This window comes from Mercenaria mercenaria, chromosome 16 (assembly GCF_021730395.1).
Source record: "Mercenaria mercenaria strain notata chromosome 16, MADL_Memer_1, whole genome shotgun sequence".
NCBI classification, from domain to species: Eukaryota; Metazoa; Mollusca; class Bivalvia; order Venerida; family Veneridae; genus Mercenaria; species Mercenaria mercenaria.
The window spans coordinates 28,330,778-28,402,866 of NC_069376.1; the positions used below are offsets into that span (position 1 = coordinate 28,330,778).

The 72,089-nt window shown below is 35.9% G+C and overlaps 3 protein-coding genes across 3 annotated transcripts; all 3 read right to left on the bottom strand.

Moving 5' to 3' along the window:
• Window positions 1–18,843: 18,843 nt before the first annotated feature.
• Window positions 18,844–44,927, bottom strand: LOC123540515 (uncharacterized). The gene is made up of 18 exons (XM_045325606.2): window positions 43,969–44,927; window positions 41,178–42,448; window positions 38,186–38,279; window positions 36,330–36,490; window positions 34,428–34,574; window positions 33,374–33,479; window positions 32,920–32,955; window positions 32,204–32,412; window positions 31,758–31,914; window positions 30,287–30,376; window positions 29,731–30,002; window positions 28,530–28,690; window positions 27,332–27,524; window positions 25,680–25,785; window positions 25,044–25,094; window positions 23,756–23,998; window positions 22,641–22,786; window positions 18,844–21,872 (listed from the first exon to the last, which is right to left on the bottom strand). The coding sequence occupies exons 1-18, from the start codon at window positions 44,045–44,047 to the stop codon at window positions 21,699–21,701; spliced, it is 3,696 nt and encodes a 1,231-aa protein (XP_045181541.2). The 5' UTR covers window positions 44,048–44,927; the 3' UTR covers window positions 18,844–21,698.
• A 4,331-nt stretch (window positions 44,928–49,258) lies between these two features.
• Window positions 49,259–58,817, bottom strand: LOC123540926 (uncharacterized). Its single transcript, XM_045326253.2, has 9 exons — window positions 58,685–58,817; window positions 57,939–58,216; window positions 56,582–56,742; window positions 55,810–55,990; window positions 55,332–55,437; window positions 54,004–54,054; window positions 53,090–53,356; window positions 51,497–51,642; window positions 49,259–50,216 (listed from the first exon to the last, which is right to left on the bottom strand). The coding sequence occupies exons 1-9, from the start codon at window positions 58,815–58,817 to the stop codon at window positions 50,043–50,045; spliced, it is 1,497 nt and encodes a 498-aa protein (XP_045182188.2). The 3' UTR covers window positions 49,259–50,042.
• A 165-nt stretch (window positions 58,818–58,982) lies between these two features.
• On the bottom strand, window positions 58,983–71,450 carry LOC123541181 (uncharacterized). Its single transcript, XM_053525830.1, has 11 exons — window positions 71,342–71,450; window positions 70,832–70,904; window positions 68,721–69,979; window positions 68,181–68,274; window positions 66,717–66,877; window positions 65,461–65,592; window positions 64,880–64,985; window positions 63,888–63,923; window positions 63,228–63,436; window positions 62,220–62,364; window positions 58,983–59,167 (listed from the first exon to the last, which is right to left on the bottom strand). Exons 2-11 carry the CDS (start codon window positions 70,896–70,898, stop codon window positions 58,983–58,985), a joined length of 2,394 nt encoding a protein of 797 aa, XP_053381805.1. The 5' UTR covers window positions 70,899–70,904; window positions 71,342–71,450.
• Between the last annotated feature and the right edge of the window lie 639 nt (window positions 71,451–72,089).

Sequence of the window (72,089 nt, forward strand, 5' to 3'; positions counted from 1 at the left end):
AACAAATTCTTCTCAAATTTATATATGCATGAAGGTAGTAATTCGCCGGATATGCCTCCGTGGTCAAATGTAGTCCATATCAATATATAGTGCAATTTTCCCGCCTAGTAAAGGCCATATTCATGCCAGATATAAGCTTTACCAATGTTCGATTGCAAAGAGGAATGTCTGTGGATGATTTTAAGCTACGTTATGTGCTTCAAAATTGAGTCGAAGCTGTTTTGTAAAATGAAAGTAGGTATTTCCTGATGTCTACCTACGCAATATTAGCGCTTCTTCACGTGCCTCAATCACGTGATAATGGTTTCACTGCATTATGGTCAACCCCATATTTTTCGGCGTGCCGTATTAAGCACGCTTTTATGACCTCGTATGACCTTACGCCGCCTGAATAATGTACCAATCCGATTGCTTGTTAAGGTATTCTCGGTATTTTCAGCCATAATGAGAGATTTAGTAAGAGTGGCGCTGATTGGAGGAAAGGCTGAAAATGCTTCACTCTGAGTCATGTGTGACACTGAGTGAAATGACAACGCGTTCGTCATCTATAACCTCTATAAGTACAGCACCATCGGGTTGTATGCGTACCACTTGAAAAGGTGTGCGTAACCAAATATTCATATCTGCTCATCCGGACATATTTCTGTTTTGTTAAGTTTTCTTGTTAAGTTATTTCTGTTCTGTTAAGTTTCCTTTCCTTACGTTTTGTTTTTACAAAAAGGTTATTTGTTTTATACAGTCCTTAACTCTTACCCTGCATTACAGCAACAATTTCTAACCAGTGCAAATCATTACTAACCTGCAACAACATGTCCGATACTGTTAAATTTTAGACTCTAAATTTTAAATTAATCTTTCCGGTGAAAACAGTACTGTACATATTCTGAATGACAGACAAATTTGATAATAACCTGAAGTAGGGTAAGGGTTCATGTTGCTTCCAACAATTCCAGAAATAAAGTATAGAACGTATTTCAATATTGTTTGCTTACTGTTACCATCTTTTAAGCACCAAAGGCTCAAAGTGAGCTTTTGTGATTGTTTGGTGTCCGTCGTGTGTCCCTCCACAATTTCTAAACACAGTCTTCTTCAGAACTACTGTCCTCATTTCTACAAAACTTCACAGAGGCCCCTTTCAACATTGCCAAAAAATTTAAAATACAGGTTTCTGCCCATATATAACTTGTGCTTCAGTTACATCACGCCGACCATCTTTTTTAAAGATATTTCTTGTTTGGTATTTCTTTTATTGACGTTACGTCCAGACATTTGATATGATTGGTAATTTAAACAAAGCATAAGGATGTCGGTCACACGAAAACATTATTTCTGATTAGCGCTGCTAATGGATTTCTGAGTAGTATCACGGATCTCAGGGCGAATTCTGTGTTATTTGCCGTCGTCGGAAACGAAACGAAAGTAGGTTGACATTTCAGACACCTGATATGTCTGTCCAATAATGTAGTGGTATTTTCTCTCAAATAAGTAACATTCATTGAACAGATTATTAAAAGCTATCAAAAGGAATTACGGTGCCGTATCAGGCTACAAATCAGTGAGGTAAAGATCCCGTACATATTGTAGTCCGCAAATATGGACTGGGTTTAATATTTACAACAAATCAATTCAAAATATCTAAAACATGGAGGGGCGGGGGTTGGGTGTGGGTGGGGGCTCCTAGATTCGAGTCACTTGCCTCTCTGGGTTCGAAAGCGCGCCCGAAAGCTTTGTGTACGGATTTCTGTATTTCCATTTGCAAGTCCGTGCCTGAAACTATTTTAGAAAGTACACTTGGGGTATTCCTTAATGATGAAAAGCTGTACGATGTAGTCTAATACAAATGCAACACAAACGTGTTAAAACCCTGTTCCGCGGCTATTCAAATTCTATTGTGGGTATGCAACCCATGATTACAATAAGTAACAGTTAACGGCCACGCGCCACACTTTAGCACGCAAAACCACAGGACTGGTATTTTATATAGAATTTTATATAAACTAGACTCTATTTTGACAGGCGTCGCTGTTCATGGTCAGGATTTTCATGCTTTTTCAGTGACAATTTAAGATTAAAAGGTAGGACTGGAGCAGATCTTTAAGTCAGAATAAATCGCCGTTAAAATAAACTTGCTATCATAAAGAACCAAATATACCGTCGGAACTTTCAAAATAATAGCATGCTTAACCTTACACTGTTTTCTTGCTGGTCGAAAAAGCATCGATTCAAAACTTACATACATTTGTATTTTGGAGAAAAGCATCAAACTCGAACCAAAAGGTCAGTCAGAGATCAGGTTAATCGTTTCTAAATGACACTTGTAGCACTAAACCTACTGAGGAAGTGTTTGAGAAATAAATAACATGTACTCGGAAAGTTTTCAGTCTCATCATGTAACTATCGTAAGATAATTTAATGACAGGTGTTTCTAAGCAACAGTGACGCATTTTGTTTGAGGTGTGTATTCCTCATTAAATATCTTTTGTAATTTGTCTTTAAGCTCTCTACTTTCCCGTTTGACCTTTCAATTATTTAGGTTAATCATAAGTTATCTTAGATATTGTTTAAAACAGAAACTATAATTATGAAACGTGATACTCATTTGTGTCACGTTGTGGAAATATGAATAATTATGACATCATTTTTCACGTTTGAAAATGTCATTAAAGTGACGTTTCCTTGTATATAAAACTTTATTGATACATAAATTTGTTCGCATACTGGTAGATAAAACCAACAAAGCGAAAATTGTGGGTTTTTGACATCTTCCGCCTTATGATAAATGATTTTTGTTATTGTCATGATTTTCTTGTAATTATTTGGGGGTATTTTATGTGTTTTTGATTCATAAATAATATGACATATAGACAGGCCCAGCTAACTCTTTTATTTATTTAAAAGAAAATCCTCTCCTTGGTTTCATATTTTCTAATAAGGAATACGTCATTTCAACAGACGACAGCGCTCCTTAACAAACTTTATACATTGAACAAAGAAGGCGGTGTTTGTTTAGAACTATGCTTAAGATTATTACAGTATAACACATCATAGACACAGGAGCATGGGGTGGGCAACGAATGCGTGTGCGTGAAGGGAGTGGAGGCGCCCCACCCAATTTGGAGTGTTGGGGCAAGCATTTGTTTTGCTCACCCTTCATCCGTCCCAAATTTTTGAAGAAAAAATGGATTTTTCTCCGATATAACAGAAGAAATAAAGAGGGGAAAGCCAATTTTAGAGATCATATAAATGTACTGATAAGAATTTGATGTGATGTCTAAAGTGATAAACGATTCTTGTTGGTAATCCAAATAGTTTTAGACAAAATATGGGTAACTTTAGCTGCTTCTTGTAGTTTATTAGGTAATTTTATAATTTTTCATTGTACATATTAATATTTTACGGGCACATGAATTAAGTGAATATCGATAAAATCAGCTAAGCGTAATTGACTTCCCCCACCTATATAATTATAACTGATTATATTCCCGTCACGATTGTTTATGTCTTTGAGTTTCAGAAACAATATGACATTACCCTAGTTGTTTAAGTTCAAAACCCTTTAATTAATAGCTCTATCATTTTGTTAAAGATCAAAATGATTAGGTATTTTTTTGAAGAATATGTAATTTTCTCTGAAGATATTTGTGCCACATGCCTATCAGTTACAGTTCTTTTTTTTTTTCTTTTAATTATCTATCTAATTTTTTGCTGCTGCTTTTTATGTTTTGCTGGGATTTTTTCCATTAGTATAGGTTATAGATCATTTATTGACTTTCTAATGCAATTAAGTTTGCGAAACGGAACGCAGCGAAGTGAAAGCAAAACTTAATGCATTAGAATGTCAATAAGTGGATCTGTAACCGATTTATAGTTAAAACGCCCCTTTTCGACAATCAGCAACATCTCCGTCTCACATAGGGAACCCTTCTTTGAAATTACCTTAAATCAGTAGAAAGATATTCTTTTAAATTTGCACATTTGTACATAGTGACTTTTTACAATATCTTATTAAAATCGGTTTCTGTTTTATTTTGCAAACGTGACAGTAGTATAGGGGTCTCTTTGATTGTAAACAAACGGGCGCCATCTTGGATGACCTGTTACTATAAAAGTAACCTTTTGCATATAAAAAATAATTCACTGCACATGCGCGGGGCCATTTTGAATTTTATTTTAGAATGCATCATCTTTTTTTTTAAAATGACCTCACTCTGCTTTATATCTCCGGGAAGTATATAGAGCTGACTTATAACCATTAGGGCGTGTTCGCGACATGGGGGTCGGGTGCTCACCCCTAGACGGGAGAAAACTTTAAAAAAAAATTTCAAAAAAATCTTTAAAATTTTAATTATATTTGAACATATAGATTTATCTTCCCTAAATGAATAAATACAATTGTGGGGTAAAAAAGGGAATTATAACGTAATTAAGCATAATATTTATTTTTTTTTTAATTTAAAAACATTAAGCTTTTTTTAAAGTTGCTACGTTAGAATGCTTTAAACTAAAAATTTAAAAGATAATTTTGCTTACGTGTTTTCCTCTTGGCGTTACTGAAAAAAAGACTCCATCATGCGTTTTACCCCAAAATGCGCATGCCGGACCAAAAATTTTTTATTGATTTCGTAACTATATTAGATAAGGTCATGAGGCATAACGTGATCATAGTCGAATGTCTAGCGGGGTTTTGATTTAAGGCGGTGAGGCAATAAAAAGTAAAAATTAAAAGTTTCCCTTTGTCCCACAATGTCTGGCTTTTATTTTTTTAAAGAGCGGATGGTGAACATACCCATTCAACTGTCAATTTAATCCTTTAAAGTCCCCAAAAATTTTGGGTTTATGTTGTTTTATGGAGGGAGCTTTAACAAAGGCTATTGATCGCCATAATCCGTTTTTTGAGTAGGGGGAAGGGGGTGACACAGGCTGGGTGAATATGGCCCCGAATGTCTTTCATCCCAAAATTTATTGTTTAAAGAAATTTTTCTTAAAAAAATTGCCACTTTTTTTAATGACCCCCAGAGTTTTAGAACCAGAAAAAGAGTTTTTTTAAAAAAGGTTGAAAAATCATAAAAATAAGACGTTTTAGGGTCCATTTTTTACTTTTTTGGGGTATCTGCATTTTTGAAAGCCGGGGGGTGTATTTACCATAATAGGTGGCCAAAGGGAAAATAAAATCATTAAAAATTTCAAAGTCATCGTTAGCTCGGGCCTTTACCGTTGAAAGCTTTTGAGTAGGTTAGAAAATTTTAAAAATTACGGGTTTCTGTACCGTTTCCAGATATTGGGTTTAAACCAAAATTTTACCCGGAAACCCCCGGCTTCCGTTTTATTATTAAAGAAAACTGGCATTTGGTACTAACAAAGGTTCGACTATAATAAGTTGTACCTAAAACCCGGGAATTAAAATCAACGTGCGTAAATTACATTTTCTGGCGCCCCTGGGATGAACCTGGTCAAGAAGGGTACCTTTGGGAAAGGGTCTTTCAAACGATTCGACCCCACACAAAACCCCACAACACCCACACTACCAACCTCCCACGTACACCACACACACACACAACCAAGCACACGCGCACACAAATTCAACCCCCGGCGGCGCCACACCCCCCCCACACAAAACATGCACGCACGCCACACGTACGCGCTTTAAAAAATATATGTACTTATAAAAATACAAAAAGATTAAAAAATTAAAAAAATCATTGGGTTTACCCTATACACAATTGTGTCTGCAACTTCTTAACAGGTTCAAAATAATTCTTCCTTTGAAATTTTTCATTTGTTTATAGTTATTAAAACAACACATGTTCCGAAATTGAACTGCCAGTTCCACTACGGTGTAGTCTCCAAAAATAACAATATTTCTATTATTTTTTGGAAAATTTTTTCCCAAAATTTTATTTCGGGAGTATACACTTAAATTAATCGTAAAATTTAAAAAGCATAAATTTAAAACCTTCACGGTTTAAGTATCATTTTTTGACTTAAAGTCGAAAAAAAGATAAGTATGAAAGAAAGGGCCAATTTTTGAACTAATCTTTAAAACTGAAAAAAGCGGTTAAAATTTCGGTAATTTTATCCTTTTAAAAAACTTTATAAAAAGGTATTTTGTGTTTAAAACCTTTATAGCCCTTTAGGATACTGTTTTAAAGTCGATAGGTTTAGAAAGCCTATTTCAAAATTCTGGAAATCGTAAAGAGTTTCAATAAAATAAATAATTGAAAAATCATTTTCCCATTTCGGCACATTTCTATTAAATCAATTCTGGTGTTAATTTTGTGAAGAATTCATAAAATCTTATTTACATCCCCATTCTCTTCGATTTTAAACCCGTTATCGAGTTAGCGCCCCGCGATTTTAAAAACTTCTTTTTTAAAACTTTGCAATAATCTTGAAAAAAATAGCTTGGAAAGTTTCCGCGCTAGGTTCAAAATGTTAGATATTTCCCTCTATTGACCCTTCTCAAGTATTGGCTTTTAAAAGATTAAAGTACGTCCCCTTTGAGCGGAAATTCAAATTTCGCACCAAAATTTTCAAAATGAAATTTCCCCTCTATTTGTGGCCCGTTTTTTGATGATTTTGGGTGTCAAACCCAAAAACGTTGGCGGCCCAAAGTGTTGGTAGATCCCCCAAAATGAAATCACTCATGCGTAAAATATCGATTTTCTCCTTTTTCCCAAACCCGACAAACCGTTTTTGGGTACCCTAAAAAGGGTTTTTTTACTATTTATATTCCATTTTTTGCACTAAAAAAATATTGGTCCCCCCGCGTAAAATGCGTAAAAGAAAGCTTCCCTGATCCTTTCACTTTAATAAAAAGACAATGAACGAATTACAGTGTCTTTTAGAACTGTAAAACGCTTTTGCAAAGCTGTTTTTAAATTTGTGAAGGAGTTGGGAAATAAATAAAATAAACGAATATTTTGTTTTTTTGTGTACCCAAACCCCCTAGACGCTTCTTTTTTCTTTCAAATAAAATTAAACGGGGGTTTAAAAATAAAAAGAAAAATTGTTTTTCAATCTTTTTTTGCCAAATTTATCAAATCAGGTAACATGTTAAACTAAAAAAAGACAAAAAAAAGTCTCTTCAACTTTTTGCAATCCTAAAAGGGTTTTTAAAATGTCTTCATTTTTCGTCCGAACATCGGTTCAAAATGAAATATACGCATACCCCCGATATGTTTGATCGTATCCTATTTGACTAAAATTACCCAATAACGTTCTTTAACACTTGCTAAAAATGAATTTGTGTGTCGGGGTTATTCCAGTGAATCGAAAAATTCGTCGGGTCCCCCCCTTTTGGAAATAAAAGGCCACCCAATTTTTCTGTCCCTGCTGTGTCTTATTTGAGGAGTTTTCCCCCTCTATCTGAAGTTGGTCCCCCGCGCATTGTACGGGGGTATCTTTTAACTTTCTCGAGCTTAGTTTTTCTTTTTAAAAGTATAGGTGTTCCACCATAGTATTTTGGGGTATATTTTGGCGATATTTCTTACGTGTGGGGTGTTAAATCACGACTAAAAAGGTTTTCCCTTTTTTTCCCTTTGTGCTTAGATCATTGCTTTTGTGACAGTTTTATTTCCGTGCAATATACCGCTTGGGCTCGGGTGTCAAAATTTTTACACGGGGAGACTCACCTTTTTGTTTTGTGCTTCTTTTCTTGTTTCTCTTTTAGTTCACCCATTTTCTTCGATGTGCACCGCTTCCTACAAGTAACGGCCCATATGATCAGGTACACTACCCGCCCCTCAAGTTTTTAAATTTTGTACCCCATTTTTCCGGGCCCGGTTTATGGAACCCATTTTTTCTTGTTTATAATGTATACCCTTAGGGAACCATTTTGCTAGAAAGGTAAAGCCCCCCCAACCCTTTTTACACTTAATTCATCTCACCCGATTTTCATCGCATCATTTTTCTTTATTTATCTTTGAAATTTTCTTTGTTTTTTGATGGGGCCCATAACTCTAAAAATAGTCTTTTCTAAGGGCAATGGTTGCCGAACAGATTCTTTGACATTCCCTGTGATTTTTAGTTCCTTAGCCGACTTTTGAATTGCTCGAGGGGGGCGTTTTGTAGCCCCAAAAGTAATTGAAAAGGGGGCAAAATTTTGTCTCAGTTCTTTCTTAATTGGGCAATTCATCATTAGCAGTGCGGGGTACGTTTTTTTTAAAAGAGGCCCTTGTTTGTATGTTGAAATTTTGCTTTAAATTTGTTCTTTAATAGTTTGAAAGAGGTCCTGAAACGCTTACCCCTATCTCACGGCGTGATCGCTCTTCTATAATCTCAACTTTTCTACGTTTACCTGGAGGCCCCTTGAAAAAGATTTTTCTTTAAAAAGTTCATTATTTCTATTTTCTGTTTATCATCATATATATATCAAGTCTCAGAATCTTCCTCCTCATTTTAAAACCGTGTCTATTTTTATCGCCTTCCCTTTGAAATAGTTTTTTTTTTAAATTTTTAACTGTCTTTTTTTTTTTGGGGGTTTTTGTCGAAATTTTTTAGAAAAACGGTGTTTGTTCTGGGGGCTTGTTTTTAAGTCTATTACAAAAAACCGGGGGTCTTGATTTCGCTCTTAAAACCGTTTCAAAAAAGATTTTACTAGACAAGGAAATAATTTTCTTGCCAAGGGGCCATTTGCTGTCTATCAATAGGATTATTAAAGCACCGAAACTTGGTATTAAAAGCGATATCTTGCAGGTTTATTTGAGGAAAAAAAATTTTGGGTGAGATATACGACGAAGTTCTTGGTGACTCCCCTTGGGGGCCCGCAATTTTTGGGGCCGCATTTAGCTTCAGTATAAAGTCGTCAAGACAGGGTTCCTTTGATAAATTTTATACTGGGAATTTCCGTATTTGGGAATACGTGTACAAATTCGACCCCGGGGATTTCAGTGAAGTTATCTACAAGGGTTCCCGCCCAAACAATTGATCGCTGAGGCTGAGGTTTAAAAGATTGATGAAGCATTTTCTTGTCCATTCTTTTTTCCATACCACTTGGCCCGAAACGCCTGAAAATGGATGTTGAAACGTCGTCTCCTTGAAGTGTTCAAAATTTTTAATGATGGTGAATAGTTTCCCCGTGTGGTGTATCCCGTGCTTATTACGTTGATGTCCAGATGGCTCGCGCCAAGAAGACTGGTGCTAGAGGGCACTTTTATTTTTGAAGTAGATGTAAAAATTTTTTTCTACAAAGACATGCTTTGATTTTACAAAATTTTTAAAAGCCATTTTACGTTTTTAACAATTTTGCTGTAGAAATTTTTGTCATAATGGGGGTGGTGGTGTGGTGGTGGTGGGGGAGTGTGGGTGGTGGACTGGGGTGGACGTGGTGGAGGTGGCGGTGGAGGGGGTTGGTGGAGGGGTGGGGGGGGTTGTGGAGGGGGGGGTGGTGGGGGAGGTGGGGGTGGTGGGGGGTGGTGGTGGTATGGAGGTGGTGGTGGTTGGGGGTGTGAGGGGTGGTGGTGGTGTGGTGGAGGTGGGGGAGGTTGTGGTGGTGTGGGGGTGGTGGGGGTGGGGGGTGGAGGGGGGGGGGGGGGGTGGGGTGGGGGGGGGGGAGGGGTGGTGTGGGGTGGGGGTTTTTTGGGGGGGGTGAGGGGAAGGGGGGTGGTGGAGGTGGGGTGGGGTGGTGATTTGGGGTGTGGGAGTTTTGGTGGTTGGGGGTTGGGGGTAATGGTGGTGGGTGGTGGGGGGGGGGAATTTTGTTTTTATGTATTCTACCTTTTTGTCGATATGTAAAATTTTTGAATGTTTTTCTTCAATGATGGCGCGTCATTTTAGGGAAAAAATTGTATTTGATTTCCTGCTTAAGGGAAAGTTGTTTCCAATGATATTGCGGTGTGATTTAGACGCTCAAAAACATAGGTTTCACTATCTTGTTGCAGACAGAAATTTTTACGTTTTTTTGTATATCGAACTGTTTTCATATAGTGGGGGCAGTTGGTTTTCATTCACTTTAATTTTTATAATTTCTGTTGTTTAATTCTTATGCAAAAGTAAAACGAAAGGGAAGGTAAAAAAACAAAAAGTATAAGTATAAGGATTGTTTTTGTCGTTTGATGATGACTTTTAATGGCGGGTTTTCCTACTGTGGTTGAGTCTAAATTTGACATTTTCCCCAAAAAAGCGTGTCTATTTACCATTTCGAAAAGGGCTCATTTTCAAAAACAAGGTTATTTTGAAAAGGGAGTGATTTTATTGGCTGGTTTAAAAAAAAAAATTTTAGTTAGGAACCTTTGAAAAGTATCGCATAAATGCAAGTTTAAAATGTAAGTAGTTCCTTTAGAAATAAACCCAAACGAATGCGTCAATCATGAATCGAGCTTGCTATAACCTTTACTGATAATCAGAAGTGTCAGCTCCTTTAGTTTATTTCCCCCGTGAATTCCCTTTATTGTCATTTTAATCTCAAAGTGTTGGGCAGGTAACTTACTTTTAGCTTTTACCTTTTAGTGACCCCCTATTGTTTTAGTGCAAAAAAAGGGAAAAGTAAGTCAAACTTTCTTGGAAAACCAAACAGGGTATAGTCGGTTTTGGGAAAAAAGGAGAAAAACGTATTTTGCATGAGTGATTTCTTTCGGTTGTATTCTACCAACACTTAGGTTGCAACGTTTTGGGTTTGCACCAAGCATCAAAAACGGTACAAATAGGGGAAATTCATTTTGAAACTTTTGGGTTTCGAATTTGAAATTTTTCGCTAAAAGGGTACGTCACTTCAATCTTTAAACGCCCAAAATTTTTGAGAACGGATTAAAGAGGTAAATATTATAATTTTGAAATGCCCGGGCCTTTCCAATGCTAAAATTTTCAAGAGGTTTTTTTGAAAAATTTAAAAAAGGGTTTAAAAACGTGTACGTCATACTCGATAAAAGGGGGGAAAATGATCGAGAATGGGGGGTGTAAAAGAAAAATTTTTTGAAATTTTATCACATGAAAAATTTAAAATTCGAAAATTTATGATAGAAAGTGTGTCCGAAAGGGGGGAAAATGATTTTTCAATGTATTTTTGTTTATTTAAAATCTTGACGATTTTTAGAATGGTCGAAATAGGGTTTCTGAAATCTGTACTTAAGAAATATCAAAGGACTAAAAAAATTTTTTAACACAAAAAACTCGTTTTTAAGTTTCTCCAAAAGTTAAAATTGACCAAATTTAAACGCTTTTACAGTTTTCAAAGTTTTGTGTCAAAATTGGCCAGTTCTCTTTCATACTTATCTTAAGCCGTTAGTCAAAAAAAAATTTTTTAAAAATTTAAAAACCCCTGAAGGTTAAATTTCATGTAGACTTGTGAATTTTAAGAATTTTTTACCGTTAAAATTTAAATTCTGGTGTTTAAATTACATTATGAAATATTTTGTGGTGTTGGGGGTATTACACGTAAAGGGAAATGGCATGTTCAAATTTTGGGGACTATTTTTTTGTAAAAAATAAAGATACAAATGTAAAATTACAAAAGGAAGATATTTTTGTGTACCTGTTTAATGAAGTTGCAGAAAAATCTGTTATGGGTAAAAGGCCAAAATTTTGAAATTTTTTAATATTTTGTGATGTAAAAATTTTTGTTTTAAAGGGTACGTGGGTTTTTGCATGATGTAGCGCGTGTGGGTGTGCTTGTGTGTGGGGTGATTGCGCGGTGGTGTGTGTGTGTTTCTGGTGTGTTGTCGTGTGGTCGAATTTTCTTGTAAAACCCTTTTAGGACCCTTTCTTGACCCGGGTTTTGAGTCTAGGGCGCGCAGAAAATGAATTTTTCGCCATTGATTTTAATTCGGTTTGGGTACCAAATTTTTATAGCGAGACTTTGGGTTTGATACCCAAAATGCCTAGGTTTCTTTAATAATAAAGGCGTGAAGGGGTGTTTCCCGGATGAATGATTCTGGGTTTTAAACCCCAATAATGGAAAAAGGATAAGATAGACCCCTAAATTTTACATATTTTTGAACCTACCGAAAAGGCTTTTAACGGTACAGGTCCCCCAGTTACGATGACTTTGAAATTTTAAACTTATTGGGTTTGGCACCTTTTATGGTAAAGTACACCCCTTGGGGGTTTTTAAAAAATGTAGATCCCCCAAAAGTAAAAAAGGACCCCAAAAAGTCTTATTTTGATGATTTTTCAACCTTCTTAAAAAACTCTTTACTGGTTCTAAAAATCTGGTGGTCATTAAAATGTTGGCAATTGTTTAAGAAAAAAGTTCTTTACATAATCTTTGGTATGAAAGAGGACTTGGTCATGGCCGCCTTGGGGCCCCCTTTTTTTCCCTTTTTTTTCCCTTATACCCGGGTTAACTTGGCAGATCAATGGGGTTTTTTTAATGCACCGTCAAAATAAATAGCCAACATTGTGGGGACTTTAAAAAGGGGTTTAAAAATTTGACGTTGAATAGGTATTTTTCACGACCCCTCTTAAATAAAAAAACGAGAATTTGGCGATTTAAAGGGATTAATTTGACTGTTTACTTTTTATTGTCCGTTATCCCGGCTTAAAAACAACCACGCAGACTTCTGACTTTGATCACGTTTGATGCCCATGACCCTTTTCAAAATGTTTCGAAATCATTATAAAATAGGGCCGGGCGATTTAGGGATAAAACCTTTGATTGGAGTATTTTGTCATAGAGCCGGAGGGAAAAATCGTAGAAAATGTGTCTTTAATTTTTAGTTAACGTTTTTAAGAGCTATCTTTAAAAAAAAATTAAAAGGGTTTTTAAATTAAAAAAAAAAAATATTATGCTTTAAAATTTTGTTAGTAAGTTCTTTGTTTACCAACAATGTATTTATTCATTGGTTATAGAAATCTTATGTTAAATATAATTAATATTTAATTGTTTTTTTAAATTTTTGTTTTTAAGTTATTCCCCCTCTAGGGTGGCACCCGCCCTCAATGTGCGCGAACCGCCCCGATAGGTTATGTCGTCTATATACTTCCCGGGGGTAAATAGCAAGTGGGTCTTCTTAAAAGAAAGATTGTCATTCTAAAAAAAATTCAAAAAGGGCCCCGCTTGCAGTGAATTTTTTCTTATATGAAAGAGTTATATTATGTAAAATAGGTATCAAAATGGGCCGTTTGTTTCAAAACAAAAGACCCTTAACTGGGACTTTGGAAAAAATTTGATTTGTATTTGAATTTCCCGGGGGGGTGTGGCAATAGTTTGTACACAAAATCATGAGGATGGCGTTATCTAATTATAATCGTAGACCCCTCCCTTATCGAATAGTTTGTAGAAAAAAATATTCATTTTATTCAATGAAAAATAATTGAGTTTAATTTTTGGGACTTGGTTTATTTTGACCATTAAGTTATTGACCCCCTTTTCATTTGAATTTAATGAAAAATAGGAAATTTTGGGTTATATAGATGCAACAATTATGGGACTGCCAGGTAAAAGCTGTTTTAAATCATCGTGGGGTTATACAAAGAGCGAAAAACCGAAAAAGGGAAAACTTTAAAACCCAAAGTACAGCTTTATTTTAAAATAAAAAAGAAAAAAAAACACATTTGATATTTATTTGATATGACATATTACTTCTTGAATGCAGTCCCCCGTTTTTGGCGTTTCCCGCCTCCTGAAGTGGGGGAAAACAATGTGGCGGAAAAATGAAAACTCACTAATTTTTTACCACTTTTATGTTAAATGGGAAAATTTTTTACTATGAAAAAATATAAAGTTTGGTTTCATTTTTGAAAAAACTTGCTTGTCATTGGGTAAAAAAGATGTTTGAAATATAAAACATTTAATTAAGGGCCCGCAGAAAATGATGCCATGGAAGGGGCGTTTTTGTAAAAATGCCGAAAAAATGATGTCCAAAGGGGGGTTTCGTCATAAAACCAGCCCGAAATGTTCAACGAAGGGGGCGTTTGTCGTAGAGCAATCAGAAAATGTGTCAACGGAAGGGGGGTTTCGTATAAAGCAGCCCGAAAAATGATGTCAGGAAGGGGGCGTTTCGTATAAAATGCCCCAAAAAATATTTCACAAGGCGGTGTTTCGTCTAAAACGCACCCGAAAAAAATGCACCGGGGGCGGTGTTCGTAAGATGCCCCCAGAAGACTGCGTCACACCATTCGGACTACATTCAAGTATCTTAACGCATTGCAAAACGCAGTATTACATCATTAGAAACTTCTGGAGGACTGTTACTGTCTGTTTTGGAATATGTTTAATATATATCTCGCATGGTAGTTTGATGCTGGGTGCAAATATCAACAACATAACTATAAAATATGTAAATTGGAATACATAAAACTTTTTATAAAATGCTCTTTATATTTCTAAAACATAACATGTTTCTATCGGAAATAAGGAAACATCTTTTTTTTTGCATCATCATTGCATTTCTATATGTAAAGTATTCTAACATGCGACATGAAAAGTAATTCAGTTGATTCAAATTTACAGTTCAGCCTATTCCACAGCCCCAATGTAAAATTGTTGATTATATAAAGGCAATATCACCGTCTAAGCATGTAACGAGCCTTTTTCGTATATTCTCCCTACAATTTGCTCTTTTGTTGCTTATCCCCTGCTAACTTGATAATGTATTTCGCAATATTCTATTAACTCGAACCGTGCAAATCCGTTACCTTTCAAAAAAAAAGACTGATATATTTCTAACTCAACGCTGTAAAATGTTAAGCATCAGAGTATGAATATTATGAATGAATTTGAGCCGCGCCATGAGAAAACCAACATAGTGGCTTTGCGACCAGCATGGATGCAGACCAGCCTGCGCAGTCTGGTCAGGATCCATGCTGTTCGCTTTCAAAGTCTATTGAAATTAGAGAAACCGTTAGCGAACAACATGGATCCTGACCAGACTGCGCGGATGCGCAGGCTGGTCTGGTTTCATGCTGGTCGCAAAGTCGCTATGTTGGTTTTCCCATGGCACGGCTCATCTTTACTTCTTATTAAAAACATGCATTTCAGAGACTATGCTGTAGTTGTTTGAAAGTATGAATAAGTATTTTTTATTAAGATATCAATTTAAACAGATCAAAAATTGATTAAAAGTCAAGGAACGACGGTCAACGAAAAATACTTTATGAATATTTGAACTTCTTTTAACCGATTTAAACGTTTTAAAACAGATGACAGCAGGAGAAAAAGTAACAATCATACTTAATGACTAAATATTTAATCCGGCAGTCAAAGGCACACATTTGAAATAATGTCAAACATATCTATATAACTCTTTAACCTTTGGCCTGCTGGCGGCAAGTGATTCTGCTTTTGTGACCAGTGCAGACCAAGATCAGCCTTCACATCTGATCATGGTCTGCACTGTTCGCTATTTAGTCAATAAATTTTCAGTGAACACCCCTTTGAATAATAAATGGTATTGCCCAAAATGAATGATGAACCAGTCCATTTAGAAATTTAGCAGGCTAAGGGTTAAATCTCACTGTCTTTTAATCTTAAATCCATATATCCATTTCAATTTGTCAATCCTCTTGAGACTGTATAATAATATTATAAAACTGTAGATTTTTCTGGGGGTTTTTTTTGGCTCCGTACGGCGGGATATTACTACACCGAGCAAACAAGTAGCTAGCCGTGAGATGCCGTCTAGTACCTTCTCAAGACCATAAAATGCGATATCAAGACTGTCGGCGCGTCATTTTCTTGTTTGGTATCTCCTCATTATGCCCCCCTTCGAAGAAGGAGGGGTATATTGTTTTGCAGATGTCGGTCAGTCTGTCGGTCGGTCGGTACGTAGACCAATCCGTTTCCGGATGATAACTCAAGAACGCTTGGGCCTAGGATCATGAAAGTTGATAGGAAGGTTGGTCATAACCAGCAGAGGACCCCTATTGATTTTGAGAACAGTAGTTCAAAGGTCAAAGTCACAGTGACTCAGAACAGTTAAACGGTTTCCAGATGATAACTCATGAACACTTGTTTTGTTAAGCGTCTAGTACGGAAAATGTGACGTTATATACTCATGTTTTGTGTGTGTGGGTGGGGGTGGGGGTTGTGAAGTTTATTAACTTAACACGTGTTTTCAGTTTCATGCCTACAGCCGCTACCAAACGTGAATTACGCAGTTTATCGGATAATTAATGACTGGTGTTTTAGCAGCGATTATTATGTACCGTAAACGCAACTTGTTGAACTGTTTCTCTGTCACGAACAAATACTTTTACGTTCTAATTTTGCTCTATGTAAGATATAGCGTTACTGAATTTCATCATAGTGCCGTTTCTGCACTTATTCTGTTTTCTAGAAGAATTAATTTAAAATTATTAGCCAATGTTAACTTTATTGAAAGTCTGGCTTACAATTTAGCAAACAAAAAGCGGTTTTGTAAATGACAGACAAACGTGTAAAAAGTTGAAATTAATACCATGGTTATTAATTGAAATTTCTAAATATTGCAGACGATATTTTGTTTTAATACCATGGCAACTAAAAGAAATTTATGTGTCACTGAATATATTACATTTTTGTTAAGTGGCTACATATTATTGCAAAACTGTATCGCATTAACACAGAAGGAGAGGAATTAAGTTCCAAATATGTATAATTACTTTGTTTCGTTTGCATTATAGGTAATCTTTGTGTCATTGATCGATATTATTGAAACTTTGCAGAATTTAAATTTAAAGGCAGTGGACCCAAAAGTACACTTGGCAATTCCGTGCGGTTACGTATTATACTTCTTAGACTAGCTAATTCGGCTTCCTTCGGACATAACAAAATCTTGCTTTTCCATAACAACCAAACCAAAATCGAACAGTAAATGTTAAAATGTTTAATGTCTTTACGGATCAATTACCTTAATGGAAGTAAAATGACACTAACTTGAGTCAAAGAAACTGTAAAAATGATTATTATTGTACAGAGCTTTACACATTTGAAGACGATAGACGTAGTTACTTTCACTACTATAAGATGGGGAAAACATACAAATAAATGATTTACAGGTATTTACAAATTACTTTTTAAAACTAAATCCTCACCATATAAAACACTTTCAACCACCCATGCTGAAGTTCGCCATTTTTTTTATCTGGTTCAGTGTTAATGATAATTATAATAATATTATTATTATTATTATTATTATTTTATTATTATTATTATTATTATTATCATCATCATCATCATCATTATTATCATCATCATCATCATCATTATTATTATTATTAATTCTAATAACAATACAGAGGGCGAAATCACTTTTCACTATATTATGCATATAGTGGATACTTTGACATTCTGGTCGCCGCCAGAGTTAAAAATAGAAAAATTCTTCAAACAACAACTTGATCATTTTTGAAATTATTTCTGATCACAGGAATGTTAAAATTCCTTGGGCATCTTCAAAGAGTTTTCGAATTAATCAATCTGGCAAAAAAAAAAAACATATGAGCTTGAAATAAATAATATCTCCACACGCCATTGCCTGCCTTCAAAACTAGTCATCCAATTTTCAAATAATTGCACAGTAATGTTCTTTGGGCGGCCGCCTACAAAATTATTAAAGCTAATTATATTTGCATTAAAACGTAGCTGCTACGGGCGGGAATCGTGTGGAAAACTTAGAAATTATGCAGAACGGTGTTTAGCTCACCTCAGCACAAAAAAAGCTATATTTTGGCAAATATATATGCATTTTGAAACACGTATATCCTATCTAAGAAATACGTTAGTCTCATTTTCTACAGATGTCATAAATTTGCAAGTGCCAGCTTAAAGTAATATTTATGTTTTAGTTGGTTAGTTTCTCAAACATTATTCCATTTATTTTAATAAGATGAAAGTGTTTTGCCTTTTTTATCGTACATGCATAATGTTGGTTTACCAGCAGCCTTCAATTTTGTTTAAACTTGTTTGAGTTTTGATTCAAAAATAGTAATTATAGAAGCATCAGATCTGCTTTCGTATATAGTTACAAGTAAGTCATCCGCATAAAAGACAAAGTCAAATGTTTTCTTCTTTTATGTAAGCGGTGTCATTTCTTGAAATAAAGCTGGAAAGTCACCATATGACGTTTAAGCTCGCCAGTGGTGTACTTGCCTATGGCAGTTCCAAGGCGATGCCACACTGTGTACATCCAGTGTTGTTGAGCACATTGTCAGTGTGTGTGTATGTGTGTGTATATTTACTTCAGTTTGAGGAGGCCAAGTTCTTTGAACGGAAGTTTTTCTGTTCAATATCTATATATTTATTTTATTTTTTTTAACTTTCTGCATAAGCGAAACCTGAGGTGTTACAAGTGAAGCCATTGTCGAATATATAGTGAATATATGCAGTTTTGTGAAAATTAGAAAATTTGACTCTTACAAGATCATTATTTATATCTGTTAATACCTAAATTTAAACTAGAGATGCTTTTGAGAAAAACCCATGTCTCCCACAACTGCCCCATTGAAAAATGTCTAGTTTCTCTCGATGGCTTTGATGAGTGGACCCCATTGAAAAATGTTTAGTTTCTCTCGATGGCCTTCATCAGTGGACCTAATCAGTAATTCAAGGGCCATAATTCAAAAGTGCCTGGGTGGGTTTGGCTAGTTATCGAACTTGGCCGAGGACTTATGGTCACACACATTTTGTTCAAGTTTGGTGAAGATCGGATGAGAAATGTTCAACTTAGAGTGCGGACAAGCTTTGTGACACACACACACACACACACACATACACACAGACTGGAGTAAATCAATATGTCTCCCACACCACTGTGTGGTGGCAGACATAATTAATATGGCAACTAATGTTTAAAATATACCATAATTTCTTGTTTTCTGTGAAATATTGCCACTGGTTAAACGTTTGACTAAAATTTCCAGTTGGTCAAAAGCATTAAGGTAGAATATCACAAAATCACGGATATAAGAATAATAATAATAATAAAGATAACTTTATTTAAGAAGGTTACATAATTTAAAAGAGTAAATACAACAACTAATATGGCCTTCCATGTAAATGTAAATACACAGTATTTTATACAGATGTTTACCACCGCAAACACACTAGATAAAAAACTTGAAATGAATAGGATTTTTATCAGAATTTTAATTAAGTGAAATTAAGTGAAATTTATTTTGCATACATATACACTCTTCAATCAAGATTGTAGAATTCAAAAGCTAACATATGAGCCGTGTCATGGGAAAATCAACATAGTGGGTTTGCGACCAGCATGGATCCAGACCAGCCTGCGCATCCGCGCAGTCTGGTCAGGATCCATGCTGTTCGCTTTCAAAGCCTATTGCAATTAGAGAAACTGTTAGCGAACAGCATGGATCCTGACCAGACTGCGCGGATGCGCAGGCTGGTCTGGATCAATGCTGGTCGCAAAGCCACTATGTTGGTTTTCCCATGGCACGGCTCATATATAGATTTGAAAAATATCATCAGAACAACATGTATGAAAGTATCGTCAGATTAAATAGAAAACTTTTAATGTTATAACGTTGTTCTTGTAATAATTACAAATGCCATTTGTAAAGATATAAAAAATAAACAATTTTCAAACTTGCTGAAAATATGTAAAACCTAGTTATGTGAAATTTCAGCACTGGGGTCTTACTACAAAGTCATAAAACAAAGATATGTAACAGTTATATAAAAACGGTTAAGTTTTTAAAGGTTCTGTACTGTCCTAAAGCGTGGTCTTTTCCGGAATTCCAATTGTCATTTGACAATCGTTTTGTAGAACTATATACATATGCTGTGTATATTGTTCTACTTCTTGTCAAAAAAAGCTCTTTCATTTTTATGACTTGGTTATGACCAAATTTCAAAATTTCAAAAATCAGTCTAAACGTTCATTGGGAATTTGTACAATAAAAATGATAGATTGTTTTAAGCAGGTATGACTGAGATTTATAACTGGGGCTGACGCGTGTAACGTAAAGTGTTTCTCAAAGACAGCTAAATAAAAGCATATTTACATTCCTTCAAGTGAAGACTATGTTAACCGCTTGTTGGATTCAAGTTTGTGTATGCCTTGGACCTTTGTACTTGTGGCGGAGATCATATAGCAGTTTCACGATGGTAAATGTTACTTTCTACAACACAAACGCCTCTTATTGTTATAATTTATGCTTTAGTGCAGTTTATGTCATGAAAGTATGCGCTTTGGGCTTTCTTACATAATTCCATGTACATACTAACTGTACAAAGAAAAAAAAATAATAGTGATATCTTGAATAAATGTCGTGACTTTGAAAGAACACACGTTTTTTCTATGTTTCTGATAAAAATAACATACAAAATGATTTTTTCGCAGTTTATTGTGTGTGCTTGTCGCACAGAGAGTGTGTATGTTTTCCAACGAAGTCATGATTAATTTTAGATAATTAACCATGTTGTATGTCCATACCGTTTGCCTTTCATTTGGCGGGGGTAAATGATGCGTTATGTCACAGCGCAGCGGTCCACCCAGAGGATATTGTCATACATGTTCAAGACACTCACTGCGTCGAAAGTACGATATAAACAAAAGACGTTTAAAGTACTTAGCCGTGATGTGGCATCGAAAGCTTGATAAATAAACTAGAAAGCTATCAATTCCAACTTCAGTGCCGGTGGAAAGTCTGTTACAGCTTCTTTTTGTTGTGGGCCTACTTTGCAAATGCGTGGCTCTGTGGATGTGTTTGTGGTGCTTTGTGCTTCCGAGAAATCTACACTTACCTTTTACCTTCTGTTAACATTAAACATAATAACACGCTCTATAGACAAGATCACACTGTACTTTGATATATTAACATAGTTTTTTGACATAATAAGACACTATTTGGACAAGTTGGAGGCCAGAATGTTAACAAGCTTTCATCGAGGAAAATACACGTGCTGTCTTTGAGAAACACTTTTCGTTACACGCGTCAGCCCTAAGTGTATATATCATAACAATTTCCCAATGAAAAGTAACAAATATATTTACTTTTCACCGGTAAGGATCTACAGAATGGATATTTTTAACTAAAACAACAAAAGTCAACACATGAAATAAAAAAGAAATTTTGCTTTGTTAACATGTAAGCTCAAAGTACAAAATATGTTTCACTCATAAACACCAGCTTTTACATTTTCTCTTATAGCAGCGTCAGTTGTGAAAATATGCATCAGTGAAATACATTCAGATTTTACATGAAAGTAAAACGATTTCCTATATATCATGTAACGTAATAAAACGTATTAGCGTCCGAGGGCCCTTTCACGCTTCCGTAGAATCAACATTTGAGTATCGACCAACGCAAAGTCGGCCTTGCTTTTCAAGTTTAGCCAGTCTACTTTCATTTTCTTTACTTCTGTGAATAACTTTGGATCGATTGAGATCATTTTCAGGCTGTCAAACACAAACATGTGCAGAGCGACATCGCATGAAAATGTGCTCGGTGTCCTAAGGATATATTAAGACTGCACACAACAAACAATCATACAAAACACATAAAAACGTTCGTAATTACATTGCACCTAAAGAGGAAACTTACAGATGCTAATAAGACATAGATGTGCAGTATGCAATGAAGCGCAGTGTACTGTAAAATCGTCAAACGCAAAAAAAATCGTATTATATTTGATTTAGTAATCAGTTTTAAAAAAATCACACAAAAACACAGTGTCAAACTAAAACAAAATGCCCCGATTAAATCATATATCAAACCGTATAATATAAAGAATCAATCTAAAAATCTGAAAACATGACTGATCACATGACCGACAGTCTGCCTGTATATGGTCGTATCACACGCATTAACCATCGCAGTCAGGGTTGAAACACTTCTCTCAGATTACTCATTAATATCTTCATATCTCTGAACAGAGTTGTGATGTCTAGCAGCGCCATGGCAGAAATAAAGACAATAATGGATGCCAAACCAACATATCCAACAGCTGTGGCTGATGGCCGGTCATCTTTGGCACTCGTCTTTTTCCGAATCTGAAAATCATGCATAAGTTATACAAATGCTTGCTTTTCGATTGGTGTTTATGGAGATAATGCATTTGAATAGTTTTCATACTCTCTAAAATCGTCTATGAAACTTCATGGAAGCTGGACTAATGTTAAGTAACAACGAGTGAAAATAAATGGAAATCAATAAAAGTATTCTGGAATAGTTATGATATGAAAAGTGATCTACGCTAAATCTTAAGCTTATCTTCCTACTTTAAACGCAAATTAATAAGCTGAAAATGGTTACACACGCCAGACTGAAAACACAAAATCACATTGGTAAAAGCGATAAAAATGTCATATGCATCTGCTTAAAGAGACGATACAGATGATAACGAGGCATCTGTAATTTCATTGTCAAAAGTGATAAAATGGATGATGTAGTAATTAAAGAGGTAATATCAACAATAAGGAAGCGTAAGTAATGTTACTGCGAGAAAATGGGTGATGTATCTACTTAAAGAAGGGATAGTAATATTTATGAAGCATATGCATTTTGAATTCTTAAAAGCGATTAAAATGGATGGGATGATCTATCTACTTACAGAAATAATATTGACAATAATTAAGCATCTATAATTTTATTTTTAACAGCGATTTTTTTAACCATCTACACGTACATAATTTTTAATTTGCTTTCTTTGAGAAATTTTAGTATTTTGAAATCCAAAACGTTTAACAAGTATTTCATGTTTATGTTTTCGATGGATAGAAAGGATAGAACGGTTATGAAAAAGAAACGGTTTGTTTTACCGTTGAGCTTAGCTCAGCCTTGCTGACTTTCAGCTTCTCTTGTATCTCTAAAACAATTATTTGAAGCTCCTCTGCGGTGTAGTTCTGTGGAGGATTCACCCATCCACAAGGGCACACACAATCGGACACACACGTTTCTTCAGGAGCTGAAATTAATGATATTGTATATATTTCGAATGTAAAAGCACATTCATATTCGGTTAGTATCAATCATGGTCCCGTAATTGCATTCGGCAATGTTCGTACGAATACGTTAGCTCTGTAATCGAGTTCGGTATTCTCCGGATGTTTGTTCGTATGAACTACATTAGCAGCCGGAGTATGCCGGATGTGCAACAGGGGAATACGTAATCGAACGTTGATTGCCGAAGATCATAACGGGTCCACTACCTCAAATGAAATATATTTGCATAATTGAGCCGCGCCATGAGAAAACCAATATAGTGCGTTTGCGACCAGCATGGAGCCAGACCAGCCTGCGCATCTGCGCAGTCTGGTCAGGATCCATGCTATTCGCTAACAGTTTCCCTAATCCTAATTGCAGAAGGCTTTGAAAACGAACAGTATGGATCCTGCCCAGACTGCGCGGATGGGCAGGCTGGTCTGGATCCATGCTGGTCGCAAACGCACTATGTTGGTTTTCTCATGGTGCGGCTCATATGATAAAGTGTTGCATGAGATGCATTAGCCTAAGAAATAGACCTATAAAGAAACAGTATGGTACCTTCTTACAAGAGCAAGATTAATACGCTCTTTTAAGACTTTGTAAGATATGGCATTCTGAGGTAAATTTTTGAAATTGTATCTAGACCGAACACGTATACAGAGTCTGCATGCCCGGGTGGTTAAGGTCGCTTGCACCTCATCGGCGCTGGTCTGAAACCACATTTGACTTATACATTCTTCATAAATTATGAGGAAATCATCCATCTGGTTTCCGGAAGCTCGGTGGTCCCTCCCATGTACACGTCCATGTCCAAAAATAATGCTCTTAAGGGCATCCAGGGTCTTCCACGAAATATTATTTTAAAAATGTATATACAAGTAGAAAGTGGATCAATGTGTAAACAACTGCACAATTCAAATGTTTACAAAATATCAATAAATCTACCAACCGGAAGCGGAACCAGGAGCCGATGTCGTCGTTGGAAGGACAACACTTACACCTGTCGCTACCAGAGGATCATACGTTGGCTCGCTCCCAACTGTTGATGCATCAGGAGTGTTAACTGGGTCGGTGCTTGTGTAATCTCCATGATCAATATTTATGACAGTGTCACCGCTGGATGTGTTAGTTACATTTGACGTGCACGTGACAATTGACAAAGGGATAGGCAACTGCACGCTGGAGCTAGTGGCTGTTAAATAAATGAAAGGATATTGACATAAACGCAAGTATATCATTTAAAAACAATACAACTGAACAAAATGTTTTAAGAAAGGAGTAGATGGTGCTTAGTTAAGCAACGTTTTGAAATAAACCAAAATCTAACTAAGTTACATAATTATACAGATCACACCAAAATACGCTTACATTATTTCTGTTCAGGACCATCTTCAATGTTACAATTAATGACTGATAACTACATGTAAGTTAAGTTTCCAATCAATTTTGAAATTACATATTGTGCTCTTAAGTTGGCATATATAGCAATTTTTAAAATTTCATTCGCTAAAATCTTCAAATGTTATAGAGATTAAAATTAATAAGCTATTATAATAATTATTATTATTATTATTATTATTATTACGCCAAATTTATACAGCACCATTTCCATAAACACACATTCAAAGATACTTTACATACTTATACACAGAGAATATCATCATGTATCAGTGCAGATATAGAGCGATCACACCAGAGGGAAGGGGCGAGACAAAGCCCCAGGAACCAAGCGAAAGAGACAGAGAGCTTTTGTATGGGCACATACATGTCTGGCTAACAAAGCCTAGCTCTTTGCACATAGACAGCCTTGTTGTGTTACGCGTCATGTTTAGAAAACCGATACACGCGAAGAACTTTTAACTGGAATGAACAAGTATTGGCTTCTGGGCCGGGATTCGAACCACGGACGCCAACTTTAAGCCGACGTTTATTAATAAGCATGGTTTATAACAAATTCTTTTCATGAATTTACTAAATTGAAAAAATAAATGTTTCGAATCCATCAAAGGGAGAGGTGGTCTAGTGACCAAGGTGTCGGCCGCTCAACCCGGGGATCGTGGGTTTGAGCCCTACTGGGATAATTACCACGGCTTTTCATATGACACCAGGACGGCTTTTTCGAAGCTTGTAGCTCTCATCACGGTCGAGCTCAAACTAAATCCATAAAAACTTTCTAGATTTAGGGGTCAGTGTAAGTTCAACGGACCAAATTAGTAATATCAAAATTTTCACATTACCGTTAGTTGTAGCTGAACAGTCTTCATTCATGCTGCCGTCAAGATCATAATCTGAATATCATAAAACATTCATTTCAATATAGTGTTAAAGTTTAGTAATATTTGCATTATGTCGCATACAATATTATCACTTGGAAGATTTTGATGGCAATAAGAATTAGACAATAACGAATGTATGTTAGCGTACGTGTATCTTTAATACATCACAGTCTGTCCAGTGAACTTTCATGCTTAAGTTTTGTAAATCGAAGTGATTTTCATAGAAAAGCCACTGCAAAACTTAGGTTGCTTTATTCTATCATGTTTTACGAAGGTCTTATTACTATAATTTCAACAGCTGTTACGCAAAATCTGAAACAAAGATTAAATGAGCCGCGCCATGGGAAAACCAACATAGTGCGTTTGCGACCAGCATGTATCCTGACTAGCCTGCGCATCAGCGCAGTCTGGTCAGGATCCATGCAGTTCGCTAACGGTTTCTCTAATTGCAATATTCTTTGAAAGCGAACAGCATGAATCCTGACCAGACTGCGCGGATGCATGCTGGTCGCAAATGCACTATGTTAGTTTTCTCATGGCGTGGCTCAAATAGTATGTATGAGTGCATGAGTTTGGTATTAAATTAATTTGACTCACCAATGTCACCCGGCACTTTACTATCTGAACAGTGTTCTTCGTCAACTAATCCATCACAGTCATTGTCTATACCGTCACCAGGATAACCTGTTGTCAGTCTACAAATCTTTGAAAAAAAAATGAAACATACAGAACAATGTAATCTAAGAAAAAATATCTTAAGTGTAATGTCAATGAAAAAAAAAAAGATGTCAGTATAATGTCAAGAGATCGCTACCAACAAATTATATAAAACATATGTTAAGTTTAACCTCCCTAGACATTTTGTACAACTTATGTAATGCACGTGAAAACGCGCTTTATAGGAGGTGTTACGTATTTTTAAATTATATTATACATGTTTTAAGTAACAGTTTTACTAAACTTAAAACAAATTATTATTCATTTGATTCAAATTACCATTGAATTAAACAAAATATTTTTATTGATTTACCTTTGTTTAAAAACACTATATGACATACATGAAATGTACTACCATTAGAAAATGCACTTTGCTTTACGCAGGATGTATGACTTCCTTATTAACGTAAACAGAACTGAACGATTTTCACGAGTTTTTCATTAATTTCGCTTATTTTTGATATTAATTATCGTAGACAAGAGCACATGGGTGTCAGAGGGGGGTTAACATTTAATTTAGCAAGACAAGGAATGCATTCCTACTACTAGTTTACTGTTAATAAAAGGCTATTTACGTTATTCTTGCATAAAACTACATTTTCCACTGGATCATCCCATGTATTAACGGGAGAAATATCACGTATTAACAAGGTAATACCATGCTGTTAATACAGTGCACATGATTTTTATTTTTAAAATGCTGGGTTAGGACCAGATAGTTACTTTTGGGTCGGTGTTTACTATGGTAGGTCACAGTTCGTTCGATAATCACGAATATATTGAATCGCATTTTACTTTTGCAGTTTTTTTTCTATTTCAGGAATCATATCATCAGATTTGGAAGAAACAGCCAGGATGTTGTTTATTGAATATCTCACAAATTCGTAGATATTTTGGAAGGAGGCTGCCATATTGGAAACGGTTCGTACTCAAAATAGCTCGTATGTAAAACTATTATTCTTGAAACTGTGTTCCCGTTTGTTGTACGTTTAGATAATATGCAAAAGTATGGTCAATTGTATGTTTCTGATAACGAAAAACAAAAATAATCTTCTTAAAAAAAACTTGAAAACATGCTTTTGATAGTGTTGCTGATTTGTGTTCCCCGCGGTAATGGATAATCAAAACATGTTGACCGTTTCCAAGAACAACCGAATGGTAAATAAAGATTGTATCGGAATCGTAATATTATCAGATATGAAACTAATATTTTAGTCTTCGTGTCATGTTTTTATTCAAGAAAAGCGACAATGCACGTTTGTTTCGTGTATTGAGGTCGGCAGAAGCCTTGGGATATGTTTGTAACCTCGACCGACATTCCAACACGTGTATTATCCCCATATCAAAATCGATCTACGTGATTCACAGTATTTTCATGATCTTTCAAGTACATTAAACAAAAGAAAGAAATTTACATACATGTGTGTGCTCATTAATCATATGTTATAAACATCCTCTAAATGGATATATATGTTCCCCACACCTTATATTTTCATACGCCACTGAGGCACGAACATATTTGTTGCACTTACCTCATTATTATCTTCATACAATACATCACTTGGTATAATGATTGTCTCGCCTGGATGCGCCATAATACGTGTCAATACGGTCAGTGAAAATGTTGGTCCCTCCGAATATACGAATGTACTTGCTATATTCGCTGTCAGCGCTGCCGGTGTTACCTGACTTATTACCTCGGTACCATTTACGTTTACTGCGGAGCTGTTGGAAGAATGATACAAAAACAATTGCAACATACAAAACAATGGTAAAAAGTCAGTAGGAAAGGCCACATTTCAGCCCCCGCTAAGGCAGCCGCCACAACAATGTTTATGTGGACATGCACATGATAAATATATGAGCCGCACCATGAGAAAATCAATATTGTGGATTTGCGACCAGCGTGGATCCAGACCAGGCTGCGCTTCCGCGCAGTCTGGTCAAGATCCATGTTGTTCGCTAACGGTTTGTCTAATTGCAATAGACCTTGAAAACGAACAGCATGGATCCTGACCAGATGGTGCGTCTCAATTATTATAGACAATAAGCATTGACCAAGGAAAATATACAGACAAAGATAAAAAAACGAAAACAATTCTAGTAGTAACGCTGTGGTTAGTGGAATAAATACAACTAGGATGCTTAAATGCGTTTATTGTTACAGTATACTCAGAATTTCAATCTTTTATACAGGCATGATCAAGAAAAGTGTAAATAAAAGTTATCCCAACAACGCAACAACTCTTGTTTAAATAATCCTAGACGAAATATCTAAAAAGCCACAAGCGCATGTACATGTACATGCAGAAGGCCGAGCAACAAGATAGTCACTGTAAGACTAAATGCATGAACTCAAATTCTATATATCTAAATCTTAAACATTCTTATATTTATTTTTCACTTTTTATCAGTGTCAGTCCGAATGCTATCAGATTATCCAGTTCTTATAGTCTCATTAAATAAAAGAAATATATTAGACCCACTGAAACCAGGTTGTCTTTTTCTTTAAATTGTTACGTAATACTTTGTACGTTACCTCATTTGACTGATGGAGCATGTCCGTTAAAATTAAAATGAATGGAACTTTGTTTCAATCAAACTAGCATAATTTATTACTTATACTTACCACATATACGCCGTTACTTATTTTACATTAATGTAAGGGGCGAGTGAGCGACCTTAGCTATTCGGTCATAAAGGTCCTTTTTAAGGCAATGAAACTTTTACCTGAAACTGAGTTGAAAGAGAGTGTTGTCTAATCCCGGAAACACGTGGTCACTTTTATACTGTTGGACAGGAGGGATAACAACAGATGATGCCCAGCCACCTACGTCTGACCAAATTTGAAGCTGAACTTGAACTGGTTTGGTTGCAGAAACGCGGTATATCTATGAGTGGTAATACAAACGATATTTATTAAGGCTGTGACTAAAAACAGATCTGGTGCGCCTGTGATATATTGCAGACTTCGATATATACCGGATTCAAGCAATTTAAACGAAAATTATCTTAAATGTATATATTTGGTAACCATGGTGATACCAACCCTAACCTTTAGTCAGTACATTATACAATATTATACACTAAATGCGCACGGACATGCAAAAATGTGCGTATTTTTTGCCGTGCGCTCCAGTTTATAATCACTTCCGGGCAAGCAGAACGGCTGCCCCAGATCTGTAATGAGAAACATCGTTTATTATAACAGCAGAAGAGAGAATAAAACGAGTGAAACAAGCCTAATCTAATTTATTATTTGACTGGACAGAACAATGCAGTAATGAGTTATGCTGTCGCAAAAGACAAATTGAATTACTTATGACTTTTGCTCCATATATGGAAATAAATCAAATCATAGGACAGTTGACCATTACTTTACCCCTACTAAAAGAAACTACTAGAAAACTTTTATCTAAGAAGTACGACCGTAAATAACTTAAGCCACAGTTTCTTTCAAACACGCACAAGTGACACAGAATCAACAAAGAAATATTTCAAAATATTCACAAAAATGTAACTCAACTCTCTGTTAGAACGAATTTTGACGAACGGTTTTAAAACTGCTGAATGAGCGAGATGGTAGTAGTAATAATAGCTGTAGCCATTTTGCGTAAACTGGCCCGTGACATCCATGGTTGCGTCACAAACACTTGCAAGGAGATTAACTTACGAAATCAAGCATGTTTCACATGGCACTAACAGGATTTAGTTTCTTTTGTGAACACATTATACATAGAAACTTGGGACCGTCAGCTTCAAAATGTTTTTCGGCTGCTGGTTTTGACATTATTGTACTTATTCAACCATTTCTCAAACTCGTGTATAATCTCATATCAAATGGAAAACAAACTTTACAGCCTTACAAATTAATGTTAGCTTATACTTTTATGAAAAACAAAGAAAACAAAAAACAACAGAACTGCGCTACCGTATTAGGCACTACGGCTCTAATATAGATATCTCCCGTAAAGTCGACTGGATCCATTTGATCGTAATCACCCTTGACAATAAGTACAGTGCTGTCGTCTGCTGTAATAATATGAATTTCAGCCTCTGCGTTGATTGAGTCAAGGTCAAGCTTTGGTATGTAGAACCCTAAGCCAAGTGACTCTTTCGGTGGCATTTGGATTAAAGTGTCACCGAAGGTCCCACAAAATACCGCCACGGGGCGATCTGCTGTCAATAACAATTCATCAATATCTGCAAATCAGTAAAACACGTGACAATGAGTAAAACAAAAAAAAATACTATTAAAAAAATATAGAATAGTGATAATTTAAAACTTCTTGGCGTTATTACTTTGAATCCACATTTTATGTTCGTAAAAAACCCGTAATACAACAAATATACCCACTAAACCCGATTATTGTTTAAATTTAAGGTAAAACAAAATTAATCTTCAACAGCATTCTTTATTACAATTATAAATGTCTGCTATCGTTTTGGCCGATATAGAAGAGGACCCTACTTAAACATAGTGATACCATTTAATATTTCCGTATTCCAGTTTAAAGAGATCGTCTGATAATTGGAGTCAGTTGTCCTGTCAGTTGCAAATGCGTCACACAATTTTGCTGAAAAAAAGAGAATTTATTAACAAGATACAACATTTGTTTAACCCTGACCCTGCTAAATTTTTATAGTGAACTTGTCCATCTTTCAATTCGGACAGTACCATTAATTGTTATAAAAGGGGTGCATATCAAAAAGATACTGACTGAAATTTGAACAGTGCAGATCATGATCAGACTGCACGGATCCACACTGGTCGCGAAGGCAGATCCAATCGTGTCCAGCATGGTACGGGTTAATATAATTCAGTACAGGTACTATTGCGCCAAACGTTGTTTCACATCTCATTTACATCGACATAGAAATATGAGGTAGGCCTATGGAAACAAATATTTGATACCTGCTGGCATCACAGTGATACAGTAAGACCAAGTGGTCAAAACTTACTTGTCTTTTCTTTTGTATTGTCAAATCGAAACAATTTAGGTCATATATTATATATAGTGACTTTGGCATTATTTCAGGCATGGGACGGCTTCCTGGGAAAAACCACTGACCTTTTATAAGTCAGCTTAATGGGCTACTTACACGAACACCACCACAACCCACATTGATGAAAGGAAATGATTCGCACCTTAACCGCTCTGCCACGGAGGTCCCTAGACCCTGTACGTCACCTCTTAGGAACATGCAGTTGTAAGACAGTGGTATAATGCTAATGCCCATATGGGACAAGTTGTAAAGTAAACAAGAATTGTCGGAGGACAGCAACACTCGACTATTCAACAGCCTTGTCATTTGAAAGAAAAAAAAAGTTGAAAAAGGGGAATAATTATGTAAAATTGCAGAACAGGGTTATGAAACCTGTAAAATGCATATCAGCTCATGACAGTGAACAAGTGTGTGAAGTTTCAATCCATTCCCATTAGTGGGTACTGAGATACCAGCTTACATGCAAAAACTTAACCAAAAACTGCTAAGTCGAAAAAGGGGCATGATTTTATAAAAATGCAAAGTAGAGTTACGAAATCTGTGCGTTGCCTGTCAGATTATGACAGTAAACAAGTGTGTGAAGTTTCAATCCATTCCCGTTAATAGGTACTGAGAACCAGCTTACATATAAAACCTTAACTAAAAATTTCTAAGTCGAAAAGGGGGCATACTTTTGTAAAAAAAAAAAGCAAAATAGAGTTATGGAACCTGTGCAATGTAAGTCAGTTTATCACAGTGAATAAGTGTGTGAAGTTTCAATCCATTCCCATAGGTAGTTACTGAGATACCAGCTTACATACAAAAACTTAACCAAATCGGGACGCCGACGCGGACGCCGACGCCGACGCATGAGTGAGTCCAATAGCTCTACCTATTTTTTGAAAAGGCAAGCTAAAAATTGAAACTTGAAACTTTACAAAAATGTGTTTAAGGATATTGTATATTACATACCTGTAGTATCATTTATGTTTATCGACCTGTCCACGAATAAAAGGTATGACGGACCAAGAACATCTGTTGGTAGTATAGTCAGTCCGGTAGCTTCACTGCTAATAGTGGACCGCAGCAAATACACCGATACTTCTCCACCTGTCGCTGAGAGAGTTATCTGCAATAGGAAGTGACTGAAATTAACAATTACGTAATTTCCGTTATATACAGTTTTATTAAACCTTAAATACAGACGGACACGACATTTATCTGGTGCTTTCAAATATATTTTATACTGTCAACACACTTTCAAATTAAGTATGTTAGTTAAGCATAACGCATATAAAGAAATTTATTTGCAAATAATTATAAGTCGGCCTTTAGATGGTAAGAAGTGAATGGAAATAAGACTTAGTATTCTAAAGATTTGCAAAGGGAGAGAAACTTATCGCGGAAAAAGTTCTTACACTGCTGAAGACTGACTCGGTTATCATTGCTTCCTCAACTAAAAGAGTCTCGCTAGCACTCATTGTCAATACTCCAAGAGAATTTTCAACATTTAATTCGATCGTAATAGTCGAAGCTAGATCATTTCTTGTGGACAACATAATGGTAAAGTCATTATCGTCACTTGAAACGGGAATTACAAATTTCTGGCCCGATGTGTCAGCGCCTCCTGCAAGTTTGAAAAAAAAAAAGAATTATTTAAATACGAGTCCTGCATTAGACTAGATTGTAACAGTGAAAACATTTAAATATAGTTTGCATGCAATGTGATTTTTCGGCTAGAACGGCTATATTGTAGCAACATAAGCATGAAAAACACGGAAATCAGTCCATCAAGTATAGTAAGAACTTTATAGAAGTTGAAGCCTGGGGTTTTATCGCATGTGCAACAGGTTGAAGTAGGATCACACGAAGAAAAAAAATAAATGGAAATAAATTACTACATTGGACATCACGACAAAATCATCTTGACCAAATATTGGATGATTTTAAGAATATTGTAGACATATATAACTTGGTAAATCAATTTGTCTGTGGTGTGGTCACTGAAATGAATGCATCTTTCAAAAAGCGGTAAATTCAGATAGGGTGTAAAGTTTGAATTTGTTCATTTTCACACATTATGGTACAAAATGTGTATCCAGCAAAATTTCTAAAATATTCAATAAAAACTCACCAGATATTATCTTATTGCAGTCTTTGTCTGGTAAACCTGAATATATACACTTACAGCATTGAAATTATAGAATTAGTCAAGTTCAGAAATGAAGTGTTTTCGTTAAAGTACAAGAATATCCTTCTTTGCGTAATTTATCATCACTCATGAGATAATAGAATGTAAATATGAAAATTAAATGTAATAACTATAAAACTGCATTTCTCTTTAATTAGATATAACATTAGCAAATAAACAGTTCAGATTTTTTGTTTGAGTGTGCTACATATCATATCCAGTTGATAGCAGTCAATATGTTATTTTCTCTCTCTTTCTCGCAGAAATGCAATTTTCATGGGACAAACTGTCCCATTAAATACTTTGAGTGAAAATTTAAATTGACAAATTAACGTTTACATTTGCAGAGATATTTTTTTATCAACATTTTGATTAAAAACTGTAAAGTTTTTAATACCTATTACAAAATCTGCTGAACCAGCAATTGTCGAGAGTACAAGTTCATCATAAGAGACGCCAAATACATTGTCTATGTCCCAGCGATATTCAGTATCCACGGTTTGCTTGTAAAAAATGAAAGACAAAATTGCAATGTATAAGAATTATACTAGAATCACTGCGCAAAACCGTAAAAATAGTTATATTTTTTTCTACTACATTCTTTAGCTTTATCTGAAACTGTATATATTGACCGTATTTACAGTTTCATATTTACACTCAGCTTAATTTGTTTTAGTCACTTACACAAAGTGAATGTATATTACAGTCACATCGTTTTTGCATGCCAAACATGATATTCCTGTGTTGTTGTTTTGGGTTGTTGTTTTTTGATGTTGTTTTTTGTTGTTGTTGGTTGCCGATGCTAGAAAAACTCGGCTAACATGCTTTAATTTTTTTTATGCATGCATAAATGCATACGCTATTGTACTTAGCAGAAAAAAACATTATTTTTACTTTATTTCTTGTATTAATTGAAAATTTCGGTATTCAATAAAAAGAATCTATCAATCACTGGACTGCAATAGTTGAAGGTTCGGATGAAAATATCTGGTTCTCGGGTACCTCGGCAGAGCCTCGTTGCCGTCCGAAAATTTCCCCGAGATCCAGATAATTCCATCCGCACCTTCAAAACAATGAAAGACTTTTATTTTGGATGATTCTGATTACTGTGTAAGATATTACATACACATCTTGAATCATTCTGTCAGATGCGTCAAAACATAACTATATTTCCATTATCAGCTAAACCAGAAACTTGGTAATTTGTTTTTGTATGTTTGTTTATATGTTATACACACTGTGAATAGCCAATATATAAGATTTACACCGATTTTATCTAAACATGATGTGAAATCATTTTATTTCGTTGACATAACATGGTGTTGTTTTGAATTGGGACTCAAGCAATAATAAAATCCACGCAAAATAGTCCTTAGCGGAAACAAAAGATTCCACAGTAGGTACGAGAAAGCATTTTGTCTAGGAACAATAGGGTAAATGTATATACTCACAAATATATGCTTTAAGCCGACATTGTCCTCGAACCATTCAATCGAATACAATTGTTCATTTGTACAGTCAGTGACAGTATTTGCTACTACAGAAGCGGCAAAACATTCAGAAATACAGATCTGCTCAACAATTGCAGATGGAGATATCTAAAAACAGAAATTTAATTATAAATAGCCGCCGGTTTCTTTTTGCCACGCCGGTATTTGGCAAATTCAGCCCATATTTATACGCGCTTAACAAAAATGAAAATTGCCTTAAATTGTTACATTAACTCACCTATTTTAAAGACAGTATGTTTTGATATAATATCATTACTAGTTTTTTGTAAATAAGTACGAGAAAATTGCATTTGCCATGGAAAACCGGTTTCGCCATTATGGCAAAACGGTTTTTTGCCATGGCAATTTTTTTTCATTTTTCTTAAAAAATGATTTTAACTATTTCCAAACGAATGTATAGGTAGAAATATGCTGTTCCCTATCGATAACTCAGTTTTTTTTATTTTGCCATGGCAAATACATTTATAAGTAACCTATGTTTCTTTGCAGCTGGTTTGGTTACCTCTTCATTGTTTAAAATACAGAACTGTAACAATTAAACATTACTTCGATGTTCGTCTACAATTCGTTCGAAAATTACAATTCTGTATGTCAATTATTCCTAGTTCAATTTATTTTCTATTTGAGCCGCGCCATGAGAAAACCAATATAGTGCATTTGCGACCAGCATGGATCCATACCAGCCTGCGCATCCGCGCAGTCTGGTCAGGATCCATGCTGTTCTCTAACGGTTTCTCTAATTGCAATAGGCTTTAAAAGCGAACAGCATGGATCCTGACCAGACTGCGCGGATGCGCAGGCTGGTCTGGATCCATGCTGGTCGCAAATCCACTATGTTGGTTTTCTCATGGCACGGCTCATTTGATGTCTAGGAAATCTGTCTTTTGTTGTTGTTTTTTCTAAGAATTACGTGCGAACTCAGAGAGTTAACAACATATTTCATGGACTCAATTCAGAAATGAGGTCAGCTCAAGGAAACCAGACACTAAGAGTTTCAAGAGGGGCCTCCGTGGCAGAGTGGTTGGTTAAGGTCGCCGACTTCAAATCGCTTGCCCCTCACCGATGTGGGTTCGAGCCTTGTTCGTGGCTTTGAATTCTTCATGAGAGAAAGCCGTCCAGCTGACCTACGGAAGGTTGTTGGTTCTACCCAGGCGCCCGCCCATGATGAAATAATGCCCAGAGGGGCACCTAGGGTCTTCCTCACCCATTGAAAGCTGGAAAGCAGCCATATGACCTATAATTGTGTCGGTGTGGCGTTAAACCCAGGAAAAACAAAAAAAAAAACAAATTAAGGGTTAAAAAGCATTTGTATGCAACTTTACAACGGAAATGTTACTGCCTAAATTTGTAATACCGGGGTCATACAAGTAGGATCGTTTTACACACATGTCTTTGACTGACTGCTTAATGAAGGTTTGATTGTGTAAAGATGTATGATCAAAAGCTAATGCTGTTAGTAGAAACAAACGTCTATGATCCTTGCTATCTGTGTCGATAATGATTTCATACCGTAAATTCGAACACGAAATACTTAACGGAAAGGTAATGTTTACCTACTAATTTTTTTTTTCAGACTTACTGGATTTTGGAAATGTTTGATCAATGATATTTTAATGTTACTTGTAATTACGATAAAAAAAAGTACTTTCTAAATTTCGACTTATTTGACATAAAGCGGACGGTACGTAATTCTGATATCTGTGCGTCTTCTTCGTAATGCATTTTCTAATAAAATACAAACTGATTAATTTTGTTATATTCAAAGGCGACACGCCGAAATTCAAAAATGATTATTTAACCTGGCCACTTTAACATTTATTGAAATTCTAAACTTTCTGATACCTTAATGGTTATGGACGCTTCCGGGTCAGTGCGAGTCTTAAGTGTTAGCACGGCGACGTCGCACGTGGTTATAGAGATATTTATATGACCAGCTCCTCGTACAATCAGGCTCGTGTAGTTTGTTACACCGCCGGCGGTCTGGACTGATGTGAAACTGAAATCTGAATGAAAAAAATCTGGCATAACACTTTTTTATTATTATTTGACGTACCATAGTGTAAGTATTTAGTGTATATGAATGAAATGCATTGTACAATTGTGCATAGCTCAGATACAATTTTAAGAAGACTCAAATCAAAATAATTTATATTTCTACGGTATTAACCAGTTGTTTTCCTGTTTAACCTGTTGTAATTTTGCAATCTGTTTTACCGAAAACGTTTGCAACCGTTACATTATATGGTTGTCATCAATATTCTTACACGACCAGCTATAATAACCTACACACTTGTAGACGGGCTATTCTGCAATGAATCGATCGCGCGCATCGTGTTTTGGCTAAATGCTGTGGCATAGCACGCAGTTTTGATGTAAATACTCCTCTGATTTTCGTCTAACGCTGTTTGATTTTAAAGTTAGTCGTGTTAGAACCGAAATAATAAATATCTAAATAAGGTTAATCGTGTGTCGTTCTTACGCGTAGAAATATATTCATATGCACAAGAACTCCAAACTCGGGTTATTCTACGATAAACCTAATTTTGATACTTATTAGGGAACCGATCCTACCGATTTTCGTCGCGAAGAGACGAAAATCTGGATCGATCCCTCTACGGTAACATGCGATATACCGAATGAGATCTGTACTATCGAATTAAAAACTGTGTACTTCCGGCACGTGCACAGAGCGTCTGACTTCGGATTTTTTGGAAGAGTACGCCTTTTCTTTGTGCCTAATAAGTGTCCACATAATTTGTCCGAACCGCAACGTCTTGCACATCAGTACAAATATGGGTATATGGTATATATACACATAGTGTGCACTTGTAAATAAAAGCACCTAGTGAACACAGTTCATATAAATAAATATACATCTCCGGAGGGCACCTATCCAAGTGGTGAAATTACATGTAATACAATAGAATATGGGCATTGTGGTTTTTATTCCAAAATCTACCTTTAAATAAACAAGGAATCGATCCTACGCGTAGCGACGAAAATCGGGATCGATCCCTCTACGGTAACATGCGATATGAATGAGATTTTTACTATAGAGTTAAAAAAAGGTGTTCTTCCGTGCTGTTATTGGACAGTTCTTTTCAAATATTATGGGATGAGTTAATGTCGGATCGATCTTATTTCATATTATTTCTTGTGTAATGAATTTTCCGGCTTAAAACTTGAGTTTGATTAACGATAGTATTCACTTAACTTTCTTTAGAAATAACCTGACGCATTTAGCTCAGCTAGCCTAACGGCAGCCTGATATTACCAATCCAATCCTTATGCCGAAAGCTCTTTCTTTGGGTTTATGGAACATTTTTACCATTTGGAACAAAACAATACGTATACAATTATTTGTCCAACATTCGAGAATCCTGTGGAAAAAGTACAGTAAACAAAATAATTCTACACTAACCCTTACCCTGCTAAATTTCTATAATGAACTGGTCCATCATTCAATTTGGGCAGTACCATTTATTATTCGAAGGGGTGTTCACGGAAAATTTACTGGCTAAATAGCGAACAGTGCAGACCATGATCAACCTGCACGAATGTGCAGGCTGATCTTGATCTGCACTGGTCGTAAAGGCACAATCACTTGCTGCCACCAGGCTGATGGTTAATTATGAATTATGTGAACCGACTTTCATAACATGTAGGCCTAACAATTAGGGCGGATAGAGGTGTATTACCTAAATCAGCGGAAGTGCAGTTGTCCTCGTCAATCTGTCCGCTACAATCGTTATCCCTGTCATCTCCCGGAGAAGATAATGTTCTCACACAACCCTGAAGCAGACGATTTTATTTTACTAAAATGTATAAATATACATATATCTTTTCTGTTACAAGTAAACGCTATAATACTGGACTCAAAAAATGACACGTCATAATGTGCAATTCGTATTGTCTATCCGCTCAATGATAAGTCCGCATTGTCTGTTTATTGTATGAACTTATAATTATCAATTAAATGTTCTGTAATACAGGTGCTATCACTGTCTTTATTTCTATAGTTTTTCCTCTGTATTTTGTTCCTATTGAATAAACATAATTAATATCAATTTTACAAGTTAAACATTTTACGTTTTCATATAATTTTTAGGGCTATATATATCTCTACTGTCTTCTCAATTAAAGTGAATGACTTGTTGCATTGGTCTGAGATGTTACTAATTCTGGCACTTTTAAGATTTTCTTTTATATAAACAAAGAAGGATTTTATCGTGTATTGTCCTGTCGATTATTGTCCATGTTTCGCAAAATGACCTGCTTTTGGTTATTTCGCCTAAAACAGGATTCAAGATTAGTATCCCTTTCTGGTGTAATTCGAACGTGTTAAAATGGAAATATATTTTAGATTTGCGTGCTTTGTTGGCAAATAAAAGACAGTTTTTTTGTTGTTTTTTTTCGTTCAGATGCGCCGAACTCAAAACCGTGTTTAATTTGCTAACAAAGCACGCAAAACTAAAACCTATTTCCCAAATAGTTTTGTAAGCTATGAAAATACATTTGTCTCAAATTTCACAAGTTATCAGCATTTCTGTTGTTCAATAGGAGTCACGTGCTGACCAGATAAATCCAATATCTAGTTAGTGATTTTCCCATAAAACAAAATGGCTGCGACATGCCCGGAACGTTATGTGAAAAGGGTATATAGACGCAATCAACGCCTTTGACGTAAAATGAGAAAGACATTTAGCTGGCTTGAGAATGGCCGACAACTAAATCCAGCAGGCGCTTAAGTAATTACTTAAGTTTTTACATGAAATTGGGACCGCCCATGTCTGATAAAAGATAAATGCCATAGCAGGCACGTTTTGTCATCCTCCAGATTCCTCCAATATTCATGTTGGAAAAGTGCCTTTTTGACAATTACTGACCTGTGTGGACTAATAATCCAAATATTTGCCAATCTTTTTGAAGATGTAGACTCAATGCTTTAATTATGTCTTTTTTTATTTGTTTCCGGATAAGGAGACAAAATTCTAAAGATAAAATAAACACGTATTTCAACACCCTTGTTTATTTAAATGTCACTATATATCTGTTGTTATGTTTAACAAATCAATTAATGTATTTTTTAAAAAGAGTAAACGTAATTCAATGAAATGCGTCATATCGGATCACTGCTTTTGTTTCATCACGTGAAAACCGTGCGATCTATTAAATATTGTTTAGACAGTTTTTTATCTAAATAAAGAACTTATTCTCCCACGTATTGATTTGATGAATTACTATTGAAATGAATTTTGCCATTTGAGCATTCGCATTCATTCTGAATTGAAAACTATTTATTGGATGCAGTTCATATTTCATATACTATTGATTTTTACAGAATTGTATCAATGGTAGATTAGCAAATAAAACCCTTTTATTTGAAGAGCGTGCTTCCGATTAAATACTATTCTAGGACAAACGAATAATGTTTAATTAGACTAAGTCAATGTTAGAACTGTATACTATTTTTGAAACATTATTATATAGGACTGTGGTTCATTCGCCGTTGTCAACAAAATTTGTCTTACTTCAAATACCCTTGCTGCAAAACAAGAACATATTAACATTTTCAAAACGTTTAAATGTGATGTGTGTCTTTAGTTATGCGAATTCTGTGGTTCATATACCGAATCGAAATAATACCTTCTTGAATAAACATTGAAGAAATAAGCTTACATGTTTTGGTCCATCTAAAAATCAAATGATGAAATAATGAAGGTCATTATACGTTTTTATAGTTTAAACTGTAACGTGAGAAGCGGTATTGGAAGCAAGATAAAAACGTATGAATAGAGTTCCATTGAATATTAGGGGCCTTCGTGGCCGAGCAGTTAAGGTCGCTGACTTCAAATCTCTTGCCCCTCATCGATGTGGGTTCGAGCTTTACTCGAGGCGTTGAATTCTTCATATAAGGAAGCCATCCAGCTGGCTTATGGAAGGTCGGTGGTTCTACCCTGGGGTCTTCCTCCACCACCAAAGCTGGAAAGTTGCCAAATGACCTATAATTGTGTCGGTGCCACGTTAAACAAATACTTTAATTTTCTGCTTTTAAGTGAAATACTGAAATTTATCCGTGAAATAAAATTGATATTTTCACTGCTTAAAACAGCGAAAATATCATTTTATTTTTCACTGGTACGGAACTACACTTGAAAGCAAGCGAACATAAATTATACACGATCGTAAATTACTTGCAAAATATACTTCATTAAAGATATAGATATGTATATAAATACTTATAGGATCATAAAGATAATAAAATCTAAAAAAAAAGGATTTGAAACCGTCGTAGAACTATCTGACAGTTTTTTCGACGTCATGAAATTATGACGTCATGATGCGATGCACGTGACGCTGTACGGGTAAAATGGCTTTAGTTTGTTTAAAACAATTGAAAGTGCATAAAATAAAAAGAAATTGTGTTTGTTTCAATGTAAGATCGAAATCTATTTCACTCGTGAACACCATAATTTACATTCTGCGCCACTTGTGAAAAAATATTTATTTATAGTTTTGACTCGATGAAATAGATCTATATTTCAATCTTACACTGGAACAAACAAATATCCTCTATGAATTATATATAACAAATATATAAACAAAACCCTAAATTTAACGATTTATTGTAAACTCGAATCAATCAATGCTACAGTTTTCCCTTTCAGAATGCGACTTTTATGTCATTACCTCATTTTCCCAATCCCAATTGGCTCCTAAAAGTACTGCATATTTTCCCTCGCAGAAGCCATACATGCTACGTAACGATGATCCACTGATAGACGTCTCTGTGTGCGCAGGTTCAGCTATCATTGCATCATAGGAGCTTCCATCTATTCCTGACCACGGCGAAAAATGAACGGCCGGGGACGGCTGTACTAATACCAAACTACTGGTATCAGAATCCGATACCACTGCAATAAGACTTTCATTCTGTGCCGACAATGTGCAATGAAAATAATGTTCAGTGTCAACCCATTGTTCTCTGTGCGGTACAAGGACCATTGCCACAGACCCTGAAGGGGTATTTACGCCACTGATGTTGTAGAGTTCTAAGTTCATCACCTGAACCATAAGCACAGGCTCCGATGCATGTACTGTACTGTGCATTTGCCAGTCAAATCTCCTCTCAACACCTTCACCTGCCTTTGGTATTATGAAAGGTGAGAATCCCAAAATTTCTACAACTGTGTTATCTTCTTGTGTCACAATCTTTACTATATCCCCAGCGTCATTTAAGTAATTAGGCACAACAACAAATTCAGTTCCCCATTTACTAACAGGTGGAATTTGCTCTATCATATCCGATGTTGTTCCTTGGTCATTTGGAACATCGCGAGCGCCAACAAAAACTGCTATTTCTTTATTAGCTGAAACATATGAACCTGTCAGATCTTGTTCGCTTTCGAAATGAAGAACGTCAAGCTCGTTTATCACAAAAGGTATTTCTGTTCCAGATGACGTAGAACTTTCTAATGGAATTCCGTTCACGCAAACTACGTTAGTTTGAATATTGTTCGGAAATGTTATTTCAATTTTTGTGTCATCAGCGGTTCCGGAGACGGCAAACTGACAGAAACCGCCGGTTGAGCAATATGTTATGACGTAATACTCTGTACCAAGGTGCTCGTCGGGAATTGCTAGGTAACCATCGCCCGGAAGGCCATTTACATTGGACTGAATAACGTGTAAGGTAAAATTGTCAGGGGACTCAACTTTAATACCCCTTCTCCCAATTTCTGTTCCATTAGGAACAAGTTCAGAGCAACCTGATGCGTCAAACGTAATGGCGTTGAACCCAGTAGCAACGCCCCAGTTGGACGTACTATATGAACACGATGTCACATTGTTAGTAATAACTGGAAGCGTTCCTGTAGTCTTTTGAAGTAATATTCCGACAGGTGTAGGAACCGAAGCAGACGTATTCCTTCCCAGAAACGATGTATGGTACGTTATTGAATCTAGAAAATACATCAAATTATCACAATAAGGTTACAATATCAATATCAATCTGAAGTTTTATTTTTGATCATGAATAAATGGCTTCAAAGAATAAAAACGTGTTTAATAAAATCTTACACCAAAATATCTTTTGGAAGAATATAACCCAACCAAGCAGAATAATAGAAGATTCTGTTTAAATGAGTCATTTAAGGCAATAAAAAATCAAAACCCTCACTCTTCTTCCGGCTTAAGCGGAATTCTGTTACAATAAAATGGACTCAAAGATGCCAAGAAAGGACCAGCAAATACACCAGAACTGGGTTCCAGTACGGGGAGACATTTTACAGCCACCGTACTGCACAAAAATGTATAGGACGAGACTCTGTTGAAGCACAGAATACAACCGAGCATAATAGCAAAATTGGTATGAGGTATGAATTAAAACAAGAGCACCGCCTTGCAGGTGTAGACGCTCATCTGATTTTTTTTTTTTTTTTTGTCTCTGTATTGTATCAGTCACACTACACCGAATAGCGTTAACAAACGCCCGACGTATAGAAAAATTGCAGTAGAAAGTTATCCAGTGACGAAAGGCCGTGAATCAGGTCTACCGGACAATAACGAATGCGAACCGGACAAGTACAGAATAAGGAACGCACGAGTAAGGAACAAAACGCATACCAGCACATTGCTACAGTACATCTAACGGACAACTTTGTGGTATACGTTCCAAATTTTGAACATGCTCAAAACTTTCCACCAGTTGGAACGAACATCGCTAGACAAGGAGCAAAGGCGACGCATGAGAAACGGAAAAGAAACGCTTGCAAACGGAAACGAACGGATTGAAAATTTTGTTATACGTTGGACGTCCGTTAACGCTAAGCTGTGTAGTGTGACCGACCCTTATAATAGAAATATCGTCCTACCCATGATTTTCCAAGTCCAAAAGGGGCCATAATTCTTGCAAAAAAACAATGTAAAGTTACAGTACTTACTGTGCAGAGTCAGCCTTTTATGGCAAATAATTGCTCCAAGTTTTTAAGGAATAGCTTTAACCATTAAGGAGAAAAGTTGACCTAAACGCAAAACTTAACCAAGAAATCTGATATTATGAAGTCCAAAAGGGGCCATAGTTCTTGCAAAAAGCAGGATGGAGTTATGTTTCTTACTGTTCAGAGTCAGCTATTGATGGTGAAGAAGTGTTGCAAGTTTTAAAGCAATAGCTTTGATAGTTTAGGAGAAAAGCTGACCTAAACATAAAACTTAACCAGGCAACGCCGACGCCGATCAAGTGATGAAAATAACTCATCATTTTTTCCCCAAAAAATCAGATGAGCTAAAAAAAAACACAACAACTCTCATATTAAAACATTTTAGATATAAAAATGATAACTACTAAAATCAGCATTGTCGTCTGCTAGTTGATCTGAAAACAATATTTTGAAAAGGCTAAAGTGGAATTCAACAAAAGTTTATTTTGGGTTTATAACATATTTCAAGAATATTATATGGTAATAATAAATGAAATACTTACCTGCTTCGTATATGATACAAGACAGTATATATAGGAATACCCACACATCATCAAGTGATAGCCTGCTGAATAAATTCATGTCCTTTAACTTTTGTGCGAAAGAATTATTTTCTTGCGAACATACTTATTTCTTTACTGATTCAAACGGGTATTTTTACACATAATATGTTTCAAATGATACTTCGACGTGTTCAACACTCTTTCTCATGTTATTCCAAATATATTCAAAACTATATCCTAAAATATAGTTCATCTCATTTCTTGTGGTTTCTTTTAACACACCATATTATACACGTTATTTCTGCTATAAATTATGTAACGTGACTAAATCCGTGGTATTCTAGGAATAAATTTCATACGCAATATATTTTTATGATATTTCTGTTGTAAAATGGAATTCAAGAACGGTTTCTTTTCTTTTCAACTTACTTTTTTAAATTATGACGTCATTCAAGTTTATTTATTGCACGACCAACGGATGTGCACATGTTTTACTTAGCAACACTTCACTTAAATTCCTGTACGTATATTAACTTATTAATATTTGTGTTCACAATCATATAATAAAATAATGCGCAACTTTCATTCAATTGATTTCATTTGATTATTATCTACGATAAAAAGAGATCAAATGTTCGTTCATCTAATCCAATATTAATTAAAATTCGCCTTGTTCTGTCAAACAAACTACAACATTAGATCCAGCCACGAAATTATTCATAACGCCATAGAAACAATGTCATAATATTCCGAAACGTTTTAACAAACCTAGAGCACCCTGCTTAAATTGCAACAGAAATATAATGTCATAGATTTTATTGCCATTGTGCCATTGTCAAATACCCATTGATTTTACTCGGCGTTTTCATTAAAATCTATGACCGTTATAATACGACAAGACACCGGCGGAAATTGGCAGTACAAAGCCCAATGTCATTTCAAACCGCCTCTCGTGTAACCAAGTAATCTACCACGATAAATAAAAATATCAAAATGAAAAAACATTAAAACAATTAATCTCTGAACTGTTTGAAAATTATTGGACAAAATATTGTTGACTTTGCAGATATAACGTGAAAAGCATAATTAAAAAACAAACCAGTTTCTGAGACTTGGTGATATACTGCTAAACCTTAAAATGATCAGGCATCACGTAGACAAGTTTCATTGTACACCGTACTACAGTATCAATAATTAGAAGCATATACAAAATCATGTTACTGTTTAATTTATATGTAATAAATAGCTCATTAAACACCGATAACTTGTCCATGTTTAATATTGACACTCTTAAATAAACGCTGGTTACTTGCCAGTATGAATATAGGTTCAGTTATGCGTTGGAGGTTGTCTTTCATTTGAAACTATTTTGCTGTGAGTTCGCATGTTTCATTGATGGTTTGGTGGTTTAGCAGTAATACGCTAGACTGTCAATCCAGAGGTCCGGGGTTCTAATCCCTGTCCAGGCATAGTAAATTTCTGAGATGATCTTGAGTATCTAGTACCTAACTAAGAGGCCAATACTGGTTCTTCCTAGGAAAGACGGCTTCGCGTGCTTCGATGCTATACTTCGGGCACGTTAAATTATTCGCAATGAGCTAAGCTAAGTTAGCCGGACAGGCCTGTATCTGTGTGAGCCAATTCGTTTCACATTTGCGCCGTTCGTCGTTTTGCCGCTGGCAACCGGTTAGGTGTTTGCTTGGCTTCGTTGATCCGGCGAACGCCGATATGCGGCCGTCTTGAGAGATAAGCTAAGTGGCAAATAATGTATTTTTGCAATATATATTTAGAAATTTGTGTTTTAGAAACATACCACAAGGAAAATAATCGATAACTTAATATTTAAAACAGGTACAAATTAGATTTTTTTAAATTTTTGCTTGCAGCACACGTGGCCGGCGTACGCTGAGCACATCGTTCGTTTATTCTTAAACCGGCGAGAATTATTTTCTTGCGGCCGCGCGTGACCGGTGTATCCTGGGTTGGATGAAACGAATTGGCCCTTTCTCCCCATGCTTATGAATTTGGCGCTGCCTTTGCGCTATATAAAGCGCCTTTTAACGTGTTTATCAAAAGCAGGCGCTATATAAATCTGGCATAATAATACAATGCATGCAATCTATATTTGAAGATAAACCATGGTATTTCTCTGAGGCTCTCTGATTTGCAAACACAGATAATCTCTATTTCTTGAACCTTTATCTCGCCTTCTACAAATTTCTTGCATTTCAACTGGTCAATAGATGTCACGTGCCGACAGGATATATTCCGTATCCTGCTAGGCATAGTAGTATTTTTTTCATATGAATTTTGATTTAAACAAAATGGCTGCCGCATCGCTGGCGTAATTGAATCAAGTCAGGTTATAAGCTCCAGCAATAGATATATTTTCCAAAAGTAAATTTAGTGTTTTGTTGCCATGTTCATTCTCCTGGGCGTAAGAAGCGAAAATAGAAGAACAATAACTCTTTGGGAGTCTTGTTCTAAGTTAAATCATCGTAAAGCAAAGGAATAAACATATTTGTTTTGCTTCGCTCTCGCCGGATATGGATTTCCTCGACAGCGTATATCCCGTATCCTGTCACCAATAAACATGTAACTAATTATATTGGCAAGTTACCAGTATTTATTTAGGAGTGTCAATATCCAACAATGGCACGCAATTGGTGTTTAATGAGCTATTAAAATGTTCTCAAAATTGAAAAAAACGACAAAGGTCAATATATATTAATAAACCAGTAAACAAATCATATTAAGGTCTACTATATAAATAACCCAGAATCTATAGCATATGACTCCTCGACTCTTCCAAAACCAATTTAAGAAATAATTTATCACAAACATTGATTTGTCGTTGAATAAAATCATTGTTATATCTTGAGGGTGCAGCCTGCATGATCTAAACGACAATGATTTAATTCAATATTCTAGCATAAAAACTGCTTTTTTGTCACTTTTCGGGGGTGTTTTAACAAGAGACAAAATGTGTGTTAACTGAGAGATTCTCGCGATCACGTGCTGTTTTAATATATGGGCGTTCCATGGCAAGGCGTAAACGTATTACGACGCCAAAACGGACAGTCAAAGGAAAATGACGTCAGCGTGAAATAAAACTCATATATTCCCGCGCATTTCATGGATATTTAATGACGTTGAGGTAGAATGTATTCATGTATTAGTTTTCCTCGCATTTTATGCTACAATAGCGTTAACGCATGTTCATTTCGTGTTATTACATCTTCAGAATCCCTTGGGATACGTTAGTACCCTCGCCATACTCGGGCACAAACCAATCCTTCGGAACTTTCCAGACGTTATAACACGAAAAAAAAAACATGCGTTATCCCTACAGCAAATCACTGTTTCGGCCATAACAGGATATTACCAAGGATTAGTACATGGATCTTGAAGACTGCTCTTTTCTTTCTGCGGGCTTCTATTCCAGCGCGCCGCTATGATGTTTGACGCTGTGACGTAATAATTGTGACGTACAAACAATGAGTGTTTGCAGATGAACACATTTAATTTTCAGTGTTGTTTTATAGAAAAATAAATCGGGACGTGTTAGAGTGTGCAATTAGAATACGTGTCTTTGCATAAGCTCTATTTAAACATTTAAATGACGATGCTATCAACATACATTGTATTTAAATTTATATCTGGAAAATGATTAACTCATATTTCGTTGTGTTTTTTTTTTTTTTTGTTGTTGTTGTTTTTATGTAGGCACTGCTAATGTCAATAGGAATTATCTAATATGTTATATCACTGCGTACACCCAGTCAGCTTTTGGGGGGCCTCCGTACCGAGTGGCTAAGGTCGCTGACTTCGAATCACTTGCCCATTACCAATGTGGGTTTGAGCTTAACTCGGGGTGTTGAATTCTCCATGTAAGGAAGCCATCTAGCTGACTTACAGAAGGTCAATGGTTCTACCCAGGTGTCCGTCCATGATGAAATAATGCATATAGGGGCACCTGGGGTCTTCCTCCACCATCAAAGCTGGAAAGTCGCCATATGACCAATAACTGTGTCGGTGCGGCGTTAAACCCAACAAAAATAAAGTCAGCCATTCTGTCATAGGCGACTTGCTCAATGGATAAAATATGATTTTATCATCATAAGACATCAAGCGCACTTTCCTCGCTCACTCGGAAGAAATAATTGACGTAACTGTAGGGACATGATCACGACCGTTGACAGTGAACCACCTTTCTCCCCGGAATATTGATCCTTCCTGTCTGATTATGAAATAAACTTGGCTTGTGGAATATCGGTAGTTCTAGCAAGATGCCTGCGCGTGCTTGAACTTTCATAAAAAGTGTGTTCGGACGATACGAAGATATGTTATAGCAACACATTTTTATGGTGATATGGTACCAGGTTTAATATTATATCTATGTTTCTACTACAGTATCAACTGGTTTATCAGCATCCCATTTCACGTTTATATAATCGATTAACACAGCTTCTAGCCGTTGTTGCGAAACTTGTGGAATATAAATAAAATGCGTTATTCTACGGTATTTACATACACCTGGTACCCGGTTTGAATTCTCTTGTCATGCTGACATTTGTGCGTCAAATGTGAGTGTTTCAGGAAATTGAAAATTTTAAAACCATTGATTAATCAGATGCTTTTATTTGTAATTTAATACAGTTGTGTACAAAAAGTTCATATCAAAGCAAGAGGCGAATACATTAGAAATTTCACGAAGAGCATATATAAATAGAATATAGAAATTCTCATTTCAATGTTTATAGATATACATTCACAGTCAAACGCATTAAATTAATCAAATTTGAAATAAAACACGATTTGTCCATATTTTTTTTAATTAAAGAGGGTTTTTGTACAGTCAAACCCGTGCTGTATATGTTTAATGGTGAGGTTTTTACAAGCAAGCTAGAAATGAAACAAAATAAAAACAAACATATTTCAATAACATACTATAGTAAGTTGTTGCTGGTGTATTTTTGCAATCCACTACACATACTTGCTTGAAAAAATTCTATTATTCTAAAACGACTGGCCAAATTAAACCTATCTGAAGCTTAACATACGATATGAAAAACATTTGAGCCGCACCATGAGAAAACCAACATAGTTTTTTGCGACCAGCATGGATCCAGACCACCCTGTATCCGCACAGTCTGGTCAAGTTCCATACTGTTCACTTTCGAACCCTATTGCAATTAGGGAAACCGTTAGCGAATAGTATGGATCCTGACCTGACTGCGCGGATGCGCAGGCTGGTCTGGATCCATGCTGGTCGCAAGTGCACTATGTAGGTTTTCTCATGGTTTTCTCATGGTGCGGCTCAATTTTTTTTAATTCAATTTTGTTCCATTTTCCAGGGTGTCGTGATTTAAACAAGAATAATGCATTTTAGGTTTTTTTCCTTCTTTTGATTAATTTTCACCAAATACACATATTTTCGCCAACAACGGACACTAAGTCTTAGCTCGAACTGTTGTATATTGCAGTAAGTTACAAAAACAATCGGAAAATTATGTCAATAGAACTTTGTTTAAACATAAAGGGCCCATTTATTAAATATACATCAATACACCAATAATCAGACAATTGTCACACGCAGTATTTAAATGAAAAGTAAATAATTCACACAAAACAAGCTACATTTAACGCTAGGAAAAATCGACAAAAATATCATACTTTTCTAACAAATGACGTAATTTTTTGTGAGACGCCTTGTCAAAATGATCGTCTTCCAGACTGAAGATGTCCTCAAAAACGATGTTTAAATTATACAACGCCATAGTTGACTCATATTTTAACCCTTATATTTTATTTTTTTATCCCTAGCACAAAATTAAAGCTATAGGAAACAAGCAGTCTGTATAATTTTATATTTTTCTGATTATTGAACACTAATTTCAAGTCAATTATACCACTTTTAGCTTATGAATTGATAGATGAAATAGTTATACCTTTACTGGTGATAATTACTATACAAAGAGTTACCGAATTTTTCACTTTCTTTTTGAATCATGCCAGGTATAATATACATGTTAGATGATTAACAATTTAACATATTTGCAATACAAATGTATCTAAGATGTAAAAAACGTTTTGACTGTCCTGCCCAATGTTATGATGTCGCAAAACAGGGTAGTAATATCCAGTAGAGCCACCGTGCCCAGTACAACCACCATAAAGGCCAAACCAGCGAATCCGACGGCGGTTGCCGCCGGCCTGTCATCGGTAGCACTTGTCTTCTGGCGAATCTTGAAAAAAAAACATTTGCTAAGTTATATACTGATTTAAGAAGTAATTTATAGCAAAAGAGTGTTTGATCACTATTTATGCACGATGGGCGGTTATACGTCGGGCGTAATAATTTCACGAGGGCGCATACCGAGTGCATAAATAGTGTTAGAACACGGTTTTGCTATAAATTATTACGATTCTAAAACAGTAGATAAAATATAGAAGCGCTCTTTCTTGGTCGCAACAAAATCTTTGACGTCACCGCGCGTTAACGTGACGTCATTCTAGCGTAAGTGTGTTTTAACAGAGACAAGCATATTAGAATAGATGTTAAAATACAATCAAATAATTATGTCAGTTTCAAATATTCGTAAAATACTTTCATATACTGATTAGGAAAAAGAATACCACTGTGTATTTTTCACACTTTTTTCACTTTTTTTCTATTTCAAAGAAATCTCACATACATCAACGATTAATTGAATTTGCATTCACTCAATCCGTAGCTTTCAGTTTCTTAACTAAATTTCTGATAATAACAAAACATGGTTTTAAAGACTTTTTTTCATAATTTTGAAGCTCTCTTTAGATATTTGTTTCCTATTTTATGATTAAAGGTTTATCATTAACACAGCCACGCATCCCCGCTGTAGCGTTCCGTCTCGGGAAGACATTGCTTTTCTGAAGGGGAGCGATGTCTAGTGGTTAAGGTGTCGGCCGCTCAACCCGGGGGGTCGTGGGTACGAGCCCCACTAGGGTCCCGACCACACCTTCTCATGTGACATCAGTACTGTTTTTTTTTCCAGGAAGCGGAACCCGAGAGTATTTCAAAGAAGGCTTAAAACTTTCATAACAGTCGAGCTAAAATACATGTAATTGAAAATAAACTAAATTTAACATCATTTCACTGACTTAACTCAATGTAAATGTATACTGACGAAAACGTACATGTAGGAATTCGTCAAATGGAAAATTTGCTGGTTATGGAACTGTAAGCAGAAAGGCTATAGGATTATGTGATTAAAAGTTTGTAGTTAATTCATTGTCCTATTGGTGTGGTGTCTCCGTGGTTGCGTCATGTGAGAAAGCCATCCAGCTGATTTACGGACGGTCGAAGTTTCTATACCCATGTCCCCACCCAGGATGGAAAAATCCTTCGAAAGTGAAGTATGTTAATGTAACGTTAAACCCACCGAAACAAAAACAAATTTGTGTTGTAATAATTCAACACATCTTTACGATTTAGGTCAAAATAAGTAAAGGACCAAAGAACTTTAATTCCTGTTTCTATACTAACCACTGCACTCAGTTCAGTCTTCTTTACTTTCAACTTTTCCTGGATTTCTACAACAGACGCTGCGAGTTCCTCTTCTGTGTAATTCTGCGGATTAGCCACCCAGCCACAGGGACACAGGCATTCTGTGCGACATGTCTCTACTGGAGCTGAAATATATAGTCATTCTACGTCTGTATACAGTCAATCCAGCATTTTAAGCAGTCAAGGAAGTGACACACTCAGGCTGCTTAGGACAGTTTGCTGCTAAAAGCAAGTTAAAATTAAAACAAAAAGTCCCTTTAGAGCGTTTGCTGACTAAATCACTGGCACCAGACCAGAAAGAAATCTATTCATCATTTCGAGTTTTGTTGTAAAACTGTGAATAATTTGCATTCTGTTTTTGTTTGTTTACATTTTGCCTAAACATGTGCACCCTGCTGTGACCTCTAGTCCGGATTTTCATAAGAGAAGTTCACGCAAGTTTTTTTTTCTGTAACGTTGGCGAAAACATAAAATATGTGGAGCATCTCTGCAAAATGAAATATTGAGATTATTGTGCCTCGTCCACGATGGAAAATATGCTTGGAACACATTCACCGAAATGTGCGTTTTAGGTGAGAAATGTAAGATTGAAATGGGTTAGTGCACTTTCCCGTTCATGACCATGGTCATTACTTAAATTATACCTAGGGGTAGGGTATATCATGTACAGAGGTATTTTCTTTCTGGCCTGGTGCCAGTGGATCAAAACGGAAGATAAGTCTTATACAATTTTTCTCCTTTATAAAACTAAATAATCTCCATTTATATTTGTGGCATAAATGAACTGTCATGGCGCTTTTAGCTGCTTCAGAAGATAAAAGTTTAGCATGAAACATGCATAGATAACTAAAACACTTAAAAAAGGCTAATTTGTAAGTTTATGTTTTGGTTCAAGCTGACTGTTATAATGAGGAATAAATCCTAAAGTTTAATTTTTTGATCCAAAACAATAAGCGGCTTGGTAAAAGTCTTACACCAATAACAGCGGACGAAACTGTTAACGTCTTCTAGAACCTAACTAAAAATACATAGATTTCACTTTCCATATATGGTGGTACTTCCTGTCATTCATCGCTGTTGGTTACACACTGTGCAAATGTCTCTTTTTTTATGAGAGATAACCGTCATACAAAAGGAAGACGTATCTTTATTTTCGTTGGGTTAAAGGTCACACCGACGAAATTATGGGTCATATTGCTACTTTCTAGCAGGATTTCAGGTACACTTAGGGGACTGTTTCATCAAGGGTAGGTACCTAGGTCGAACCGCCGACCAGCCGTAGGTCAGCTGAATAGCTTCCTCATCAGAAGAATTCTACGCCCTAAGTGAGGTTCGAGCCCACATCAGTGGAGGGCAAGTTATCTGAAGCCGGTGACCTTAACCACTCGGCCATGGAGGCCCCTGGAGACGTTTTTATAAAATAGTTCCAAATGATGCACATTGAATCTCTTTTTAATCAAGCCGCTATAAGGCCAAGAAGGTATCGGTGTGATTTAAAACCAAATTAAACAAACAAAATGTCAATAAACTGATGTTGTGTAATAAAGGGAATCCAGTGCAATGTATACATACGCGGCGTTGATCCTGGGGCTGGCGCCGTTGTCGGAATTGTTATGCTTGGTCCAATGAATGTCAAGGGCTCAAAAGATGGTGCTGATCCTGTGGTTGTGACGTTTGGCGTATTCATAGAGGTCAAAGACACTGAATCATCCGTCGAGTTCGTACCGCTAATAACAATTCCTCCTGCATCCGTATCGTTAACATTACTTCCGTTTCCGGTGGCGGGAGGACATGTTATCATTGTTTGCGGGACCGACTCATGTAGGACGCTCGCAGTTGCTACACGATTATGTAAAGACAAATGTTACATTTTTATATATAATATTGTGCGAACATTACCTAAAATAGATAATCATATCCAAATACAGCGTGGTCCTACTTTGTATGCATGAGTATAATGGTAGCTTCCGGTATGTGCTAATTTGATTGACTGTGACTCAATGCAGACTTGGAGCGCCGGTATAAATTACAGTCTACGGTACATACCGGATTAACTAAATTTGAACGAAAATATCTTAAATGTATATATTTTGTAACCATGGTGATACTAACCCTAACCTTAAGTCAGTATTTTATGCATATTGTACACTAAATGCATGCGGACATGCAAAAATATGCATATTTTTGCCATGCGCTACAATTGATAATCACTTTCGGGCATGCGCAGAAGACCGCTCCAAGTCTGCAATGAGTTACATCGAATTTGATTAATGGACTTGGTTCCATTTCGGTGTCTCAAATAAAACATAATAATGAAATAAATCTTACATTTGGATTTCATGTCTGAAATCTGGTGGTAATCATCTTTAACAAACTAATTTCTAGAATGTAGTTTTCTAGTTTGCTTTTGGAAAATGATTTAAACTTTGTTTAGAAAGAGGCAAATACTGTTGCAATATTCAAGAGCTACGAAACATGTCACTTACTGCTTGTGTTCGCAGCGCAGTCTTCGTGTAAACTACCATCTATGTCAAAGTCTGCAATAAGGAAGCAAGTTGTGTACTGAAATTTAATGTGGTTATTTTAACGACATCGTTGTTATTGTAACAACACCGTTTTTATGATAATAAGTGCAAACTCCAATACTTGGCTACTTCCCCTTATCGGTACAGTAGAAGATTGTTTTGACAATATTCCTGCGTGGAGGTTGATATCGATGTTATTGTAACCGTATCGTTGTTATTGTAATAAGATCGTTGTTATTTTAAAGAAATCGTTGTTTTTGGAATAAAATCATTGTTATTCTAAAGATATCGTTATTAATGAAATAATATCAGTGTTATTTAAACGATATCACTGTTAGTATAACGATATCATTACAAATATCTGGATTGTAAAATAATTAACAGGAACCAATGAATTAAACTTATTTACGTAGATATACAACACATTTTATTTCTAATTTTATAATAATTGATTTTGTAGGTTAGGAGCCACACCGACACAATTGAAGTCATATGGCGACTTCGTCACTTTTTTTGGTAAAAGAAAGAAGACATAAGGTGCACCTCCGTGCATTATTTTATCCCAGGCGAGCATTTGGGTAGAACCACTGACATTCTTTCCGTAAACCACCCTAAGCGAGGTTTCGAACCTACAGCAGTGAAGGGAAAGTTATTCAAAGTGAGCAACTTTCACATCTTGGCCACGGAGGTCCCTTATAATACATTTTGAGACAAATATAAGAATGCTCAAATGATTAAGAGAGCATCAATCATCCGTGCAGTCTGGTCAGGATCCGTGCTGTTCGCTTTCAAAGCTTACTGCAATTAGAGAATACGTTAGCGAACAGCATGGATCCTGACCAGACTGCGCGGATGCGCAGGCTGGTCTGGATCCATGCTGGTCGCAAATGCACTATGTTGGTTTTCTCATGGTGCAGCTCAAATAACTCTCACTATAAAAGTCACTGCAGGTCAAAGGTATGCAAGGATTTACATGACGATACAAGGGATGGTTTATTATCAAACCGGATGCTGTGATGTACCGATGGTACTCGTCGCTTTGCTACTTACCGATGGTACAATGTACCGAAGGGACCTGTCAATGATACCCGGCAATGCGTTACTTACCGACTGTACCCCGCACAGTACTACATGTAAACGGTACCAGAAGCTAGTTAGTCGCCCTTGCGATAGTTTCGGATGGATCCAGGCACTGACAACCCTGTCGATGGTACCCAGCAATGTGCTACGTACCAACAGTACGCCGCAAAGCACAATGTTTCAGTGGTACTCTTCACTGTGCTACTTACCGATGGTACCCGGCGCCGTACTGTCCGAACACTGTTCTTCATCAATCAGACCATCACAGTCGTTATCAACACCGTCTCCTGGAGATCCAGTTGTCAACGTACAAACCTTTAAATAGAAATAATCAATACAGGCTTCAATTCGAAATTATGGTAATTACTTGCATTGTTTTTTGGAAGACCGGTTACGGGATACACATTGAAGAGGAAATCCTAGCAGCTTCAGCTTTGGCTTGATAATACTTTTTCGAGGTATATCCTGTATCTGATTACTAAGAAAACATCTTGTCGCTCATCGTTTCTTAGATATTTCTAACACAACAGATAAATCACAAACACCACATGATCGTTTTAGGAAAATAGGTCTATGACGGAGTGAAAATCTAGAAACTGTATCAAAATGGACCTGAACTCACTGAATTTTATATGAAATAAAGAACAATTTCTTTTAGTGGTATGTAACCTATACAGAAAGACAAACCTCATTTATATCCTGATAAAGTACATCGCTGGGTACAATAAAAAATTTAGTTGTGCCAAGATACTTCATTACGGTCAATGAGAATGTCGGTTTATTGTAGACGTAAGTAGCGGCATTAATTGAAGTGGCCCCCGTACTGATCAGGCTTGGAGTTTCGTAGCCTCCATTGTCAACTGCAAAGCTTTGCAAAAGAAAACATGACAATACACTTGACACCGTATAACCTGTATTAAGCAGCTTAACCATAGAAACGCTTAAGACAGGTGACCGCTTATGGCAGGTGACCGCTTAAGGTAATTTGATATTAGAACAAAATGTGCATTTGGAAAGGCTGCTGACCAGCTTCTAATAGGTAAATGTCTGCTTAATATAGGTGGCATTTAAAACAGGGTTCAGCTGTAGTTAAAGATCGTAATAGTTACTATGTGATTTTGATGATATCTTTGACAGCAATTTTAATACGAAGCCACACACTTTGGAAGGGAGAGAAATCAGTGAAATACTTTTACATTAGTCGTTTTAAATACAGACTACTTTCGGTGTTGCCCTAATGCATAATTAGCCTATATTTAGGACATTTATGGTAGATTAGATATTACGTAATAACTACAATATACTATGTTAATACTCGAAGCTACTTTAATCACTTCTGAACCAGCTGCAATTAAAAAAAAACTACTGCCGATGTCATTAGTGGAGGCATCAGTATTCTCTTCCAGTTCGGACTTTATTTCAATGTACTTAAAATGGTTGGTGAGGTCAATATTTATACCTTGAATGTATTTCGACGAAGTGCTCGATAAATCCCGGAAAAACATGGTCCTTTTTATACTGCGTTATTGCGGGAATGAATACATCAGCCGCCAAATTGACTGTGTTAGATCTTATTTGTAAATGAACATGGACTGGTTTCGTTGCTTCGATACTGTATTTCTGGAAAAAAAAAGAGTAGCATATTAAGCTAGACACATTTAAACCGTCTATCTCGGTCAATTTAACGCTAATTAGTTAAGACATTATTATAATATATCATATGTTTTTGTTTGTGTTGGGTTTAACGCCGTTTTACAACAGTATTTCAGCTAAGTAACGGCGGGCAGTTAAGCTAACCAGTGTTCCTGGATTTTGTACCAGTACTGTTCTCGCAAGTAACTGTCAACTTCCCCACATGAATCCGAGGTGGAGGACGAATGATTTCAGACATAATGTCTTTTATCAGTCGTCAGGTCAGGGGAAAAAAACATACGCTGCGCCCAGGGATCGAACTCAGAGCTTTAGCGGGCGGACAGTATATCATATGTCGTTGAATAAAATCTTTGTTCGGTGTGCAAACAACAAACACTGGTTTTATTCAAGAACAAATTATTGTTTGAGCCTATATCATTTGGGTTCAAACACGTTATCACGAGTCATATCTACATATTTGAAGATATTCACCAAATATTTGCCCGTTTTGTGATGTTTTATAAAAGTATTATTATTATTATTATTAAATCTGTATTTATTATAATATCCGTTGGTCTTTACCTGTGATTCAAGAAAAAAAAACAATATGACATCGTACACACTTTAAAACTATAACACTGTTAAACATACTAACTGCTACAAGTAAGCTTATGGTGATTAGATTTAAAGGCGTACGCTAGAATTCCCTGTATATGAGATGGGCGAAAATTTTCCCAATAACAGAATTTCTTTAAACTTCGGATATTGAAGGACAATCATCTAAGAAACAAAAATATGCTATAAAAATCATAGGTCAACGGTATCGGAAAAGAGTTATCTGCCCTTGAAAACGTCATTTTGGGAGGAAATACCGTTTTCAAGGGCAGATAACTCTTTTTCGATACCGGTGACCTATGATTTTTATTGCATTTCTTTGTTTCTTAGATGATTGTCTTTCAATATCCAAAGTTTGAAGAAATTCTGTTATTGGGAAAATTTTCGCACCAAATTCTAGCATACGTCCTTAATAACAATTTGCCCTTTCTGGTCCGGTCAGCGACAACGGAAAAGTGAGATGAGGTTGATAAATCCCCGAGGCTGATTTCAACTTTACCAGTTATTCTCATTATGACTTGTCTCTAAAAGGTAACAGTTTTATAATATTCTTTAACAAACAGCTTTACCGTATCTGACACTATCGTTCTGTTAACCATCACTTCTCCTTTCAGGTCAATAGTATCCATCTGGTCGTAATCTCCTCGGATGGTTACAATAGTGCTGTCTTCTGTAGTTAGCACTACTACAGTGGCATCAGCTGTTAGAGTTGTAAGAGCAATGGCGGGTATATAGAACTGCTTTCCCAGAGTTTCGACAGGCGGTAATTGGAGATGTGTGTCAATAAGGGTACCGCAGTAAATGGCCAAAGGACGGTCAGACTTTACAAGATGACTTGTTCCAAGCGCTGTATTGTGGTGACATCAGAAAAGGATACGCATATGGAAGAAAAAAAAAGTAGCCTAGTTGTAGATTCCAACTTTCGTAACACTAGTTTTTTACGTTTAATATGATATATTATTACCATCTTATATCTAATTATAAAAGTATTTAACTGCAGTAAGTAATATACCTTATTTGTAAAGTCTGCAAAGTTTCATCTATTTTTTATGTGACTGCGCCCGGTCAATGAGATAAAGATATTGACTACCCGCTAAGATCTTTCCCGTTTGACGCTTTGCCCGCGTTTCACTTTGAATAGTTTGATATTGCCGCAATATATACGTCACAGTCATCAGCTGTCATTTACTCTTACAATAACAAGCATGTAAGCCAATCAAAAAATTAGCTGTGTTATTTAATTTATATGTTGGTTTTTAATTTAAGATAACTGTTCAACATTTCTATTTACACGAAATTATAACGTCAACATTACCGTCATATTCCGATTGGTTTATTTCTACGTTGTTATCAAGCGGCACAGTTCCAACGTTTGTTTGCGCCTCGTGGTCCACGGCATACACGTCACAAAAAGCAGCTAAAAATATATAACATACAGATTTACACATGAGTCTCAATGATGTCTTTCATGAATAAAGTAATAGTAAAGCGGATGCAGTACTGTCTGACTGCGAAAGCAGGGGTCGTGAATTCGAGCCCCCGCTCCTCACCAACTAAAATTTACTAACATTTGGATAAGAGTGCCTTGTATGGGTGTTTTATACCTGGCACGCTTAAAAAAACAGAAATGCGTCTTGAATCGGAGCGTCTTCTGTATCTTGCTTCATCTCCCCACTAGCATTACTAACAGTTTTCTGGAGGAATCGCCCATATTGGTTACCGGTGTCGACAATAAATAAGCTTACGTACAAACAAACATTTTGACTTGTATCATACAATGCATATGTGGGACACATCCCTAAAACAGGTAACAAAAAGTTTACTTCATCTAATGTACACCTTCATATGTTATTTAAGTATGATCAATACAATGAATACGGCGAATTATTTGGACGAGTATACACTTCAAAAAAGACATACTGGATGATCTGGCAATTCGAATGTTTCTCGGACGGGTATGGCATGTCAAACGTTGCTAAATTGTATATGTATGTTATTATTATTGTATGTTTGTTATTGTTATTCAATGTCTTGTCATTCATATTCTAAAAGTCATTACTGTTATTCTATATTTCGTCATTCTTATTGTATCTTTGACATTGTTATTCAATGTTGTGTTATTTATATTCTAAGTCCATTGTTATTCTATATGTTGTTATTCTTATTGTATGTTCTATATTCTTATGGTAAACGTCATTATTGTTATTCTATATTTCGTTATTCTTATTGTATCTTTGATGTTGTTATTCAATATCGTGTTATTCATATTCTAAGTATTGTCCGTAAGTATTGACCTGGCACTCATTAATCTTCGCAAATATTTTCGGGCGTTTTCGTTAAATTACGCAATATTAGTATCCTGAAAGTATCCATATTACTAAAGTAACATGTAAAGCTAATCGATGACACGCTGGCGTAGAGGTAAAGTGTCTGACTTTCATGCACGTTACCACGGGTTCGAAATCACTTACTGAGTAGATCTCTTTTTTTTTTCAATTATTGTACTGTAATGTTATCGTTTACATTGTTTTATGTATCATATTTTATGAATTTTAGTTGTTTTCTCTTGTTGTACATTTTTTTGGAACGCTGGCGACAGGTAACTTGTCTTTTTTATCTAAGATACTTTTAAAACAATCTTATTCCACTTTTTTACAACGGGAAAATATGATTACTCTTAATAAATGAACCATAAACATCAAGATACGTTTGATCAAATGAGTAATAAGTCTGCATATAAAATTTGAAGGGAAAAAAAAGGTATGGCCAGACGTAGGACTCGAATCCACAATCCTGATATTGTGGTATTGACAGGTAAACGCTTTGTCCGTACAACTACCTGCACATGTGACAGTTTATCAATTAAGAACGATATATGTCATATTTAGCTATATCGCTATTTATGTTCGGACACCGAATATTAATTTACGGAAATATACGGAATATTCATGAGTGCCAGGTCAATACTTACGGACAATATTGCCATTGTTATTGTATATGTCGTTATTCTTATTGTATTTTCGATATTCTTATGGTAAAATTCATCATTGTTGTTCAATATCTGACGATTCTATTTATAAAACGTGTCATTCTTATTCTATGTTATATGATTGTATTTTTATAGCGTCGCTGTGCTATTTATATCGCGGGAAATCGCACAAGAATATCAAGCTTACAAAAACAATAATGAATATACAACAATAATAACGTCTTTTACAATAAGAATATCGAAATACAAAAAGAATAACGACATATACAATAGCAATGGTAACACTTAGAATATGAATGACACGATATTGAATAACAACATCAAAGATACGATAAGAATAACGAAATATAGAATAACAATAATGACTTTTACCATAAGAATATCGAACATACAATAATAATAACATACATATATAATTTAGCAACATTTTACATGCCATAGACGGGTACGAGTCCAAATATATCCTATATTTTACAACACAATGTTTAATAATCTTTTCATTCTATTCTTTGTTTCATCCGGTAAAAAGAAAGCTATTCAGATGGACAGGATTATATTTATCAAACGTTCACAGAAATACCGGAAACAAATTGATGCTAAATCTGAAAAAAAAAATTCCTCAACAATATCTACACAGTCTTGTAACAGCTTTTTGCGAGATGCGGCTGACTCTAGGGTTTCGTATTTTTTAAAAAAATTCACTTTGGCCACGTTACGTCACAAAATGAAATCAGTTACATCTTATTTGCAGACCTAGATAAAATTAAGACAAAAAGATTTCAAGATTATAATAAATTACATCAGGTAATGAAAATGTCATACGAATAATATATTTTGATAAATTGTTTGGAATAAATCAACATTATACCCCCCTTCACACCTACGATTTTTTCTTACGATTCCTTACGATTTGCCAACTCGTAGGCAGTCGCAAGCAATCGTAAATAGCTCGTCGGTAGTCGTAATTAGCTCGGCACCACTCGCAGAAGATCGCAAGCAATCGTGAACGTTGAGGTAATATTTTTGACATGTCAAAAATTTCTTACGATCGTCCGCGATTTGAATTATCGGTGAATAGCTCGAAAAGAGCTCGTAAAGAGCTCGTGACAAGTCGTAAGTATCGTAAACAACACGTAAACCACTCGTAAGCGCTCGTAAATGTATCTTAAAGACTTTGTTTTACGATTAAATACGACGTCTTTACGATGTGTTTACAAGTTCTTACGATTTCTTTCACGATGTGGTACGAGGGGTTTACGATTTGTTACGGGCACTTTACGAGTACTTTACGAGTACTTTACGAGAACATACGTATGCTTTACGATTTATGAGAGGTATAAAAGCTACCAAATCGAACAGTTCCTTTCAGTTGCTGTCAATACGTCAAAGGAGTGAGACCTCAATCATATCTGCAACAATGCCACCTAAAAAGGAGGTAGTCAACAAGAAGAAGAGAGCACGCTCGCCTTCGTGCAAATTTGAATTGCAAAAACATGATATTCGTAAATACTCGTATCTAACACGTAACTACTCGTAACAACTCGTAAACAAATCGTAATGTACTCGTAAAGCCTTTGGTGAATCATAATAATCCGTAATTCACTCGCAACAGCTCGTAAATAACTCGTAAATAGCTCGTAAAACGATCGTATTGATCCGTAATTACTCGGAACAAATCGGTAATTTTAGTCGTAAATGCATCGTAATAACTCGGAATAAATCGCAATCTGATCGTAAACAGCTCTTAAATAGCTCGTAAATGTGGAGAATCGGTGAACTTTTACGATTTTGTGCAATCCGTCACAAATCGTAAGAAAAATCGTAGATGTGAAGGGGGTATTTAATTAGCAATGGTACTCACCTGAAGTCGTATGACTATGTTCATATATATAATAAGATGTGCCTAATATATCTGTCGGTAGAATTGGGCCCTCGGATGCTGTTCCAGAATTAATCGAGCGAATAAGGAACACTGCTATCTCTCCGCCTACAGCGGTTACTGTAATCTGGATAATTATTATATGAGCCGCGCCATGAGAAAACCAGCATAATGGGTTTGCGACCAGCATGGATCCAGACCAGCCTGCGCATCCGCGCAGTCTGGTCAGGATCCATGCTGGTCGCTTTTAAAGCCTACTGCAATTAGAGAAACCGTTAGCGAACAGCATGGATCCTGACCAGACTGCGCGGATGCACAGGCTGGTCTGGATCCAGGCTGGTCGCTAACCCACTATGTTGGTTTTCCCATGGCGCGGCTCAATTATGGACATGATGATAACAAAAGCAGATACGTCGATTTACATTATAGGCGTTATAACGATGAAACGGTACTTGCCGCGAAAATTTAAGAACCTAGAACATTTATTTGACACATTTATAGATGAAAGAGGATAAAACTAAGGTATCGCGGTATGGAACGAGAGGTTTAAACATCGCCAACAAAAGAAAGGAGGCGAATAAACATCTGCACTCGCCAATATAGGGAAGTATTCAATTATAATACGACAAATACAAAATGTATAATAATTATGAGATAACAATTACTGAAAATAGGAAATAAGAGGAAATTTTTATGTTCTATATTTATAGCAGACTATTATAATAACCAAATTTGAAAGCCATTATGACCCTTAAACCGTTATTATGCTGGACACGATTGATTCTGCCTTTGCAATCACTGCAGACCATGATCAGCCTGCACTTCCGTGCAGTCTAATCATGACCTAGTTCTGTTTGTCATTCAGTCAGTATATTTTTGTTATGTACCCCATCCATTTAACAATTAATGATACTGTCCAAATTGAAAGATGGACAAGTTCATTATAGAAATTTAGCAGGATAAAGGTTAATATCGTCTCAAATTAATCACCTTGTCGTAATAGTTTTGTGTGACGTCAGATTCTGTAAATGACAACGACTGATTGCCCTGTAGTTGAATCGTACCAAGACCATTGTTCACATCTAACTGTATAGTTACTGTACCAGATAAATTTGCATGTGTGGACAATATAGCGAAGAACCCCAAATCACTTTCGTGAACAGGCAAAATAAAGTTTGATCCAAGTGTGTCCGGGAAACCTGTTATAAGAATTAGAATACAATTCTGAGACATATTTATGCGCGAATAGTTTAGTGGTTGGGTTTAAGTATAAAAGTTTCTTTTGATAATTTATATTTCGCATGATCATTTTGTAATAATTATAAGATATCATTTTTTATTATAATCTTTGTTATAAAAAAAATATATCAAAGTAGTTGATGGGCATTCAGTAATTAAAAGATAGATATGTTATACACTTAATAAAAGACTTGCCGGTCAATAGTCAAACTATTGCCCGAGGTCCGAAGGAACGATTGCCAATAATTTTGGCTAGTCATTCAATAATTCACAGTTTTATTATTAAATTTCTAACTTATTAGCCCAGTAAACATTATATTAAATACAGACCGGTCGGTCATAAAGCACAAACGATGGACCACCGATTTATATATATAATAATTTGTCTATCTATAAATGTTTAAAAGATACCTCGAGGAACCTTCTTGCAGTCCTTTTCCGTCATATCTACGTAACACAACAAAGTCATTTGAGCCGCGCCATGAGAAAACCAACATAGTGCATTTGCGGCCAGCATGGATCCAGACCAGTCTGCGCATCCGCATGTTCGCTAATAGCTTCTCTATAAATTGCAATGGGCTTTGAAAGCGAACAGCATGGATTCTGACCAGACTGTGCGGATGCGCAAGCTGGTCTGGATCCATGCTGGTTGCAAACGCACTATGTTGGTTTTCTCATGGCGCGGCTCATTTATTTCACTCGTAATGACACTCGGCAATTTCCGTGTAATTATGTATTCTCGTTATTCTTTGGATATAACTGTTGTTCTTAGTGTCATGATTTTTTTTCCGTAAAAACCCGGGGAATGCCGACATTGCATACGGAGGGTTACGTAATTTGCCGATTGTCATTACCGGTCAATTATCTGAGCAAAAGCATCATGTATGTACTGAAAAATATACAACACAGAATAAAAACAATCTGCATATTTATTATAAATAGTACTAAATAGTGTGCAGTACTCAGTTCTATGTTTCTTCCAAGAAAACTAGAGGTTAATATACTATACCCAAATTTCACACTCGACTACAGTTAGTTTAAACATATTTATTCCCAAATAGTTAACATATACATTGATACATAGTCATACAGTGAATATTGTAACTTAGGAAAGGATAAGAATGGAAGACTAGTCTTATAGAATTCTTCTCCTTCGCGGACAATTAACTTGTAGACATACTATAAATTTGTAGCTAAAATGGGACTTGAAAGAAAAAAAATGTTGTCGACTACAGTTACCGTGCATATATAACAGTTAATTATGCATGTAGCATGCAACTTAATATATTTAGTAAAGTTAAATTCATTTAATGAGGATTTTATACATTTGAAATAAATAAATATCTTACGATTGAAGACGGCCATTGGATGCCTTTAAGTTTTGTGAGACATTAAGTACTTACATATATTGAATTCGGCAGTCCCGGCAAAGGCAGACAACGTTAGTGAATCATAGTCGATACCAGTCAAAGCATTTGTATACCAAACGTACGTGGAGCTTTCCGTATACTACAAGAATATTTAAACAACAAATCAAATTATCAAATGATTTCTTTAAAATCAGTGTTAAGTCTTTTTTCTGTAAGAAATAATTCCATTCTCTGTGTGTGTGTGTGCGTGCGTGCGTGCGTGTGTGTGCGTGTGTGTGTGATAGTTCTGTTACGTTTCCTGATTTCTTTTACATTTCATTATGATAGAACGTATTCATTTATGAACCTTTTATTATTTTTATACATCTATATATTTACTGAAGAATATTTTGCAAGGAATTTTCTATCGTTTATACATGAAGTTCATATTAGATCTATTTCGCATTCAAATGTAGAATCTAGTTCCGTACCAGTGAAAAATACAAATGATATTCTCACTGTTTGAAACAGTGAAAATATCAATTTTATTTCACTGATAAATTTCAGTATTTCACTGAAGAGCATAAATGAAAACGTTTATAATCGTTATTCTTTTAAGAAAGTCAATAACTTACAACTATCAAATTGCTTGACCATTCAATCAAAAATGGATGTGGTATGTCACAGTTAGATTCTGCGCGTGCTTTGACAGTCGCTGGTAAACAATCAGGACTACAAAATTCTGCCACTACTGAAGATGGAGAAATCTGAAAAAAAGCACCATAACACTGAATGTATTTTTTTCTTAGTATTTCTAATTTCAGCAGTTGTTTTCATCTTCTTGGTGGATCATAGCTGTTGCAGATATTTATTTTAACGAATACACATTGAAGCTAGATCTATGTCTTTGTTAAAAAAAATAAGATATCCAAAAACAAATATTTTAGACGCTAAAAGATTACTTTTAGACGCTAACTTTCTCGATTTTATTTCTAGTAAAACAAAGAAGGAAATCAAGATCTGCATATTCTGCGAAAAACAAAAGTTGACGCGCGGACCGGTAAGAGAACATTATGACGTTAATATGACGTCAACTTGCCGCATGATGCCCGATACTTTATTCCTCGGGTAAATGAAGTCCAGCATAATATTTATTAAAATATTTCAATGAGCATGTCAGAATGAAAACAATCAATGCCCACTTGTGATTAATTGTCTTATTTACCACGGTTTATCGTTCAGATGCTTCAGTATTTATCTTGGTTCAATTCCTACGCATCTGAACTCTGAACCGTGATAAATTAGACGATAAACCACTCGAATGCCTTGATTATTTGTTAATTCTAATATGATTCGATTTGATTTCCAATTTAACAAAGAAAGAAATCAAGCTCTGTATAATCTACGATAAACAACGGTTGACGCGCGGACCGGTAAGAAAGCATTATGGCGTCAATTATGACGTCAAATTGCCGCATGGCATCCGATACATTACTCCTCGGGTAAATGAAGTCTAGCATAATACTTACCAAAATATGTCAATGAACATGTCAGAATGAAAACAATCTAGGCCTTCTTGTGATTTAACATCTAATTTACGCCCTCGTGGTCAGTTCCTACGCATCTAAACTCTGAACCGTGGTAAATTAGACGATAAACCACTCGAAGGCCTTGATATTTTTTAAAAGGCAACAACTGATCTTATTTTATATAATAAATATCACGTACACTTCTCAGAAAAAGAAAAAGTCGTTTTCGTAGGAAAGTGTACTAACATCACCAAAAGTGTTAGAAAGCTAGTACATTTGTGAAAGGTTTGCTGGGATATTACGAAAATTTCTCGAATATAAATTTAAAATGGTGCAAAATGCAAAATATAGTTCGCACTTACCTGTATATTAACGCTGGTAACTGTTTCGCCGTTGGTTTGTAGCGTTACCATGGCAACGTCACACGTTTTGATCGTCAAATTGAAATAGTGCGTTCCGCGGGTAGTCATAGACTTGTATGTAACGTCACTCGCATTACTTTGTGTCGATGTGAACGAGGTCACTGAAAAAAAATCAAGAAATGCATCGGCGGTACAAACATTTAACAAGAAGTTCCTCTAAATACGACTTGTTTAGTATATTTTTATTTCATAAACAAAGATTAAAAAATGCAGGATATAAGTCCTATAATAAGATATGTAGGTCATATTCCTTTCCAACAGACCAAGAAACCAAATATTATTATTATTATAAATAACCTATATTAGGATGAGCCTGGAGAAAAAAAAAGGTTTTTCTAAGAAGTCTAAAGAAACCGCAGCTGTTTAAAATCTTAGCTTGCCCTTTGCGGAAGTATTGCGTTAGTCAATAAATAGCATCCACGAACACTTGTAAAATTACGTACTGAAATATGACAAAAAAAAAGCCATGTCTTGCAAAGTTCAGGATATGTGTTAATATAGCTTGCAAAAAATTGTGCCTTTGATATGAATATCTAAAATTCCATCGAGCTATACTTCACAAATAGGGTGATATAACAAAAAATATCTTGATAAACTATAAAACTATAAATCTTACGCTCATTCTTTACCCAGTAAATAATCAAAGCCTTGAGATGTCTGGTGGTTGCGGGTTTTGCTAGAGTTATTTTCATTTTAAATTCCAATTTTTAAATATACCGGTACATGTATAAGAAACGAATACTTATGTGCCTCTATCTAAGATAAACTCTGCCTGACCTTACATGAACAGCTGGAAGTCAGTGATGTAACCATTGGCTGGAATACCTAATCATTAACAGATCTGATATAATTTAAATGGCCAGTGTAAATGGATAGAGGATGAATAAGAACTGCTTTACCATTGATAATTCATCCGCATTGTTCATGAATGGGACTACTTTGTGTAGCACATGAACATCCTTTTGGATGTGATTTGGAATCAAATAAAGACGTGCCATGATTGTCAGAAATACACTTAACTTTGGTAGCGGGATAAACCCGCAACCAAAAACCCAGCTTGTGTCTCACTCTCTCATCCTCATTTGACACTTGCACTGGTATTAGTGATTTAGAGAATCTCAGGGACTTTGTCAATTCTATCAGAAATAAATCAATTAAAACTAAAGGAATTAACCTTTAGTCTGCTGGGGGCAAGTGATTTTGCCTTTGCGACCAGTGCAGACCAAGATCAGTCTGCACGTCCATGCAGGCTGATTCCGATGCACTGTTCGCTATTCAGTCAGTAAATGTTCAGTGAAACCCTTTCAAATAATTAATGGTATTGCCCAAATTGAATGACAGACCAGTCCATTTTAGAAATATAACAGGGTAAGGGTTAAAATGAAACTGTAGCTGTTAAATCACCTAAATCGTCTTCCTGGCATATGTCCTCATCTACCTGCCCGTCACAGTCATTATCCACGTTATCGCCGGGGGAAACCACTGTCTGTACGCATGCCTAAAAATGATGTCATAAAATGGGTACATGCATCTGATTGGTTGGAATATTGTTTTAAATTTCCAATCCTTTTGTCCAAATTATAAAAGAACAATACTACAGAAACAACTGTTTGATCGCTGTATAATTTGAAAAAGAATCTATACATTTGTTAATTTAAAAGGAGATTGTTCAAATACTAAAACGAGCTCCATTGTTTTTAACAGATATCGACTTATCCTATGAAAAAACAGTCAATAGCTTTTGAAAGAGGTGATTGTATAGGAATTCTTTTATGAATAAAATGGCTTTCACAGAGCTGCTAATTTAAGCAGCTGCCTTATTATTTGAAATAGGTCGATATTTGACGGAAGAAAATGGCGTATCGCGTTTGGATAATTTGGCGATGGTAGGAAATGAACTTTAGAACAGGGATGTGTAAAAACAGTTAATGAAAGTATAAGTACCTCACTTTCCCATGTCCAGTTTGCATTGAGTAGCAGCGCTGAACTTCCATCGCAATACCCGTAGTTTGAGCGAGACGGTCCATAAATAGTCGTTTCCGCAGTTACCGGCTCGAACATCTGTACACTAAAGTCAGTTCCATCAACAACAGTCCAAGGCGAGTAATAGAGGGTCGGAGATGGTAGAATTGGAACCGAAAAACTATCAGATGTATCAGTTACGACGGAAATAAGCGTCTGATTGCCAACCGTCGGCGAACAGTAAAAGGGTGTTTCTGAAGCTGTCCACTGTTCAACATGAGGTACAAGAACCATAGATGGCGTTCCGGTCACATCACTTGACTCGTTATAAATGTCAATAGACATAACCTGCACGATAAGCACGGGGTTAGATGTTTCTATGTGACTGTGCATTTGCCAGTCTATACGGCGTTCGGTAAATCCACCTTTATTTGGTATTTTGAATGGCGAAAAGCCTGATATTTCAACTACTGTGTCGTCGGATTGCGTTACAATTTTTATAATATCTCCCACATTATTGAAATAATTTGGTGCAGCTACAAAGGAATAGCCCCATTTTTGTACCGGTGGCAACTGTTCAACCAAATACGCAGTCGTGCTTGCCGACGATGTCGGAATATCTCGCGCGCCTGCAAAAACTGAAACATAGTTATCTGAAGAAATATAGGTTCCAGTCAAATCGTTTTCGCTCTCGAAGTGCAGCACCTCAAATTCATTTATTTCAAAAGGAACTGGCGACCCAGATGGAGCACTGTCCGGAAGCTGAATGCTACCAACGCACACCGAAGATACTGTGACGTTGTTAGGAAATATGACGTTGACTCGTGTGCCATTTGTTATCCCAGCCACAGCAAACTGACAAAGTCCCCCAAGAGTACAGTATGTAATCACATAGTATTCATTGCCTAGGTGCTCATCCGGTATTGCAAGATATCCCTCATTCTTGCCAAGATTGTCAGTTTGATAAACATGAAGTACAAATTCTTCTGACGATTCGATTTTAATACCAGTTGCTTTAATTTGAGACCCGTTTGGAACAAGCTGAGTACATCCTGCTGCGTTTATCAACACCTCCATAAAAGACGTTCCGGTAACGTTGAAAGATGATAGATTAGACGCGCAAGTTTCAACGCCTGACGTAATAACTGGGTCCTTGTTTAGAGCTGGGTAGAAAAGTGATCCAATATGAGAGGTCAATGTATGGTTCCGACCAAGAAATGCGATGTGGTATGTACTGCAGTCTGAGTATAAAGTAACAGTGTTAACACATAGACATTGTAAACATATTTGATACTTATATCATTTTATACTACTACAGGTATCAAAATTCTAAAAAATTATTTACGGATAAAAGAGGGTTGTTGATATTCATGAGTAAAAATAATCATTCAATTTCTATTTCTAGATTAGGTCCCTATTCATCACTGTTTTAAGCCTGAAATCTAAAGATGCTGAATGTCTTTTTGTCTGTCAGTACTAAATTAGCAGTGATAGATACCTCTGTAAGATATCGTCAATATTTTTCACTATTAACGCTCTCATGGGTGTTACAGTTTTCACAATAGGGACGTTTTTAAGTCCGTTAAATGGGGTATTTGTTTAGTAAATATAAACTTATAGTGAAGGAATTTTATCAGTAACAGCATTAGTAGGCTTCTGATAATCACTCTTTGCCTAAGTTAACTTAAATAAAAGTTTAGGGGATGGCGTTTATTAGTAAGAGATAATAGGTACATATGTTACTAAGTTACGGTAAATTGAATATTTGCCGTTCTTTAGGCTAAGTCTATTAAGTGTGCCAAGTCTTTCAGACTCAGAAAGTTGAAGGGCCCTCGCACAGAAACACATATTTATAAGAAATGCCGATGAAATAAGGGGTTCTATTTATCAATAAGATTTTGATTTCGGGCTCAGATATTTTAACCTGAAATATAAAAATATTTTATAAGAAAGTTAAAAAGTGTACTTATATTTGATCACGATATCTATTTTTCTAGTATCAACGAAAACTAAAATAAAAGAGCAATAAAAGCACTTAAACTGACTGGTTAATATCACATTTCTTTTAACTGGTTTAAAACTGATTACTGTACCTGCTTCCTGTAAAATGCACGTGAAAACGTACAAGAAAATTGCGATCACCTGCAGCAGTTTTGCCATTCTTGCCTGTAAAAAATAATAAAAGAAGGCAAAAGTGACGGTCGTAAATCTCCGTAATGAAAGTCGGCAATTTCCGTGCGATCACGTCATCTCCGTATGTAATTTCGGCAACCTTCATCCATCCATAACAACCGGAGAATGCTGCATACGGAGATATACGAAAACGAACGGAAAATGCCGATGGTAAATAACAGGCACAGAAATTCAATTGAATTTATTATAATCTGCAGTTCAATGCACCCATACTTTCGCAGAAGTAACTGACTTTGAGCCTTACTCTCGCCATGGAAATGTACCAAATGCATTTCATATTCTATGCGTTGCTCAATTTTCTAACTATACCAACACACGAACAGCATTCATGAACTATTATTAAAGCATATATTCTATATATGATCAGCGATAGCAAATTTGTTAAATAAACGAAAAAACAAAATTCTTACCGAAATAGCGTATTCGCTTTTGGTCTTTGTGTAGTACACTTTATTCTAGAATATAATTATTGGTTTGAATGTTAGCTATGACACTGAACGAATGATACCTTACAAACAGATTTGGTCTTGATTTTAAAGGAACATCCGTTTCAGAGTTCAGTTCTATTGATTTAAATTTTCCTGAAAGAATCAGCAATGGATTGTAAATAGTCATATATATTTGTTTAAATGAGCGTATAAAGAAAGAAATGGAGACTTTGTTCAGATTGTTTGTTATTGCTTTTAGTGACATAGGTGGTCTTTTTAACATATTAAAACTCCTAGGTATAACAAGTTATACAAAGTTTGCTTTCTATTTCGTGCTGTAGAACATGACAGGTGCTCCTAACTATGCATTATATTCTGTATCTCTATACATACGCCTGAACATTATGTACGTAATATGGTGGGTGAGGTTTTAACTGGATGAAGAGGTGCCTCTCCGGACAGGGCATTTTTTCATCCCTTAATAGAAGGCACCTTGGTATACCCACAGGCCTTCCGTACGTCATCTTGTACTGCTTTCCTATATCCAAAACTAGGTTTCGAAACTAACGCGATGAGTATCAAAAGGTTCGACGTTAACAGCTCGGCCACGGAACCTCACTTCCAACTTCAGTTACTTTAGCTAGAACTGTCGTTTAGTGCGCTTTGTCTGTGTTAAATCTAGCATTTGGAGCATGCTTATTGGTTTTGCAATCTTCTGTCCAATCTTAAA

What these genes read in the sequence shown, in the direction of transcription:
- LOC123540515 (XM_045325606.2), bottom strand. Translation starts at nt 44,047, where the DNA reads ATGAATTTATTCAGCAGGCTATCACTTGATGATGTGTGGGTATTCCTA. An exon ending in CTCTTTCAACTCAGTTTCAG is followed by an intron (nt 27,525 to 28,529) that starts GTAAAAGTTTCA and finishes TTCTTCCAACAG; the next exon opens with CTCCGCAGTAAACGTAAATG. An exon ending in GGCTCCTGGTTCCGCTTCCG is followed by an intron (nt 22,787 to 23,755) that starts GTTGGTAGATTT and finishes CATTAATTTCAG; the next exon opens with CTCCTGAAGAAACGTGTGTG.
- LOC123540926 (XM_045326253.2), bottom strand. Translation starts at nt 58,817, where the DNA reads ATGTGTAAATCTGTATGTTATATATTTTTAGCTGCTTTTTGTGACGTG. An exon ending in AAACCAATCGGAATATGACG is followed by an intron (nt 58,217 to 58,684) that starts GTAATGTTGACG and finishes ACCACAATACAG; the next exon opens with CGCTTGGAACAAGTCATCTT. An exon ending in TTCGTCGAAATACATTCAAG is followed by an intron (nt 55,991 to 56,581) that starts GTATAAATATTG and finishes TCTTTTGCAAAG; the next exon opens with CTTTGCAGTTGACAATGGAG.
- LOC123541181 (XM_053525830.1), bottom strand. Translation starts at nt 70,898, where the DNA reads ATGGCAAAACTGCTGCAGGTGATCGCAATTTTCTTGTACGTTTTCACG. An exon ending in GACTGCCGAATTCAATATAT is followed by an intron (nt 63,924 to 64,879) that starts GTAAGTACTTAA and finishes TGTGTTACGTAG; the next exon opens with ATATGACGGAAAAGGACTGC. An exon ending in CACAAAACTATTACGACAAG is followed by an intron (nt 62,365 to 63,227) that starts GTGATTAATTTG and finishes ATAATTATCCAG; the next exon opens with ATTACAGTAACCGCTGTAGG.